The sequence below is a fragment of the Cavia porcellus genome, unplaced genomic scaffold (genome assembly GCF_034190915.1).
Source record: "Cavia porcellus strain 051 isolate PalLab524CR breed Dunkin Hartley unplaced genomic scaffold, mCavPor4.1 scaffold_28, whole genome shotgun sequence".
NCBI classification, from domain to species: Eukaryota; Metazoa; Chordata; class Mammalia; order Rodentia; family Caviidae; genus Cavia; species Cavia porcellus.
Window position 1 is genome coordinate 48,887,488 of NW_026947511.1, and position 72,089 is coordinate 48,959,576.

Consider the following 72,089-nt stretch of genomic DNA (forward strand, 5'->3'; position numbering starts at 1 on the left):
TCAGAGTGATTTTAGCCTGTTTTGTTTTGTTTAATTGTGACATAGATGAAGATATGGACAGCTATTTTGAAGGGAATGAGAGATACAATCACACCCAATGTTGACTTCTCTGTTGTCTGATCTTGAAGACCTAAAACGCCTTCCTCATCTTGTTCAGGTCAGTTCTATAGTATGTTGTTTTATGCAAATTCTTGGTATATGAAAATATGGTCAACTAGTTGGAAGTAAACAGAAAATATGATAGATTGATTGTGAAGATCTCTGATTGTCTTGCTTTCAAATTTATGACTCTTACATTGCTTTCTTATGTTCTGTTTTGTTCTGTTCAGTTGCACCCTATTTAAATTAAAATTTAAAAAATAAATAAATTGTACTTTACCTTAATAGCTATCATTGCAGCATGTTTTTTTTTTCCAGATCAGCTGGTCCCTTATAGCAGAGAAGAGATGAGATCTGGCTCTTTTTGTTTCCCAGCACACATACTGGAATGGTGTAGCATCTGTCTCCCCCTTCAGCCACCATAGTATGGCACACAATTTTCAGGGAGGGCTTGCCTCTTGGTGACTTGTTCTCTTACCTGTAGTCCACCAATGGTGCTGAAACATGGGAAAAGGCTGGGGTCTGGCCCATCCTCCAATGGCCTGCATATGGTGCTGACTTTTTGTTCTTGTTACCTGCAATCTCTCAAATTTAAAGTTATTATTTTATTAAATCAATAACTGGTGGGATCCAGTGTTACATTTCAACATATGCACAGAGAATTACCTTTTCAAATTAGGATTTTTTTTTTAATGTTTGGAGCTTTTGCATTATCTTCCAGATCTTCATCAAATACATAAGAAGCTATGAATTATATTCATCTTACCATGATAGAGAACAGTAGAACTTATTCCTTTCATCCATCTGTGTTTTCATGCCTGGCCTACTCTCTTTCCTCATTACTGGGACTGACTACTCAATACCTGAAATTCAAAGGAGAATTTTCTTTTGGCTTCCTTTTTCATTCTATGCTTGGTTGGATTTCAGGAGGAAAGTTGCTTAGAACATGACATCCAGGAAGAAGAGAGAGACTAGAGAAACCAGGGAGGAAATATACTCATCCATGATAAGCCCCATGTTATCTTCTTCTTTATATCAGGCACTATGACCTAACAGCAATCAGGTATAGCTCCTACACAATTTATTCACCTTCCAGAAACCCTGGCTATAAGCCCACAATGAGGAGCATTCTCACTTTAAATTAGAACACTTCAATTCTGGACTTCAAATACTCACTCATGATCATGTCTTTGAAAAGGGTGATTTGATTTAAACTATAAAGTATAGAGAATTATAAACTATGAGATTGAAAAAAAACTATTACTAGTGGTAGACAGCATGTTGATAGTCAGCCCTCTTAGTAATGCAGTGATTTGAGGTGATTTAGGCATGCATGTTGACTGGAATAGTGGTCCTTCAAGATTACTGTATCAAATGTTTTGAGCTGCACAGTTAAAAGGAATCCTACTCCTTGGATCTATAGATATAACTTCATGATTGTGAGCCTTAAAGAAAAATAAGATGTGTTGATTCTAAGTACTCACCCTGGTGAATCCTGGCCTAAGATAGATCATATGCTGTAATGCTTAGGAAATATAATAATGGATAAGATTGAATCAATTAAAAAAGGAAAACTATAAAGAGTTCTGATAATATCAAGGGCCAGTGAATATGTGCAGAAATTGAAACACATTTGTAGAGGGAATGTACAATGATATAGTTCCTCTGGAGGAGTATGGAAGTTTCTATTTTTGTTGAGTCAACTCTTATGATATGATCAATTGTCTTAGATCTTTCACATGCTGAGTATCCAAGAACCACAAGTTAAATAAGAAAAGATAGGGATAGAGGTACAGCTTGGCAAGCACAGGGTGCTGACTTTGATTCCCAGTACAAAGGAGAGAGAGGGAGAGAGAGAGAGAGAGAGAGAGAGAGAGAGAGAGAGAGAGAGAGAGAGAGACAAGGTTTATTTTACTTCACAGTTTGTATAGGTTTTTGTACATAGTTTGTTGGTTCAAAGGCAGCTCAGATAGCAGTTTGGGCATAGAAGAGGAGAAAAGTCTGTGATGGCAGCAGGGAGGAACAAGTGGAAGATAAGGGAGACACATCCTTTCAGTTAGGATGCATAGTGATTCACTTCTTCCCACAAGGCTTCACTTCCCAACATCACTTCAGCTGCAAACCCATCGGGGATGAATCCAGTGATAAGTATCATATACTCATGATCCAGCAACCAAAGAAAGTTTAGCCCTATGAATGTATAAATGGTTATCTTGTTATAAACCATAACAGCAAGTATTTATATACCATAGAACAGTGAAAACTGATGTTCATATAAAAATGTTCACCTGAATACTTGTAGCTGTTCTATTTAGAACCACTCCAAACTGAAACAGCAACAGTGTTCATCGTGAAGGAATAAACACATAACATTAAATCTGTTCTGTGGAACTCTACTCAGTGAACAACTAAATTCTACTATCTAGATTAACATGGATGGGGATGTAGAGTGTTACACAGAAGGAGAACAACCATTTTCAAAAGATTACACATTATGTGAAAACCAATAGGACATCCTACAAAATGCAAAAGGGCGGAATAATAAATTAGGTCAGTTGTACCCATGATAGGTGTGTGGGAGAATCTGATTATAAAAGAACAGCATGAGAAATTTTATTTGTGTAAAAAAAAAACATTATGTATCTTGTGTATGGTGCCTATAGAAATCAAAACACTCATAAAAGCTGATATTGATGTTCAATGCAACAAAATTTATCACATATATTAGGAAAATGCTCTGCAAAATAAATGATGAAAACACAGTACAGAATAACTGTGTCAGAAGATAAAGAAGGTTATGATGATGTAAGAGTATATTACAGGTGTAATTCCCATGCAGGAATCTGAGGCCTGAGATTCAGAAACTTGTTTTCTCCTGATTGTGATACTATTTTGGACAACTGAGAACACTTTGATTATTTTTCTATTTAAAACATTGTAATTTGATTTTTATGTGTGTCATTTCATAACCAGAACAGATAACCCAAAGTACACAATAGAAATTAATCCATTTTATTGATAGTTTTTTAAAATATTTGAGAACCTGACCCTGGATAGGCAGTGCACATTTCCCTGTGTAACTCTGTAATAAGGATTGAATTACAATAAGTGAATATGTTGATTGACATGCACCTACATATATTTGTATTAATCAGAACATAAGCAACAGTTTTCTTACCCTACAACACAATATTTGAAAACAATTTATGAGGGGTATTAAATGATTGGAAGAACAGTAGAAAGACTGAGAAAAACAGGGTTCTCTAGTATAGAGAGATCCACGTCATGACCGATGTTTCAGCCCTTACTTATCTCTAGGGGTTATTATGTGGGCACAACCTCAGTGAGAGGAGAGTTAGGGTTGTCATCAAGCTGTGCCACTTCTGTCTCCTTAGGGAGTGGACAAATGTCCAGATGTCCTGAATCTTTGGACCAAAGCCTGAAGAAAGGTCTCAGGGATCCAGAAAAAGCACATTGAGAAAAGGTGTGCATGTGGCTGCTGTCTGTCATGTTATAGAAGGAGACACGCCCACCCTCATAGTCTAAGAAAATGCACCCAATGCTAGGAGGCTCTTTTAGAGTTAGTTGAATCTTTGGAGAGGTGAGTGCCCAGTATTCATCATTATAAAACCTAATGGCCCAGAAACCGTCCTCAGGTTTTATGTAAGTCCTCTCCTTCCTCTTCATGTTAGTGTGACAGATTCCCAGGTCCCGGGTCTACAGCTGTCGACCTTCACCTCCCAGAAGTGCCTCTCTGAGCTGAAGGACTGTTTACCCTGCACACAGGGAAGGGATTCAAATCTCAGCTGGCTCCTAGGAAGATCTTGAGGTTTCTTCCCCATGGCTACTCGTCGTCTTTCTTCAGACAAGATGAGGGCAGGATGGGCTGTGTTTGGGTCCAGAGTCACATTTGCTGCAAAGGAGATCAACCTTTTAATCTCTGAGAAGACTAGAGTGATCTTGTACTTAGGATGGTTTTGAAACCTGAAATATCTGGGAGCAGTGAGGAGAATATATTGTCCAAGCCTTCTGTCACCTGCCCCCTAGTTAGAGCTTCCCCAAGACTGTGCAGAGCCTGAGGAGTGTAGTCACTCTTGGGTGGTCAGACTCACTAGCTTTGTAGTATTTTTTCCTCCAGTATGAAAAGAGCATAATTATATCTTATTATAACTTACATTTGCTTTTCTGACATGACAAAATTTTTTCCTTTAAAATTGTTTCTTTTGGTTGCTTTCCTGTTTGGTAATGTCTCAGATTTATTCTGCACCTCTTCTTTGAAATGTGTTTTCCACTGTCCATCATTTAATGTTCGTATAGAAATTCATAGCTCTGGTTGGTACCTCCTGTTGCGCAGACTGCAGATTTAGATTAGGATAAAGTCACTCTCTTCCAGAGAAACAATGAAATCACACAATTTTCAGTTAGCTTCCTAATACATTTAGGTGGGAGAATTATCTGAGCTGTGGCCAATGAGCTATGCAGAGCAGTCACTGCACCATTCCCACAACTCCCACTGAGAGTAAATCACTTCAGGTGAATTTCTCCATTCTCGTTCTTACTGGAGCAGTGTCTTCCCCCTGGTAGGAATGGGCTATAAGTAAATTGGAGAGTGTAGAAGACTAGGGCATTAACAACTGTACTATCAAAGGCACCATTCTGAAGACATTTTCCAGGAATATTCAGGGGTATTCAGACTATAAATTGCATGAGTTTGGAGTACTCTACACTTGCGCTTCACAACTGTGCTTATCTCTCTACTGAGAAGAATCAGTCCATGTTTTACCAAAATCATAATTAATAATGCCACATAATTTACATATGCAGGCTTAGAATGAATTCCTCTATTGATTGCTTCCAATTTGTAGTCTTGAGTTTAGGCAACAGGAGTAGGAAAACCTAGAAGGCTGTCTGAATATCCAGTCATCCATCATAGGCAGCAAAGAAGTCTTGTTAAAGCTGTATGTGTTATGTGCAAAGCAGATCATGTGGCAGTGGCACACTGCTTATCTAGAAAGATGTTTTAGTGAATCACATTATCGCCTACTTTGTGCAGTGCTGTGTGCAACAGCTGGGGTGTTCTGCATGGGATAACATCAGTACTTGTGCTTGACGGCATTCACTGAGGGTATAACGGTACATTATTGAAGATTAATTACTTATAACATACTTATTCACTTGGCAAAAAGTATGGTACAATCACTGTTAAGTAGTGGAAAATTAACACCTATTGAATTTGCAGAGAAGGTAGATTCAACAGAAAAAAACAAAACTTTGCATCCATTGCTTATCTAGTTTTATTAACCTTTACGTGTCAGGAGAAAGAGGTGAGAAAAAAACAACAAAATATTTCAAAAGTTATTGTATTCTGGGCTTCTTGATATGGAAATATTTGAAGCTATAGTATATGAAGTTTTATCCAAATATTTCAAGGAAAAAGACAGACACTATGGTAACTACTATTAAGTTGGGTTATTTGGTGGTGAAGCACTAGGTTGCTGAAACAGTCATGCTTTGACCTGTATTGTTATATTGTTATGTCCGGTTTTATCTCAATCTCTCCCTTATTCTTTAAAAAAATATTTAGTTATTTCTTATGTTTGTTTTAATTAAGGGGAAAATTTAAAAAATTAGGGTATATAATAGTAACTCTTTTTGATTTCCTATTAACTTGTTTTGAAGTCCTGTAATACTCCCACCATCTTGTTTTGACTGATTAGACTCTGTTCCATTCTGTATGATAGTATCAAGTTTGAGGGTATAGGCAACTACTTTGAAGGCAATAAGATTCACTAAGATGCCCATTCTGGTTTGACTATTGTCTCCTTTGGAAGTCCTGTAATGTTTACAATGCCTAAGTTTTATTGGTCTTGTTCTCTACTGTTTTGTCCAACTTTATAATATCTAATGAGATAGACAATTCTTTTTAAGGAAACAAGAGACAATGTTGATAACCATTGTTGATAACCTTGTACTCTGTTCTACGTCATGTGCTATGTCTATCCTTGGTTTTGACTGACAGCTTTGTTTTGCCATATTTGACTTTATTCTCCCCCCCCCAAAAGTATTATGAACTAAGGAGTAATAAAATCCAAAATGTGTAAATTTTGTTGTAAAAAAGAGAGGGGAAAATAAAGAGCTCTAATGGATATAACAGCAAGTGTGTTTAGGGGTGTTAAATAGCTGACTATATTAATGTTTTTGGATCATTGAACACAGCTGTTTGCAGTCTCTCTGTTTGAATGTCCACTTTGTATTCTTTGATACTGTGATTTGAGCAACTATTTCTAAGATGATAATATGTAATTTATTAACAGGTGATTTCTTACTGTTTTTTTTTCCTGTAGCTCTGTATTACGTGTACCCTTACACCGCTTTGTTTTGTTTTGTGTTTTTCTCTTTTTCCTCTTAAATAAAATTAAAAAAAAAGTTATTGTACTCGCTAAGGTTTTTTTGGAACAGAAGTTACGTAGTATATATTTCTCTGAGCATTTTGTAGTATGCTGTCTTATATAATAATATGTCTTGGGATCAAGGGTGATTATCAAAGGACAAAGTCACTCACCAGGGAACAAATACGAATTCAGTCAGCCTGCAAGTGTATAAAATGAGGAGACATTATTTATGTTTCTGGTTCTTGTCATATCTTTCCTCTTGTTTAAATTCTATATTGTGCAAAAAAGATAAAATGAAATAATTCTAGAGTATCAATAGGTAATATATTACAGATTGTTATCTTCAAAGTAATTACTCAGTGTACAAGTTATGGGCATCAATTATTCTCTAATTGACAGTACCACAGAACATTTCTTCCATTGAACTGAATTATTTTTAATAGTACCATGGATCCAGTTCACGACTGCATGATTGCAAGGCAGGCACTTATGCTGCTGAGCTAAATCCCCAGCCCCAGCTGAACTGAATTGAACTGAACTGAATTTTTCCCCTTTCCCATCCTTCTTTTCTCTATCCACCATCATGTTTCATTTTTCCTTATGAAGCATTTCTTCCATTTTTACATTTAATGTAAAAATGTTGTACATTTGTTGTACATGTTGTTGTACATTATAGACCTTATTAACTCTTTCCGTTTCTCACACTGGGAAGACAACAAGATGCTTACTCTTGTGAGCCTGATATGCCTCACGGATATCATATCAAGTTACATATATTTATCTGAAAAAGTCTGGAATCAATCCTTATTTATTGGTGAGTAGTACTCCATTGTATAAAAATACCACATCCTGTTTATCCATTCCTCATTTATTGGACATTTGGGTTGTTTCTAAATTTAGTTTTTACAGACTGTGCTGCAAAAATATGCTTAGATTACTGGTCCTATGTCTGCAAAGCCAATCAATTAATAGAAGCACTACATTGCTTTTGTACTTCGGGTGTTATCAACCTAGTCTATGTTCCTACAAATTAGATGATTGTCTACACTAGGGTGGGGAGTAGTTCTTTTTGTCTCCCAGGCTCATGCCTTGACTGGCTCATGGGAAGGCATAGATTGACTTCTTGCTTCTCTCCCTAGCCCGCATGGCTGCCGTTGGCTCATGGAAAGGGTGGGCTCACTTCTTGGTTCTCTTCCCAGTGTATGACTGTTGCTGGCTCATGGGAAATGTAGGCTGACTTCTTGGTTCTCTTTCTGTCCTTCATGGCTGCCACTGGCTCACAGGAAAGGCAGGATGGCTTCTTGGTTTTCTTCCCAGCTCACATCTGCTGCTGCCTTGTGGGATGAGTGGGCTGACTTTTTGTTTCACTTTATAGTGCTGGCTCATGAGAAGTGTTGGGTAACTTCTTGGTTCTTTTCCTGGCCCACAAGTGCTCCTGGCTCATGGAAAAGGTAGACTGACTTGTTGGTTCTCTTTTTGATCCATGACTGCTGCTCTCTGTAGGTTTTTTTTTTTTTTTTTGAAATCATGAGTGAGTGTTGTTCCTTTTATTTTATCCTTGTCATTCTGTAAATATTCAGCTGCATTTTTATCTGTGTCCCTATTCTTCCTCACAATAATTCATTTTGTTTTACAATAATTCCTTTTCTCATCTTAAAACTATTGTCCTTTTTGTGAACAGAGAAATACAAATATTGACAAACACATAAGAATTTATAAAAACATAAACTTGGGATGGCGATTTAGCTAGCACCTTAAGTGCCTGCCTTTGCGAGCATGCGGTCATGAGTTCAATCCCCAGTATGGAAAAAATAAATAAGTACAAAATAAAAACATAAGCTAAAAAGTAGCAAAGAAAGGAAATGACAAGGCAAGGAAAAAAACCCAAACAATGGAAGGAAATATGAAGAGTTAGAGAAATGAAGACGGAACGGAGAAAAAATAGAGAAATAAACAGAAAGAAGATGACAAGAAAAAGAAAGAAGAAAGGAAGCATCAGAAAGGGAGGAAGAGAGGGCGACATAAGAATAAAAAGACAAGAATTAGAAAAAGGGGAAAGAACAGAGGTTGAGACAAATATTTAAACAGAGAAAAATTAATGAGAATGGAAGTGAAAGGAAAATTTACAAAATATGCATAAAAGTACTTTTCTAAGCACATTAAAATATTCCTGGGAAAACTTTTATTTCATCCTTCACTCCAACACAGTCATTTCAGGCAATACTATCTTAGGCCTGATTTTTTGCACTGAGTTTAGGATACGTTAAGGCATTTTATTATTTATGGCATTGGAACTGTGTGAGAACTTCTGAGCTACTTACCATTCTTGAACTGAGCCTTCCTGTCATCTGAAAGGAGTTGTGCACATAGGTTTGACCCACTTAATGAGATAAAGACACATAAAAAAGACATTCATTCCTTTGAGGAGCTCATTACAGTCATAATTAGTGTCACACTAACCAAGACATTGTTCCTTTCTAATATTGATTCTCATGGAAGAAAATCAACCTGAATCATATAATATTCGACATTTCATCCAGTTAAGCAGGCAACTTATTTCTAGCATTTTAACTATTATAGAGTGGCAACTTGGAATTTCAGAAGGTATTCAGGTAATGCTTGGTTATTTTTCTTTCATTACTGAGACAAAACACTTGACACCCAGAGTCAAGCAAGAAAAGGTTTATTTATCTTACAGGTTTTTGGAGGTTTCAGCCCATACTCAGGTAGCTCCCCGGCACGGTGGCATCACTGAGAGGCAACCAGTCATAGTGGCAGCAAACAACAAGAGCCAAAGTGAAAAGAGGGAAAGCAGCCTCTTTCCCTCCCTTGCATTGTATGCTGCTTCCCTGCCCCTCAGCCAGTAACATACTCACACCAGCATTCCCAATATTATACACTGAACCAGTCACAATGCTAGATTCAGCTTCCTACATGATTGCTTGAGGCTTGGGGTGGGGATATGAACACAAATCATAACAGATGAGCATAAAAATGAAAGATGTGGTGAAGCAAGAGATTCCTTTAGAGAGGAGAGAAATGCATAAATATTTTAATTGGAAGAATACAATTACCAATTTCTTTTCGCAGCTTTTCTGAAAAACAAATGTGAAAACTCAATTTCAACATTAAAGAATGAAGAGAACACTTGCTTGATAGAAATATATAAAATTACATGAATCACTATATTTATTTGAACACTTTTTGAACAAAGATAAGGAAACAAAAAACAACAAGTAAACAGGGATAACTTTTCAACTGAAATTTAAGGAAGGAATGAGCAAATTCTCCCATGAAATGTTTTTTATCTTAAATTAAAACACTGGTAATTATGATGTTGCCCTGTTATCTGCCACCTGTGCAACTTTAGTTACAATTTTTCATTGTTTTCCATAAACATGGCATTTGTTAAGACATTTAGCCAACTAGTCAGTTGAGTGCTACCTAGGTCATGTGCAGTGTTGCTCCTCCGACTGTAGAAGGGAGAGGAGAGCACTGGCATGCAGGTCTATCAAACTCTAAAGTGGAGACTGAAATCCTGTGCCAGGATCCCTCACTCACAGATCAGCCTGCTGTGGTTTCAGCCCCCAGGCAGAGAGGGAAGGCGGCCTTCTCCTCCATGGAAACACGCAAGCACAGCTCTTAAATTACTTTCAGAATGAGGTTCTGGGCAAGGGAAGTGCCATGAGTTTCAATCTCTTATCAAAATTCATTCACTTAAGATCCCTAAAAGGTTAATTTTAATATCCTGTACACAGTTAAAATGTAGTACAGTATGGAAACAGAAAGGTACACATAAAAGATGAATTAACTTGTTAGAGAATACGAGTAGAAGAAGGAAGATAAAAGGAAGGAAGAAGTCATGATGGTAGAGGAGGTGAAGAAGAACAGGATAGGCTAATAGATTTTTATAAGTGAGAAACCATAAAAATTGCAGAGATACTTGTAATAAGGGTAAAGGAGGGATGCAAAAATCATGTAAATATAAAAATATAAGATTACATTTTGTGTATGAAATGTTATTTAAAGTTTATTATCATTTTTCTTAAATTGATCTGAGAAATAAAAAATATATAAGAATTACAAGGAAACAAAAGGAGAATAAAATATAGTATAAAATCATTGATAGCTTGGTGTGTGGTGTGTTGGCACAAACCTGTAATTCCACCACTTGGGAGACAGAGGTGAGAGGACTGTCATAGGTTCAAGGCCAGCCTGGACTGCTTAAATCCGTTTAGTGTTTTCCTTGACTACACAGTGAGTACCTGCCTCTATTGATGTTTAGGAAGGACCATGAAGAAACACTGCCATCACTGATATGTGCTTGGGAAGCCCGTGTGAGCAAGACTGATTCTTGAATGTTTCTGGTTGGTATGTACATAATTAGAAGAACCCTGTGAAAACTAACTACTGTGAACAATGATTTTATATAATAAGACAAGTGGCTTTGCTTTTTGTGTAGCCTCTGTTGCCCTGGGCATTACTGAAAATTAGGTTTTCTTCATCTTCTATTTTGAATAAATTTGTCAAAAGCTGGAGCTGATGATGCAGTAATATTTAGAAGTTGCTTTAAAATAAACCCAGCATCCTCCATCTCTGAGCTCAGCTCAATAAAAATTAAGATTATGATGATTACTAACAAAGCCAAACTTTGTTTGGAGCACATCTAACTAGCAGTTTAAGAATCATTTTAAGAACAACCCCACGGTCACAAGGATGCAGTATTCCTAAGCTGTCTTGTATGCTGTGCAGCTTCCTGGACTACTCAGACTACGCAGCAGTAAAGTCCTACTGAGAAAATCACTACCTTGCTTTCATGGACCCCTGTACTGAGCTCCACAGTGCACTTTAACACCCCATTCATCTTACAATGATTAGTGGAGAACCTGCCTTGGGTTTATGAGGGAGAGTTTACTCCCGCTTTCATGTCATGGTCCTCAAAAAGTTGCTCAGTATGTGCTGATACCTCATTCATTTATGGTCTCCTCTATTTTTTCACTTACACAATTTTATTTCCAATTTCCTCATTTGATTGTCAAGCACTTAAAATCCACTTACAAAAAACTACAGATTTGCTTGTTAGCTTTATCTTGGTTGTAACTCAGGGAGGCTCAGGTTAAGGGTTCTTTTAAAAAGCACCATCGTCCTCTTCTTTCTGCATTCAAATTCTATCACAGGTAGAAAACTTTTATTAATTCAGAATTCTAAAAAATATATAGGAAGCAGGCAAAAAGCACTTTGGTGACTTCTTGTTTAAAATGCTGTTAGAAATGTTTGTCTGCCCACAAGATTGTGAGGTCCTTTAGACAATGTGGATAGTTTTTTTTTTTTTTTTAACAGAACAAAAAAAGATAGAAACTGTACAGAATTTCAAAAATAGGAAATGAACAGTAGTTAATATATTGTGTATTGTTATTTTAGAAGTTATTCAGATTACAAGATTTAGGCATGAAAAAAATGATCAAACAAGCAAACAATGAAAGCACAAGTTGGTCTTTTGGATGACCTTACCCAGAGTGTGCCCAATCTCATCTGATCTTGGAAGCTCTTCTAATTTTTTAAATTGATTTTGTGCTTATGGTTTCATTCTAACTTACTTTGGTATTTTTCTTTATTTTCATGTCAAAATTCTCACATCATCAGATACACAGACTGAAAGTTAAAATTTTGGTTGCTAGCAGTTTTGAATTTTTACTCCATGATTCATAGGCATTACAATTTAATTTATCCCAATGTAATTTATTATGGTCTGGAGGAAAGAACCTATGGTATTGATTTATCTCTACTTTTTAATTTTAGGGAACTATTTTCAGTAGAACAACAACAAAACATTATGGCAATTGGCATTCTTAATATACTTTACTGTCCATCTGATTAAAATATTCTGAAAAGGCTCCCAGAATTCAAAGCCATATTCAAAGTTAACAAAACTGTGTTCAGTAATAAATCCTATAGATTAACCTCCCATTATTTTTTAGTATCTTGTTACATTTCCAACATTTTCTCAAAATGGACAAAAAGGCATTAAATATCTTAATGAAAGCTGCACACAGTAAAATCCTTTAAAGGAAACACTATGATTCCTTCATGCTCTTTGGCTGGGATTGGATTCTTAGAAAGGAGTCAGGAATAGGGAGACCCAGATCATGGCCATGATGATATACTACTCACATGCACGAGTGAAGTTTCATCAACAAACATGGGGAAGATGTGTTAGAAACAGTGTATAGAAATGTAAACTGTGTATATTCTTAGTGGGAACGTGAAGTAGTGCTATTTTCTCTGTATCTTTCCTTTCGTTTACCTATCTTTTGCAGTTTGTGAATTTCTCATTTGGAGAAACCATATGACATTTTAGCTAAATTATGTCACTTACCATTACAGTCTCAGGATGTATCTATTTTTCTATGGGAGACTCAAAAATAGTGGCATTTTCATGGGAAAGTGTTTAGTGAAATCTATGTGCTCCAACATTTCCATTCCCAAAGTCGACTCCATCAAATGACAAAGCAAGCCTGAAGCACGTACTTCAACAGAAATGTCCATGAAAACAGTATTCACAGTAGCTCAAAACTATAAGAATCCATAAGTCCAAAGGTAAATGACTAAAAAAATTGTGCATACTCATCCAGTGGAGTATTAGTCGCAAAGAAAAAGTACTGACACACATTACAAGCTGTGGAATGTGGAAAATTCTATACAGGTGAAAGTAGGCAGCCACAAAATTCATATACCTTGTAGTGTCCTAGATGTGAGGTAAGCAGAGCAGATGAATACATAGAAAAAAAGCACAACAGTGACTGTAAAGGCTGAGTGTGGGGAAGCAGAGCTGACTGCTCATGGCGCCCTGAGTGCACCAGCTTCCACTCTGGGAGCTACAAGCATGTGAGTGGCACAGCCCTGACATGTACTGGAAGTCACTGAATGTGTGCCGTAGAGCGCCTGTCTCAGCTCACCATGGCTTTTACTTCAATCAAAGCAACTAATCAATACAAGCGATCATGGAATGAAATAAGACACCGTCAACTCAGGTAGTCAAGAACTGGCCTTCCTTAAGTTACATAATTTGTAGACATGTGATGCTGAAATATCTACCTTCTGAAGTCTAAAATATCTTTTATTTTACTCAACAAGTAATTATAGAAAAACTTGGCAGTTGAGAAAGCAAATAGGTAATATTTTGAGTACAGATTATATTAAAGAAATGCAAACTGAGTAGTAGAAGGGTGCTAGAGGCAATGATTTATTTATTCTAAACCTTGAAGATGAAGATATCCTTCACCTCTTTATTATTGCTAACAATATGGCTCTATCGGTCATAACCTTGTGAGAGCAGATCAAAATTTGAAACTCACCATTTTCCATTCTAATTTCATCTTCAAAACAAATAAAGAATATTGATGAAATCATTGAAGTAATTTATAAATGCAACCACAAAAGATCAAATAATCGATATTGTGGGTGAAAAGTGAATCAACTCTTAGAGAAAAACAAAGAATACTTAAAGGATTTTTATTAGTGGAATAGATAAAATCACAAATTTATACTTCTATAAAGTATTAAAGAGAACTAGAAAGATAAGGAAGCAGTCATACATAACTTTAGAAAGACCATATTTTTCATATAAAACATTTATAAAACTCAATATTCTCTATTTTCAGTTGATCTGAGAAAATAAAAACATACAAAAATCACAATCAAAAAGAAACAAAGTGATTCTAAGGTCTTTGATATATCTTGAATGCTTCTTTTTAGCAGGCTTTATGAAAATGCTTTACAGTGCATAATGTTTACAATCTACCGTGCTCAGAAACTAAATTAGTAAGCACAGGTGGAAGAGTACCATGAGACTAGAGGGAGGACACTTGTCTTCACATTTTTCACATTTTCTTGTTCCAAAGTTAACAAATTATGCAAAGGGAGCCTGACATCAATTTCCCATTTTATTTATTTATTTTTGCTGGGACCCTGAAGGAACAGTGACGACATCCATATGTTTGTGGGAGCAGAGTGTGAACCAGACACATCCACTAATATTTCTGTTTCTTCTGTTTGTGGCAGATGAATCTTGTCACCAGCTACTATTGTCAAGTGATGATTTTATATAAGAAAGGATTATGTCACTATAGCACTTATAAATGCAATCACAAATGATCAGATATTAGGATTTCTTTGGAAAAAGTAAATTACCTGATGGGGTAGAACATAAAGAGTGAGAGAGGGATTGATAGAGACAGTGAGATAGGGAGAGAGAGCAAAAATGTTTGAAGGACTTTTAAAAATAAAATATATCAAAATCACAAAAACTCCTTTTAGAATGGAGCAAGGAAGAGTGGAGAAACTAGGAAATGGTTACACATAACTGTAGCAAGATTGTATTTCATACATAAAATATTATTAAAATTCATCCTTCTCTGTTCTGAGTTGATCTTAAATTAAAAACATACCAATCGCACACTCAAATAGAAACAAAATCATTCAGAAACCACTTATATTCCTTCAATGCTCCCCTGTACCAGGCCCCATGAGAACTGCTGGGATGGAGCACCAAGTTTACCATCTGCAGTACTCAGCAGATAATTAGTAGCTATGCTTGGAAGAGTAATGTGAGATTAGAAGCAGGACACATTTTTGTTGTTTTTCAGAGGTGCTTGCTCCATAGTTAGAAGTTTATGCAAAGTGAGTCTCACATCAATTTCCTGTTGAATGTATTTCTGTTGGTGAGGACCCTGAAGGCACAAGGACAGAATTCATAGGTCTGTGGAATTAAGAGTGTAAAACAGATCCAGTAGTATTTCTGATTCCTGTGTTTGTAGTAGAAGAGTCTTGTCATCATAAACTAACAAGTGTAACTTTTATGTAATAGAAGATTCTCTGCAGTATCGTGTAATTCTCAGTACTATTTAAAAAGAGCTTTTCACCTTCCATTATGAACATCTTCTTTAAAGCTGTAGTAATGCATTGATATTTGTATATAATTTCCCTTTGAATAAAAGGTGATGCCCCCAGGCTCTGGGTTTGGCTTGATGAAAATGAAGCTTCCTTGTAGAGATGACAAGCAGTGAGACTGTACTTTGGGCACATCTAAGTGGCAGCCCATGAAAGATTTTAAGAGCAACTAAATGGTCACAAAAATAAAGTATTGGTGAACTGCCTTTGTGTGCTGTGCAGCTTCCTAGACTATAAAGATTATGCAACAGTAAACATTCTGTGAGAAAATTCTCCTCACTTGCTGTCAGTGGCCCTTGCACTAAACCCCACCTTGCATCCTAAGGCTCTGTAGTCTATTATATCTTGCTGAGAGTACATATGGGACAATTTACTCCCTCTAAGTAACTCATGTCATGTATTGGTCATGGTCCTCTAAAGTAGCTCTGATTTTGCTGATTTCTCATTCATTTAGTTTTTGCTATATCTTTCAACCATCTTTCCTGGTCAAAACTACTCACTCTCATTCTTTTTATATTATTTGTTTTCATCTTTAGAATGCTATGCTCATGTTAGAGCAATTTAGAAAAAGTAAATAATTAATTGTGGTCAGTGCTCATTTTTATTTACAGTACTGCAATGATCCCTAGATATTTTAATTTATTTTCTTGCAATTAGTTTTATTATGTATTAGCTGAGAGCCTAGAAGGTATGTATATTTTTTATTTTAGAGAAAAACATTTTCAATAGATCAAGCATACTTTGGTTAAAGGAACACTCCACAATTACCAAGTTGCTATGTCTAAGGACATAAAATATTCTAAAAAGGCCTTTAGAACTTTGACAAAAATTCCAGAGTAGAAAACACATTTCCACTATTACTCCAAAAAATTATCCTCTTACTAATATTTTAATATTCTATATTTTGTTAGTATGCACTCAAAACAGAGGCATAGCAGATCAACTATCTTGATGAAAGAGCTTTTTAGTATAAACATCTTCAAATTATACAAATGGGATATTTCTTGTTGTCTTTTGATATTGGAATGCATTTTTAAAAATGATAATGAGGTAACAGCAGTTAGAGAAAAACTGAGAATTTGTCATAAAAATTTGCAAAGTGTATAAAGACAACAAACTGTTGTAGCCTAAGGACAGTAAAATAACAATTGCTTTTTAAAACAAAAATAATGACAAAAATGGATGTTTCTTCCAAGAAGATAAAAAAATGACAAGATGCCCATTAAAAGGTGACTAGTTTCTCTTCTGGCTAGGAAGATCTCAATAAAAACAATAATGCAATATTTCACATTCACTGAGCTGGCTGTGATACACACACACACACACACACACACACACACACACACACACAATGTTTCATATAACTGCTACAGACAAACTTAAATTTTGCACATGGCTACTGGAAAACTCAAACATTGTTATTTTCTTAATTTCTTTTCTTTGATTGTCTAACATTTATTTTACACTATTTTTATGTATTGAGTTCCTCATACAAGAGAAATCACATAAAATTTAAGCTTTTATGTCAGGTTTACTTCACTTTACATGATGGTCTTGAGGTGTCCCTCTTTTATTACAAATGACTCAATGTGTCACTTTTATGGAATACATTTCAGCCATCTTAAAAAAAAAGCATACACTGCGCAAACAATTCCATTTCCAGTTATATGCTCCTTCAAATGTGAAAGCAGGTACTCAAACATGTACTTGTGTGGGAGGGTTTTCTGCAGCAGAATCCCCATTAATCACAATCCCCAGTGTCCATCATGAGGGGAATGGTGCAACAGTCTCAGATATTCGAGTTGAGTGGTACTTAAGCTCAGACACCCTGGTTAAGGGTGCTCTGCCTTGAAAAGTTAGGACATTTTGGTATATGTTACAACCTAATGAATCTTGGCAATTATATACACATAAAAGAAGGAGGACTCAAATGTTCATGGACTGTAACTTCATTAGGAGGAAATCAGAGCATATGAATTCATGGAGACAGAATCAGAACAGTGATCATCTGAGGTTGACAACTGTTGGAACTAGAAGCACCTTCTTCACTTCCGGGAGAACATGGCGGACAGATAACAGCAACTACTGGAGGCTCTCTGAAAGGCTTGGTTCAGAAGTCAGGAATGGTGCGGACTAAGGAGACATAAGCCGGTAGAGATATGCTCTGCTGACTCAGGAACGAACTGGGCTGAGAGAAACCAACTAGGAATCAGTCCTGGCGCTAAAACAGGAACAGAAAAGCCTCGGTGTGGAGGCTGGACCCCGCGCCATTGGAAGCCGCAATTTGGGTTTCCCGCCACATGGCGGCTAGCTGCCTCTACATTGGCTCGGCAAGGAGAGAGATGCGCGGAAGCTCTGACAACGGGAGTCTGCGAACGGAGTTGAAAACAGGACGGGCAGGGAGGCGTACACTGACTTGTGGTGAGGTGAGTGAGAGAAACTGACACTCTACCACAGTTTGACTCCAGCAGAGGACTTTCTGGGCCAGGGCAGTCCTGCGGGAGCAGGGCGCGGTGGCGACTCCAGCCACACATCCCTCTCTCTAGCGGGATTGGTGAAAAGTGCCTGGCCTGCGTGATGCTGCTGGCGGACCCGGTAGGCTGGCCCAACCCAGATCCCAGAGCCTGACGGTGGCCAGGAGGGGCAGGCCCCGCATAGGCTGCCTGATCTGCAACTTCCTGGTGTGCTGTGGTGGGTGGGAACACCTAACCGGAGCAATTCAATCAGGCTGTGGCTGACAGGGAGAGAAGCTGCGTCTCCTATGTAAGCTTGCATATACAAGGAATGGAGAATATGGGAAGAGGCAGCAACAAGAAGGGCTCCTCGGCCCCCAATTCTGAGAAACAGGCAATAGCGGACACCGCACCAATAGACATAAAGCACCATATAGAGAGCCTCATAGATCAATTCAGGAATGAAGTTATCAATGACCTGAAGCTAGAAGTATGCAGAATACTTAGAGAAATGCTAAACACCACCCAGGAAAAAACAGATGGTGGAATGGAAGAACAGAAAAAGAGGGGAGAATTGTTTGATGGAGAAAACAGAGAAAGCATAGAGTAGGTGAAGCAGGTTCAAAGGGACTACCAAGAAACTAAGAAGTCTATCCAAGACTGGCATAACAACTTGAAAGAAACTAAGGACAGACTATCTGAACTGGAGGGCAGACTTGTAATATGGGAGAATGAAATGAAAAACTTCTTAAAAATAACAAAGAAACAAACAGCAATAATACAAAGACAAGAAGATGATAACTTCTTCATAACTTAAGGATTAAGAACATAAAAGAAGAAGTAGGGACACAAACAAGTGAACTACAAAAGCTATTCACAGAAATAATCCAGGAGAATTTTCCTAATTTAGCAAAAGGTAAAGATACTCAGATGTATGAGGCATACAGGACCCCAGCTACCTACAACCCAAACAGAGCAACACCCAGGCATATAATAATAAAAATTCCAGAAATTCAATACAAGAACAGAATATTAAAAGCTATCAGAGACAAGAAACAGACCACTTACAAGGGAACACCCATCAGAATTACAGCAGATTTCTCTGCAAAAACCATCAAATCACAAAGAACGTGGGGGGAAATAATTCAAGCTTTGAAAGATAATAATCTCCAGCCAAGATTGAGATATCCTGCACAACTGTCCCTGGAAATTGATGGAAAAACAAGGTGCTTCCAGGATAAAGAGGAACTGGGGGAATTTGCAACCACCAATTCAACTCTACAGAAAGTATTGTAGGATATTCTAAAAAAAAGAAAAATACAGAGAACCCAGAAATAGTGGCGGGGAGGCCACAATGAATGGAGCAGAGAACAAAATGAAGAAGACAAACTGACAGCTACTGACAGAAAAAGAGCTCAACAGAAATGAGACAGAGAAGATTGGATGATAGGAACAGCTATTTTGGAGAAAATGACATCTTAATAGGTAATACTGATTTAGTATCATCTTGTTTTGAAGTCTCATCTAGCTTTTGTTCTTCTGTCTCCAATGGTCTAAACAGGTTGTATCTTATTGGATTTTATTATGTACGATAGTATAAGCAAAAACCTTTTAAAGACAAGGAGATTATACAGAAACCATTGTTTATTTTCTGTTAGTCGATTCTAAATACTCTGTAATGCTGTCATTCTCTTAAACGGTTTTACATTGTTTTGATATACTTAATGCTACAGTATACGAAGTTGTACTCAAGGATTTCAAGGAAAGAGTCAATATGGTAACTACTTTTGGGTCGGGATTATCTGGTGGTGAAACACTATTCTGCTTAAATGGTTATGTTTTGATCTGCGCTGTTTCGCTGTTATGCCCTCTTTTATCTCAATCTCCACTCCATTATTTACTTTTTTATTTTTATCTGTTTAATTAAAGGGAAAAATAGCAGGATATATTATAGTAACCCACTTTGACTTTCTATTATCTCGATTTGAAGCCCTGTATTACTCTCACCATCTTGTTTTTGACTGATGTTCCCCTATTCTGTTTTGCTTGATAGTATCAGGTTCGAAAGTTTAGGCATCAGCTGTGAAGATAATGAGATTCATTATAATGCCCATTCTCATTGACTTTTATCTACTTTTGAAGACCTACAATGTCTCCAGTGTTTTGGTTTTGTCGGTTTTGTTCTTTACTGTTTTGTTCAATTGTATTATAACTAATGATATAGGCAATCCTATTAGAGATAGCGGGAGGCAGTATGGTAACCATTGTTGATCACCTTGTATTATGTTTTTACATTACCTATTATGTCCACCCTTTTGACTTGACTGATTCTGTTCTGTTATGTCACATTTGGTTTTACTGTCTTCCAAAAAAGCAATAAGAACCGTGGGAGCAATGAAACCCAAAATGTGTAATAGTCATTGTACAAAAGAGAGGAAAAGAAAGTGCTCTAAACTATATAACTGCATGTATATTTAAGTGTATAAGATAGAAAATGATATCACAGAGTTTTATTGGATCATTGAACATAACTGTCTGCAGTATCATTGTAGGAATGTCCACTTTACAAGCTTTAATTTTGTGACTTGAACAATTATTTCTAAGATGACAATATGTAATCCATTAACTAGTGATTTCCTACTGTTCATTTTTTTTCTGTAAATCTGTGTAACTTGTACCCTTTCACTGTTTTTTTTTTTTCTTTTCTCCTTAAATAAAATTTAAAAAAAAGAAGCACCTTCTTCTCAGGGGGCCTTGAGTTTAGAAACTCATAATGACTGAGATGCTGGAAATGATTAAATTTGCACAGCACTGTGAATGTGCTACTGTTACTCAGCTGTATACTTCAGAATGTGTACATTAGTTTTGGATGAATTTTGCCTCAATAAAAGTAGCTAATGAATAGAAGCTATCTTCAAATGAAATAAATGGCTCTTACATGAAAGCAAGGACTGACCTTGTTTAAATTTCTTAAGGTATATGTTTGTCAACATGAAAAAACAATGTAACTTTTGTTTAAAATACATTACTTTTTGGTGAGCAGTCAATTAGTAAACAACATGGCAGTTGAGAAGCAAACAGGAAATATTTTGAATTTATATGAAATTGAAGCAAAATGAAAACTGTGTAGTTTCACTACAGGTAATAGCTTATTTATTCACTAAATGAGGAAGGATAATGTAACCTTTGTGTCTTTGTCATTGCCTAAAGTTTGATTCTACTTAGTAATATCTTCAGTCAAAGTGGATCAAGAATTGAAATTCACTATTTTCCATTTTATCTGTAAAACAAGTGAGAAATATTGATGAAATAAGTGAAGTAATTATAAATGCAATCAGATTGGATCAAATGTTAGATGCCTTAGAAGCCACCTGAGCTGAATTATTGGGAAAAACAGAGAGTAACAGATGGTTAAAGAATTTTCATCTGTAAGATGTAATAAAAATCAGAGATATTTATACAGAGGAACAAATAAGGATGAAGAAGTATGACAGTATGCATAAATTATTACAGGAAGCAGAGATTGCATTCATAAAATGTGATTAAGCTTTATCTTTGTTATTGCTACATTTTCTTGAAAAATAAAATCATACAAGAATCAGAATAAAAGAAAAGCAAAGCAAAAATAATGTAAACGCACTGATATTCTTCAGGTGCTCCTCTACTCCAAGATCTACGAAGATACTTTTCAAGAAGGGTCATATTTATTATTTATGATGCTTAGAAAATTAATTATTAAGTATAGTTGGAAGAGCAACATGAGATTAGAGGAAAGACACACTCCTTGTTGTTTTGAAAATTGGTTTTCCACAGTTAAAATTTTATGTAAAGTAAGTCTGACATCAATTTGCCATTTTAGTTAGTTGTTTATGGGTAGGTGCCATGGAGAATCTCTGACATTATTGTTTTGTATGTGGGAACAGAGTGTGAGTGAGACAGAGATGCTAATATTTCTGTTTCCTATGGACGTATCAGAAGAAGCATTTCACAATTAAATATTACTACAAATGATCATGTTATGTAATAAAATATTTTGGCTTTTTTTCTCCATTTCCTTTGTGACTCAGAATGATTTAAAATTAGCATTTCTTCTATTTTGAACACCTTTCTGAATACATGAAGCTTAGTAGTGAATTCATATTTAGATTTAATTTCCACAAAAATACAGCCAAGATGCTCAATGTGTGGGTTGGGTGTGATAAAAATTAAGATTCCCTTTCTAATGATAAGATTCTAAAGCTATCCATTAATAAGAGGCACATATGAGTAGAAGCCTATGTAAAAATGTAAGAGCCACATTATAAAGATGAAGTACTGTGAGCTGTGATTTGTGTGTTGTGTGGCTTCCTAGAGTAGGAAGAGTGTGCTGCTGTGGAGGTCCTGTGAGGAAGCTTTATATAACTTGCGGTCTTTGACCTCTTGCATTCAACAGCACCACGTGCTGTCTTGCTTGCCTTGCACAATGACTAATGCAGATCTTGCCACAGGTTTATAAGGGAGAATTAACTCCATCTTGCTGTCCTGGTTCTTGGAACTTTGCTCAATATGTGTTGATTTCTCATTCATTTACAACCTCCTCTAATTTTTTAAACTATCGTTTATGCTTATGGTTTCTTTCTTATTCACTTCATTTCTTATTTTCACTTCTTAACATAAACTTTCACATCAAGGAGAGATTACGGCGAGGCTTTTCAAGCCCTATAACAAAACAGCATTCAACACTGATTGATGTACCCTGCAAAACTATCAAAGTCAGCGGAGAAGTACGATACCTCTGGGACAAAGGACAGTTAAAGAAAGTTATGACCATCACAACCAGCTCTATAGAATGCTCTGAATGACATACTAAAAGAGTTAACAAATACGACTAATGCATGGACACCAACAGAAAGAGATACAGTCAGGACAAGCGGTTAAACAGCGGAGAAAGATAAGGAACAAATCACAAGAACAAACATGAAAAAGAAAAGCCAATAAATGTCAATTATAACCATCAACAAATTCTCAAGTGATCTCAACTCATCAATCAAAAGAAATGGGCTGGCAGAGTGGATCAAGAAGTAAGATCCAATGATATGATGCAATCAAGAAACACATATAACCCAAAAAGAAATTCATAGACTAAAAGTCAAAGAATGGAAAACAATTCTCCATGCCATAAGACCCCAGAGAAAAGAAAGTGTAGCTTTTTATTTTCAGACAATGCAAACTTTGAGCCAAAACTGATCAAAAGAGACAAAGAAGGTCATTACACAAATGTTAAGGAAATACCCACAAAAGAAGAGATAACAATTGTAAGTATGCACCAAACACATGTTCATAAAGCTGCATAAAATAAATATTAACAGACATGAGAAACCAAATAAGGATTGACACAGTTGTGGTGGGAGATCTTAATACCCCACTCTCACAAAAAATAGATCAACTAGAAAAAATCAATAATGAGATACTAGAATTAAACCAAACTTGTGAATAGACTTGGTAGAAGTCTATAAAGAGTTACACCCCAAATTATCAGAAGACACATTCTCCTCAGCTCCACATATGTTGTTCTCCAAATTAGCCTTCATAATAGATTGCAAAACATATTTTAATAAATGTAGAGAAATTGATATCATCCCATGTATATCTGAACACATGCACAATGAAAATGGAAATCAATGACAAAGCAAATCACAAAAATTACATTAACAAATGCAAAGTAAAAAAATAACCTTCTGAACAACTATTGGGTCACAGAGGAAATTAAAGATGAAATTAAGCAGCATATATAATGAAATGATAGTGTTGATACAACCCACCCTAACCCAATGGCGCGTGAGAGGAGCAATGCTGGGAAGTAAATGAATAGCGATGAGCTCAGAAAAGGAAATGGAATAAACTCAAATAAACCAAATATTGAACCTGAACCTGCCAGGGAAAGAACAAATCAAACCCAAATGTCATTTGAGGCAGGAAATTATAAAGATAAGAGCAGAAGCTAATGCAATAGAGACTAAGGAAACAACATAGTAATTTAATTGTTCTCCTCCTTGTCCAATCTGTGTATTTGTGCATAAGTCATTACTTGCAGTTAATGTATAATTTGGTCTCCTTTCTTAATCCAATCTGTCAGTTTGAGCCACTCTGCCAGTTTGAACCAATCTGGCAGTTTGATCCAATCTGTAAGTTTCCTATCATATCTATTTTGAGTTTCTAAATGCCTTTCTTTTCATCTCATTTCCTAGATTAGAAATTTTCTGAAGTGATTTCAGTGAATAAATTTTAACACTGTTAGCCTCTAGCTCAACCCCTGCAAAAAGAAGTAACTGTATGAACTGATGAATATGTTCATTTTCTTCAAGATAGTAACAGTTTTAGTATCCATATTAATCAATAATATATCTGCAGTTAAAAATACATTAAACTTTGCACCTTGCTTCATGTGGTAGGCAATATATTCTATAAATCTTGTTTAAAAATGCACAATAAATACTGAAAAAATATTTAGGAATTGCACTCAGAAAGAAAAACTGCATACTTTCCCTTACTTTTATTACTTGGTTTTAATTGACTTAAAAGATGAATAAGTTTGCTGATCATATAACTGAGAAATGCATTGCTACCTCCAATGCATCTGGCTTTGTTGTAGTCAACCCTCTGACACTGCTCATAAGTGTCAGAATTATGTTGGCTCATAAGTCCAACAAAAATTGCTTAGGTACATTTCAGCGAAGTAAACAGCATTTTTTATTGAAGCCATGGCCTTTTTACCTGGGCCTCTTTATCAGGGCTTGCAGAGGTGTCCAATGGATGACTTTTGACATTGTAAAGTAACACAGTCACCTTCTTTTGTTTCGAGAGCCAAGGCTGTCTACATTTAGTGCTTTTAAAGGTGTGTATTAATTCTTGTCAGTTTATTAATTTTCCAGCATGTCAGTCCTTTCAACTTTTCATTTAACTATTCTCCCCATGAGATTTATAATTGCCCTTGGTCTCATGAATTCCATTGTCTTTCTTGTCTTTGCTTGAGAGTCGCTTAAGTATATTTCACAGCTCTGACCTGGTGTTGATGAGGTCCTTTAGTGTATCCTTATGGTTGAAGGGCTTTATTTCTACCTTAGTTTTGAAGTACAGCTTTGAAGAACATAATAAACTGGCATCACAATTATTATGTTTTTTTTTCCATGCTGGTATAATTTCACCTCAAACTCTCCTGGACTTTAAGGATTGTTCGGAAATCTACTGTTATTCTGAAGTGTTTGTCTGTATAGACTATTTAGCTTTTCTCTCCAGCAGCCTTTGTGGTCTCAGTTTGTTCTGAGTTTCTGACAAACTGAGTATATTGTATTATAGGGAAATTCTTTTGCTGTTATGTTTAGTTTGAGTTTCTAAATGCCTCTGTTTTTCTGAGCAAAAAATGTCAGTACTGGAAATTTTCTGAAGTGTTTTCTAAATAAATTTTTTATGTTACTAGCCTCTAATTCATCCCCAACAAAAAGAAGTAACTGTCAGGTAATGGATATGTCCATTTGCTTTAACATAGTAATCATTTTGGTATCTATATATAATCTATATTTTCATGTTGTAAAACTCAAATATAAATAAAATTTATCCTTAACAATTTTTATGGGTTGTGTCTGGATATCTCTCCAATGTCTCATGTGGTTATAGATGGGCCTTTGCAAAGGTGGCTGCGCCTAGAGTGTAGAGCATGATTGCTAAATCAGTCCAGGTTTATCGTAGTTCTGGTTAGGATTAAGAATTTGAGCGGTCCACCTGACCTAGGCCAGGTAACCTGTATGGACTACAAAGGACACAAAGAGGATGATGTGCACTTGCCTGCCTGCTTGCTGTGGATTGTTTTTCTACTGTGATGCTTTTCTACTATGCCATCCTCCTTACGATGGATTGAAAGGTCCACAAACTGTGGGTCAAATAAATCTTGCCTCTTTTAACTTTGGGTGGTAGGTATTTCTGTCTTAGCAGTGAGAAAAGTTACTGAGACAACAATAACAATTGTAGAATCTCATATGAGTAAAACTATTTTTCTATATGCCCATTAAGACTTTTATAGAATCATTAAGTTGGAGTAAACTCAGCCTTTTCTTTTTATTGGCAAGGGAACACCTGTTCTCCTCGGCACTCCATGGTTTTGGCTCCCCACGTGTGAACGTAGATCTGCAGCTTTACACATGCACCATTAGACAGCAATTTCATGTCCATAATGTGTCTTCAGATACCCTGAGCTTTGAAGCAGTCCAGACCAATGCAGTGTGTCATGGCAGAAGTGTGTGGCAGAAGAAAAGGTCATTTTATTATAACCAGAAAGCAAAAAGAGAAAGGAAGGTGCCAGGGTCCTAATGTCACCTTGCAGAGCACTTCTCCAATAAAGTAATCTGTCTCTAGGCCTCCTTAAAGGTTCTACCACTTCCCAGTAGCACCATGAGCTGCAGAATAAGTCTTTAACACGTAGCACTTTGGAAAACATTCCAGATACAAGTACAGCAGACATGAATCAAACTGGCAATTAATTATCTACACTGTTCTACGGAATTGACTTGAGATTGACTTTTTTGTATTCTGCACGTGAAGGAGATCATGTAGTATTTGTCTTTCTCTGTATGACTTATTTCACAACTCAAATGTCTTTCAAGTCACCATATTGTAAGAAATGGCAAGATTTCATGTGTTAAATGACTGAATACTGCAATATAACAACCATTGCTAAATTCCTATCATCTTGTTTTGAAATTCTTTATAACTACTATTTGGTATTTGTTGTTGATGTTGTTGAGTTAGGCTTTTTTGGTTATTGTTTGTTTGCTTGATTGCTTTTTGATTTTTCTGTGCTTTTTTCTCTTTAAAATAAAAAAAATCAATGACTATTGGGCTTATGTACCTCATTGCATAAATTAGTTCATCCATCTATGCTCTTCTCATGCATCTAGTGTCTTTTAGGTTGTACACCCTAGCTGTTATTAATAGTGCTGCAAAAACCAAGAGAATGCAAATATCTGCATGTCACGGTACTTCCCGCTCCTTTGGTACATAGTCAGTAGTACACAGTTCCACTGTAATTTTTTGAAGATCACCCACATTATTGTCTATGATGACTGCACTAACTCAGATTCATAGTGGGTTATATTTCCTCTTTCTCTGCATATTTGAAGTTTTCATTATCTATAGTCTTTTTGAAAGGATCCATTTTACTTGAGTAAAGAGATATCCCAGTGTGGTTTTAATTTTAATTTTTCTGATGTTTAATAATATAGAATAACTTTTTCACATATCTTTTGACCATTTCTGGCTAAGTCTTCTTTTGAAAAAATATCTACTCATGTCTTTAGCCTAATTTTAAGTAGGCTTTCTTTTATGCTGTTTTCTCATAAATTCTATATGGTAACCATCGGGCACATGCAAAATTTGTAAATATTTTTGCACATAGTATAGGTTGTCTATTGATTATTTTCTTTGCAGTGCAGAAGACTTAGTTTCATGTAATCCCATTTCCTAAATTTTGAGTTTTTGTTGGGTTATATTCAAAAGTATTTCCCCAAGTCCATGTCCTGAAGCATTTGGCCAATTTTTTCTCCTAGTACTTTCCTAGTTTGAAGCCTCATGCTTAAGTCTTCACTCCACATTAATTTGTAACTAATGAGGTCCAATTTGATTCTTCTGCAGATGGAAATTGAATTTCCCAGTTACTGTTGAAGAGAACATCTGTTGTAGTTGAGGATTGTACACAGAGAATAATTAGAATCAGGACATGGAGTTTACAATATTATTTTTATAATGGTCACCAGGATTTAACACAAGAAAGTGAAGGAAATCTCCCGCAACACCAAAGACATAGAATACTTAGTCAAGGGCCTAAATCCTACAGCAATGTTCCACATGAGTCCAGATAAAAACTCAGAGCTCATGACAATGCCTCCCAGAAGTCCAATTGGTGGTCCGGAGCCCACAAGAAAGACTCACACCCATCTCTTTTACAGATCCATGCTGGGAAGGCACAAAGGTTATTAGTGGAGGCCAGAAAGTCCATGCCAGTGGGGTTCAGGGGTTGTGCTGGTGGGATGAAGGTTCTATGCTGGGGCTGAGAAGTAACACTCACAACAAAGACCAGAAGTGTCCTGAAAGGCACCACAGCCATCCTCAATGACATGGAGGCACCAAGCTCCTAAGATGACAAGCACAGTTGGGTACATGCCAGGAAGCCAGTGTAACGACCAAGTGGCACATCTGCCCCTCCAGAGTCAGGAAGCAATGCTCGATGTGAGGACCAGAGCTTCTACAGGAGGACCAATGGCTCAAACAGCAATTCGTAGAAGAACCCACAAGGCTTCAACACAACAACGCATTAACGGCTCAACACCTTAACCTTCTCCACCTATTTATGCTGGCAACTTTCCTCAGGTGGAGCATCTCTTCAGTGCCATGTTGATGTAATCCAGCTGGAGTTAAGTTGATCACCAGTTCTTAATCCATAACAGCATCTTTTCTGAGTTGTGAGTTCTTTCAGTGGCTTATTTCCTCTTGATCAGTCTGTGATGAGGCCTGGCCATAGCAATGTTTGCAGAGCCCTCCAGATTATTCTAGAAAGGAGTGGAAATGGAGAACAGGTGATCAAAAAAGTACAGTGGATACTTCAAATTATCTGAAGAACCAAATGGGCTTTTTATGTCACATATAATTCCAGTTTATCATTCAAAACATGCACTTCTCAAAGAAGACAAGAGGTTTGACTGCAAAAATGCCAAGGTTTCTGTAGGGTATGCAGGGATGAGATTAAGACTATGTTTTTTGTAAAGTTTGAACAGGCAAGAAGTCTGAAGTTCTTCTCCAGAGTAAACTTCCTTTTCCTTCTTTTTCACTCTATGAATTTCACTAAAGAATAGTCCAGATTCATAGGGACTTCCTCTGTCAGAATTAATGCTTTTAATTCTAGATTGTAGGGGAAGTAACCACACACAAAGCTTCACTACCTAAAGTGTGAAAGGTGAGAAACTTGAAAAAGAGAAGCTTTCTATTGTCACTGCCTAAAAAAACTGATTAAAGCAAGAGACATAAAAATTTCTGCCATAGAATTTTATTGAGCAGTCTTCCAGAACAGCATGTGTAAAGACATTCCTTCAGGGAGCTAATTTCTTCCTTCTCATTAAATGGGTTACATAAAATAGAACAAATTTTTCTCTCATTAGCATAACCCCTACAGGAAAATGAAGAAAATTTTCCTTTTCAGTTATGCAGAAAAAAGACTTAAGAACACATTCTGCCCTTTTGGTTCCCAATCTACAGTTCAAATTCATAAGATAAAACATATGACGTCCAAAATTACACTAAGTCTAACATGAAAGTATTTGTAACCAAGAGAAAGCTAAAATGATATATAAGAAAAAAATAAGTAACAGTCCCATAAGAACTCAAGTAGCTACATGTCTACTTTTCAATTTCTTTCTACTTTTGATTTTTGTTCTTGAGTATACAGGTAGGATAAGGGACTTGTCCTTAGTGGATCCAAAAGTTCACATGTAAGAAGTGTCTCTCTATAACTTGATAAATATCTGTGATTCAGTAATGAAACTTTGAGCTCAGTCAATGCCTTAGCCATCAGTGCTGTTGAAATAGCAGCAGATTCTGGTGTCAGAAGGGTAAAGGTTAATTTTGGTGTCCAAAGCAGGCAATTCTGTATTTTCTACTATTTGATATAGGTACATGTGTCAAATTCTATGGAAGAATGTGAATATAGTCAGCTCTCAATATCTATGGATCCCACACTCTGGGTTCCACCTACCTGTGAAACACTATTATTTTTAAAGAACTTTTATCTGTGCTGAACAAGTACATATTGTGTCATTCCCTAAATAAGATTTTAAATCAGTAAGTCGAACAACTGTTTACAGAGCATTTGCATTGCATTAGATTTTAGAAGTAATTTTTATATGACTTTATATGTATAGAAGGCTGTATGTAAGTTGTACAAATATTGTGTTTTCTACAAGCAATGTGAGAATCATATATTTTTGTACTTGTGTGGCATCTGGACATAATCCTCCATGCATACTGTGTGACAGGTGGCATTGTAATCCAGAAAAGAGCCAATTTTCTGTGACACAGTCCTAGTGAATTAGTTGACCTTTATGGAATGATTAAGTACTCCAAAACTGAGTGGCTTAAAAAAGCAAAAATGTATTGATAGGTTTTTCCCACGTGGGCTCTATTTTGCTCTTGATAGCACCTCCCTGCCTTCTTCTAGGGAACCCGCAAGTCAAAAGGCTCCCTTTCGCACATGCTCAAAGACTCCTCCTATCAGCCTCAATATGTCATTCAACCCACCCATTTAACTCAGCCCCTGTCAAATTCCAAATAAAACCTCCAGCTTTTTTGCCCTAAAAATTCCAGAGGGTGCCTGCATCTCTTCAGCAGCCTTCTTGTCCCCTCAATAAAGGCCTTTTTAATGCTGTTTCTCTCTCTCCTTCTCTCTGTCTTTCTCTCTCTCTCTCGTCTCTCTGTCTCTCTCCTTTTCTCTTTTGCATCACGGAAGACCAAACATATATTATCTCACAGGTCACAGATTGGGGAGCAGCTCAGCTGGGAGGCCTGGATCATGGTTCCCATAGGTTGCAGTACAGCCACTGTTTTGGGCTACAGCCATCTGAAGGTTTGGCTCTCACATAGTGAGAATTACATACAATATTTACTGAGTCTGGCTTATTTCACTCAACATTATGATCCCCAGTCACATTCATCTTCTAACAAATAACTTTGTTTCATTGTTCTTTATGCCTGTATGATACTCCATTAAATATAGAATTGCATATGATTCTACAATTCCACTCAAGTCATGTCTATATCCAAGAGATTTCAGAGCTTATGACCTTGGTGATATAGTTCAGTAGAGGAATGATTGCTTAGTATTTGGAAGACCCTGGTTCAGTATCTAATATTTTAGAAAACAGCATAGGTTCACACAAAAATGTGTAAATGTTCAGAGCACTTTTTTTTATGAAGGCAAAAATGTATAAACAAACCAAAGGTCCATATCAGATAAATAGGCAAACAATATCTGGCACATTCATGCAATGCCAAATTATTTCACTACAGAAAGGACTGCTGGAAACTGATAATGGAAAAATATGTAACTATGTTAAAAGCATGCGAAGTAAAAGAAATTAGATACAAACATCATGTTTATAGTAATTTCATGATATAAAATGTCAAGAAGAGACAAATGAATAAATACAGAAAATAGAGTAATGTTTACCAGAGGATGAAGAGAGTAAGAGAAACTGTTAACTTGTATGCGGTTTCTACTGGGGTGGGGAAAACTCGTGGAAAAGGTGGTGATTGTGATGTTGTATAATATTATGAATATTTTAGAAATTTTAGTATATTTTATGCATGCAAATTTTATCTCAACAAATTGAAAGGTATAGATGTGAACAGACTGAAATTATTCTCATTTTATTAGTGCTTATTAATTATTGAAATTAATGGGTTCCATTGTGGCATTTCATATAAGAATATAGCATTCATGTGATCAAATGATAAATGATTGGGACATCCTCATGGGGAATGTAAAGTATAGAAAGGCACCAAAGTATATTTTTCTGGGGTGTGGTGGCCCCCACTTGTCATTCCAGCACTCGGAGGGCGGCGGCAAGAGGATCACTGCAAGATCAAGACCGGCCTGGGCTACAAAGGAGCTCAAGGCCAGCCTGAACTGCATAGCAAGATGCCGTCCCAAAAAGACAAAACAAAACAAAACAAAACAACAACAACAACAAAAAAAAAACCCAACAACTGTACTTTTGCAGAATGTAGCTTCAGTATTATAAATTAAGTAAGATGAGGTATTTGACAATAGAATGTTAATAAATCTGCAGAAGAAGCATCTTGGAACAGGGAGCTTGAACCAGTGGGTAATTTGGGAAGAAAGGAAGGAACCCAGAGTCAGCTGCTTACTCTGCGGCCACCTTAGCACAGCTTAAATTACAAGTAAACACAAAGCTTCTCCCTCCTTCAACACACACAGTCCCCTGGGCTTCATTTGGATAAAGAACAGAATCCCACAGAAACTGTTCTGTCATTTATCATGTTGAGATCTGTGCACACAAGTGTTTATTTGCACATGTGTTCAAATAAGCACATGAACCCTTGCAATGACATACTGTTTTATGATCCTGTGAGGTCCGTGGTCCATTCTCCTCTCCATAGCCCATTTGGCTACAAGCTCACAATCAAAACCTGGCTTGTGGAACAAACTTCCGTCTGCATCAAGGCATTGCCTCAGGTGGTACAGCGTCCTCTCTGTGCCTATACAGGGGCCCCAAAGGCATCAGAAGCCCCTGGAATTCCCTTGGAATAGCTGGAATTCCCAGGGCAGGTGAATTGGACCTTAACCTGACTCGCCTAGAAATGGTGACTCCAAAGATCAAAAAATGTGAGTTTTATTTTAGTTACTGCTGTTACTTGTGCCTCTGTAAATATATGTATGAGCCTACGTTAATGTCTTTCAGAAAAGTATTGTGTCACAAAGAAAGACCAGGCCCCAGAGCATGAAGTTGGAATTAGATGGACAATACTCAGGCCTGGCCATGTGACTCCTTCTTTCTTCTCACCTTCTGGTTAGGTTCCCCCAAGGAGCTCTCAGTTCACTAATCGCTCCCCCATTAGACATTGTTAGCTCTTCACCTCATCCTGCTTCCACGAGAGTGCTCTAACTTTTGGAGCCTGTTTTTTTCTATGTGTTTCTCTGCTTCCTGCCTTTGCTGGTCTTTGCCAAATGTTTCCCACATATTTTGAATTTTTTTCTCTACTCCACCATTCTGACTATCACGCTGATCATACTTCCAACGTTTCCATGTCATTAGAAAGTTCCTGCTTTTCATCTCTCTCTCTCTCTCTCTCTCTCTCTCTCTCTCTCTCTCTCTCTCTCTCTCTCTTTCTTTCTTTCTTTTTATTGGTACCAGGGATCGAACTCATGACTGCCTGCTTGCAAGGCAGGCACTTATGCCACTGAGCTAAATCCCCAGCCCCTCTTTCCTTCTTTCTTTCTTTCTTTTGTTGTTTGCTTATTTATCTGCACTACTGGAGGTTATACCCAGTGCCTGGAGCATGCTAGATAAGCAGTCTAATACTGAGTTTTTGCTTCAACCCTTTTGAAAACTTGAGACAGTGATCTCACTACATTGTGCTGGCTGGCCATGAACCTGTGATCCTTCTGTCTTAGCCTCCTAATCAGGTGAGATTAGGCTGTGCCACTGTGCCAGCTGAAACTCACTTGTTTAAAAATACAACCAATAACAGGCGCTTAAGAAATGTGATACCTATACTCTAAATGTAGTGCAAAGTAATTTGGTAAGATTGAAAATCTACACTCAATGCCTACTACACACAAACATAATAATGAAACAAAAGTTTCTTTATAAAGCATATTGCTGTGCATTTGTATGGGGCTACTAATATTCATAGAAAAAGCATTTCAGTGTGCACTAACTGAAGGTTTAGAAACAGCAGACTCCAGCCTATAGTGATTATGCTTCTGAATCGTAGGAAATATTGAAATCATTAATGTGGCAAACTGAGAAATTTGCTAAGTTTTTATGTTTGGAGAATATCAATTTAACTAAGTTGCCAAGATCACTAAAGTCTAACTGAGAGTGTTATAGAAAGGAGAGATTTAATTCTGGCCATCATAAGCATAGTATTAAACTTACACTCATGTGAAACATATACACTTTTTCTCTTCCTAGAGATGTGATTCTAACTCTGGACTCCTTGTAGTCTGATGACTTCCTCTAGAGAGTAAATGTGCTGTCTCTATTTGCCCTGATCTGAGTGAGATGACACCAACGGATAATTGGAAATCTGAGATCCTCCATGTGGTTACACATTTTAGAATTGCCTTTGTGTTGAAACCAAACTGTTGCATATGCCACATAGTATGTATCACTTTTTCTGTCATGGACATTTAGGGTTGTTTCCCCAAACTTAGCCATAATGAAGAGTGCTGCAGTCCACTTGGGAGTTGATTTCACATCATCTATTCTGTTCCATGATCCTCAGTCTGTTTTGGGGCCAGTACTATGCATTTTTTACCACTGTGACTTGTAGTGTAATTTCACATTAGGGATTATGATGCCCTCTGCCTTGGTTTTGCTATTCTCGATAGCTTCTGGTTCTATACGAAGTTTGGGGTTGTTTTCATCATTTCTGTGAGTTGTGCTTCACACAGTGAATGAATTCTGTATATCAGGTTTGAAAGTATGTCTATTTTCACTATAAATATTTCTATAACAGGGAATTCCTTCACATCTTCTAACATTCTGTTAACCTCCATTTTCAGAGTACTGCAGTTTCAATGGAAAGCTCCTCCACTTTCTTCACTATATTGATTACTAAATACTTCATTTTTCCTTGACACTCCTATGAAAGGTATTGTTTTCCTCAGTGAATTTGTTATTTGTATACAGGAATGCTACTGATTTTTAATATTGACCCTGCATGTTATTTTAGCTATTCTGTAACTAATTTCTCTTGTCTAATTGCTTTTGGATAATATTACCAGAACTATGGTTACAGTGCTGTTACCTATTACAGAGTGGATGCCTTTAGTTTCTGTCCATTTAGTAAGAGTTTGATGCTGGCTTATCATAGATGGATCTCATCATATTAAGATAAAGACTTTCCATAGTATCTTTTATCATGAATGAGTATTAGACTTTGTCAAGTGCTTTTATTGCCTCTATTGAAATGATCACATAGCTTTTATGCTTCGTTCTGTTGATGTGGTGAATTATACTTATTGAGTTGTGTGTGTTGAATCATGCCTGCACCCTTCAGAGGAATCCTAGTTGGTCATGGTGTGTAATATTTTGATGACTTGTATGCTGCTTGCCAGAGTCCTACTGAGGACTTTTTCATCTAGCTTTACTAAGGAGATTGACAAAAAATTCTTTAGATTTAAGAAGAGGTTATTGCTATTGAACTTTACCATATCATTTATAGCGTGATATTGGGAGAATATTTTATGGATATATAAAGTTCCTCCTTTTGGAGGAAGGAGATTGGGTGTGAAACCACAGGTACAAAGCTTTAACTGTAATTCAAATGGAGCTACAGGACTAGCAGGTCCTCTAAAATGTTAAACACTGTAAGAGAATTGTTATTGCATAGAAAAATAGTGAAATACAAGTAAAGATGCATCACAATTACTCTACTTGTTGGAAGTTTTCTTAATTATTTACAACAGTGTTCCTTCAAACTAAATCATCTGAGTATACTGCTTTATTACTTTCAGATGTGAGATCTATTATTTTAAATGTGTAGCAATTACATTAAATATATGTGCTTTGTACAGTAGACTAATTACAAAAGAACAGAGTCAAGGTTAGAAAGACAATGAATGTATTTTCTTAACTGAGTAAAGACATTAATCCAAGTATCTCAAGGAAAGAGAAACTGGGATGGGAAAAGGAGAAAAGAAAGAATGCAAAATGAAAAATAAATAAATACACACACACACACACACACACACACACATATATATATATATATATATATATATATGTTTAAGATAATTATACAACTAATTTCTATTAGTTCATTGAAAAGTAAGTTTGTGCTTTTTAAAAATTTTATTGTAAAGAAGGTAAAATTAAACAGAACATAAAAAAGCAATTTAAGAGACATAAATTTCAAACCTAGACAACTAAAGATTTTCACTATCATACTGTCTCTTGTTTTCTTTCAAATACATGTCCATATCTTCAGATACTGTGAATTCATACAAAGAAACAGTATAAAACTGATCTGAGCAGGATGATGAAGGCATTTTAGGTCTTCAAGACCAGACAACAAAGAAGTCAACAATGGCTTCCCTAGTGTCTCTCATTCTGTGTCCATATTTTCACGTATGCTCATATTATTTATTATGTATTTTTATTTTAAAGAGAACAAAAGAAAACAGAATGAAACAAAGCAAATCAGAACAGGAAAATCCAAGCAACAAAGCAGTTAATAACAAAACAACTAGACACCAACAGTAGCTAACATAATGTTTCTTTTCTTTGAAATAGTTGAACATACCTTCATTTACAATAATATCAAACATAACAATACAGTAAAAAACATTCAAAAGAATGAAAGCATTATAGGACTTCAAAACCAAATAACAGGAAATTGAACAATGGCTGCTACAATAACTCATTTTCCTCAAAAAATTTGTCTATAACATCACACATAATAAATTCAAATAAAACACAACAGGATAGAGTCAATCAAGATAGAAGAACAAAAGCATGGTAATAAACAAGATGATAATAAATCAGCAATAGCATTTAGAAACTCAAAATAGATATGACAGGAAACTGACAGATTGGATCAAACTGGTAAAGTTGCTCAAACTGACAGATTGGATCAAGAAAGGAGACCAATTTTTACATTAACTGCAAGTAATAACATATGCACAAAAACACAGATTGGACAAGTAGGAGAACAAAATTAATCATTGTGTTGTTTTCTTAGTATCTACTGCATTAATTTCTGTTCTTGTCTATAACATCCTGCCTGAAATGATATTTGAGTTTGACATGTTCTTTCTGTAGCAGTTTCAGGTTCAACATTCAGTTTACTTGAGCACGTTCTGTTTCCTTGTGTGAGCTGTTTCCTTCCCAGCACTGCTTCTCTGGTGCCCCATGAGTTAGGGTGTCTTGTATCAGCACAATTATCTAATTATATATATGCTGCTTAATTTCATGTTTAATTTCCTCTGTGGCCCAATGGTTGTCCAGAGGGTTATCATTTAATTTGCATTTGTTTATGTAATTTTTGTGATTTCCCTTGTCACTGATTTCCATTTTCATTGTGCATGTGTTCAGATATACATGGGACGATTTCAATTTCTCTACATTTATTAAAATGTGTTTTGACACCTAAAATGAAGGCTATTTTGGAGAACAAACTATGTGGAGCTGAGGAGAGTGTGTATTCTGATGATTTGGGGTGTAACTCTTTATGGACATTACCATAACTATTTATTCACAAGCTAAGTTTAAATTCTAGTATCTCTTTGTTGATATTTTTCTAGTTGATCTATTTTTTGTGAGAGTCGGGTATTAAGATCTCCCAACACAACTGTGTTAATGTTCATTTGGTTTTTCATTTCAGTTAATATTTACCTTCTGTAGCTGTATGAACCTGTGTTTGGTGTATACTTACCATTGTTATGTCTTCTTTTGTGGGTATTTCCTGAACATTTATGTAATGACCTTCTTTGTCTCTTTTGATCAGTTTTGGCTCAAAGTTTGTGTTTTCTCAAAATAAAATAGCTGCTCTTTATTTTATCTGGGGTCTTTTGGCATGGAGAATAGTTTTCCATCCTTTGACTTTTAGTGTATGAATTTTTTGGGGGTTATATGTGTTTCTTGATTGCATCATATTGTTACTTCTTGATCCATTCATCCAGCCCATTTCTTTGCATTGGGAAGTTGAGACCATTTATGTTGAAGGTTATAATTGGCATTTGTTGGCTTTTGTTTTTCTTGTTTGTTCTTGTTGTTTGTTCCCTATCTTTCTCCTCTGTTTAACCACTTGTCTTGACTGCTGTCTCTTTCTGTTGGTGCCCATGTGTTAGTGGTCTTTGTTAACTCTCTCTGGTATGTCATTCAGAGCATTCTATAGAGCTGACCTGATGGTCATAACTTTCTTTAGCTGTCCTTTGTCATGGAGATATTGTACTTCTCCCCTGACTTTAATAGTTTTGTAGGGTACATCATACAGTGTTGAATGCTGTTTTGTTTTAGGGATTGAAAAGCCTCACTGCAATCTCTCCTTGATGTGAAAATTTATGTTAAGAAGTAAAAACAAGTAATGAAGTGAATAAGAGAGAATCCATGAGCATAAATGATAGTTAACAATTAGAGGAAGTTGAAAATAAATTAAAAATCAACACATATTGAGCAAAGTTCCAAGAACCAGGACAGCAAGATGGAGTAAATTCTCCCGAATAAATCTTTGGCAAGATCTGCATTAGTCAGTGTGCAAGGCAAGCAAGACAGCACATTGTCCTATTGAATGCAAGAGGTCAAAGACCGCAAGTTATATACAGCTTTGTCACAGGACGTCCACAGTGGCACACTCTTCCTACTCTAGGAAGCTTCACGGCACGCAAAATGCAGCTAGCAATGCTTCATCTTTATAATGTTAGAGTGGCTCTTACATTTTTATGGAATCTTCTACTCATATATGCCTCTTACTAGTGGATAGCTTTAGAATCTTGTCATTATAAAATGAACCTTAATTTTTATCACACCCAAACCACACACTGAGCATCTTGGCTGTATTTTTGTGGAAATTAAATCTAAATATGAATTCACTACTAAGCTTCATGTATTGAACCAGGTGTTCAAAATAGAAGAACTTCTAATTTTAAATGATGCTCAGTCACAAAGGAAATGGATAAAACAAAACAAAATATTTTATTACATAACATGATCATTTGTAGTAGTATTTAATCATGAAACGATTCTTCTGATACACCCATAGGAACCAGAAATATTAGCATCTCTGTCTCACTCACACTCTGTCCCACAGACAGAACAATAATGTCAGAGATTCTCCATAGCACGTACCCATAAACAAATAACTAAAATGGCAAATTGATGTCAGACTCACTTTACACAAAATTCTAACTGTGGAAAAAGAAATTTTGAAAACAATGAGTGTGTCCTTCCTATAATCTGATGTTGTTCTTCCAATTATGCTTAATAATTAATTTTCTAAGCACCATAAATTATAAATATGACCCTTCTTGAAAAGTGTTTTCATAGATCTTGGCGTAGAGAAGCAGCTAAATAATATCAGTGTATTCAGATTATTTTTGCTTTGCTCTTCTTTCAGTTGGATTCTTGTATGATTTCATTTTTCAGGCAAATGTAGTGATAATAAGATAAACCTGAATCACATTTTATGAACACAATCTGAGCTTCCTATTATAATTTATGCATACTTTCATACTTCTTCATCCTTCTTTGTTCCTTTGTATCAATATCTCTCATTTTTATTACTTCTTGCATTGAAAATTCTTTAACCATTTGTTACTCTCTTTGTCCCAATCATGTAGCTCAGTTAGCTTCTAAGGCAACTAATCTTTGATTGGTCTGATTGCATTTATAATTTTTTCACTTATTTCATCCACATTTATCACTTGCTTTGCAGATAAAATGGAACATGCTGAGTTTCAACTCTTGATCCACTTTGACTGAAGATATTACTAAGTAGAACCAAATTTTAGGCAATTAAAGACACAAAGGGTATCTTACTCTTCCTTTTTTAGTGAATAAATAAGACATTACCTCTAGTGAAAGTACACAGCTTGCATCTTGCTTCAATTTCGTATAAATTCAAAATATTTTCTGTTTTCTTTTCAACTGCTAAGTTTGTTTTAAATTGATTGCTCAAAAAACTAATGTACTTTCAAGAAAAGTTACATTGCTGTTTTATCTTGACAAACATATAAATTAAGAAATTTAAACAAGGTCTGTCCTTGCTTTCATGTAAGAGCCATTTATTTCATTTGAAGATAGCTTTCTATTTATTAGTTACCTTTATTGAGGTAAAATTTATCCAAAACTAACATACACATTCTGAATTGTGCAACCCAGTAACAGTAGCACATTCATAGCGCTGTGCAACCTTCATCTTTGCCTACTTCTCAGAGAGTCATTATGAGTCTCTAAAGTCGAGGCCCCTGAGACGGCACTTCTGGTTCCCACAGCAGTCAGCCTTAGATGGTCACTGCTCTGACTCTGCCTCCATGAGTTTATCTGCTCTGGTTTCCTCCTAACAATGTTACTCCATGAACATTGGAGTCCTCTTTCTTTCATGTGTACATAATTGCCAAGATTCACTAGGTTGTAACATATACCAAAACTTCCTATCTTTTCAAGGCAGAGCACCCTTCACTGGGGTGTCTGAGCTTGAGTATCATTCAGCTGGAATATGTGAGACTCTTGAACCATTTGCGTCATGATGGGGACTCAGGTTTTGCCAGCTTGTGATTGTTGGGGATACTGCTGCAGTGGACCCTCCAACACAAGTGAATGTTTGAGCATCTGCTTTAACATTTGAAGTATGGCTGGGAATGGAATTGCTGGGTCACTGTGCTTCTTGTTGAGTATGTGCTAAAATGCATCCTGTTGAAATGGCTCTATTTTTGAGTCATTTGAAGAAAAACAGATGCACCTTGAGACCAAACTGTCAAGTGAAGTACATCTGACTCAGAAAATTAAATATCATGTGATTTCTATCAGCTAAAAATCTTACTATGTATAAACAGTTCAAAATGAAAGATAGACAATCAGAAAAAAAGAGATAGGAAAAAAGCACTATTTTACTTTCACAGTAAGGAAGTACAAAATATGAACTTGTTTACATTCTTACAAGACTTTAACATGTGTGTATTTGTCCATCAGAGCCTCCTTAGTGCCTGTGAGTTGCTGTATTAGTGCTGCAATTTGCATCTGAAAGGTCACATTAGACACCAGGCACCTTTCCATGGGGCTGTCTCCATTTTTCCCTCTTCTTGGCAGAAGCATCCATCTTCTGTCTCTCTTTTTGGTTTCAAAATGAATTGTTATTATATTGTCATTAAGCTGAAAGTATACGTTGTCCTTTGCAAACTTTGAAAATTTTATTACATTCAATTTTTCAATTTCTTTTTTTATTGCTTTTGCCTCATTTTCATTTCTATTCATCCACTCCAAAATCAGAAGGGCATCAACAAATATCACACTGCATCATTTGCAGATGCTTATACTCCGAAGCTTGTTCAGTACAATATTTCATCTACTTTTTCTTCAGTTTGACTAAATATTTTCAATGTACAAAAATACTAGAAATATGAATGAAAGGCTCATTTATACGATGGAGATTTTTTTTCCATCCAGGAATTTTTCTCAGAAATGTTGTCATTTTCAGAGGACATTAACTACTTGTGCATCATACCATGGTAATGAAAGTGTTCCCTTACACAGAGTACTTTTGATGTAGTAAAAATATTTCTTTGTAAAATTAAAAAATATACACAACCTATCTTCTCTGCACTAGCATATATTTAAATAAACTATGAGAAATTGAAATATTTAGAACTCATTGTAATACATTAGTGGAAATAACTAGCAAACAGAATTGTAATTTTTACTCCTTCTAAATTTATCTGATAATATGAGAATTTCATTTTGAAGATGACAACAAACAAAGAGAATAAGAGTGAGTGGACATAAGCAGAAAAGCATCTAAAAAATTAGAGGAGTCAGTAAATGAATGAGGTATCAATCCATAGCAGAGAAACTTCCGAGTACCATAACAGGAAAAAGGAAATAAACTCTCCCATAGAAACCCACAGCAGGTTCTGCACTCATCTGTGTAAAAAGCGATGGGTTGTTAGTCTGTATCATGGAGTTTAGCCATGGGAACAATCACAGCCAATGACATGATTTTCTCACAGGACTTCACAGGTGCGTAACCTTATGACTCAGGAAGCTGCAAAGCACACAAAATGCAGCTCACTAATACTTCTTTGTAATGATTGACTGGCTCTTAAAATATTTCACAGGCTGCTAGTTAGATGTGCTTCAAAATAATGTCTGTCTTATACCTTATCATCCTACAGTGAAGTTTAATGTTTATCAAGCGACAACCAGAGATGGAGGGTGTCAAATGCTATTGACGTGAACTTAACGTCTAAATATTAATGCATCACCAACTCAGGTTTTGAGAGAAATGTTCATAATGGAAGATGAAAGACTATTTTAAATAAAGCTGAGAGTTACACAGGGGCTACAGAGATATAATATTTTGTTATATAAAATCATCACTTGACAATAGTAGCTGATGACAAGATTTATCTACCACAAACAGAAGAAACAGAAATATTAGAGGATGTATCTGGTTCACACTCTGCTCCCACAGATATATCGATGTCGTCACTGTTACTTCACGGTCTCAACCAAAATAAATAAATAAAATGGCAAATTGATGTCAGACTCCCTTTGCATATGTTTTTAACCATGGAACAAGAAAATATGAAAAATAACAAGACATGTGTTCTTCCTCTAATCTCATGGTACTCTTCCACATGTGCTTACTAATTCAATTTTTGAGCATGATGGATTGTAAACATGATGCCCTTTAAAGTATTTTCATAACCCTGGCACAAAGGAGCATTCTAGAAATATCAATGACCTTAGAATCACTTTGTCTATGTTTGGTTTTAATTTGTGTATGTTTTTATTTTCTTAGATGAACTCAGATTAGGGAATGGTGAGTTTGAATAACATTTTATGTATGAAATACAGTGTTCTTACTGTTACGTGTCACTACTTCCTTATTTTTCTGCTTTTCATTACTACTTTAAATAAGTATCAATTTTTGATTTTTATCTATTCTAGTTATAAAAATCCTTTAAATATTCTATCTATACTTCTGTTTTTCTCTAAAAGTTAAATCACTTTTCCCCACATCTATTATTTGATCATTTTTTGTTGCATTTGTAAATTACTTCAGTGACTTCAGCAATATTCTTCATTTGTTTTGCAGGTGAACTTAGAATGGAAAACGTGAGTTTTTAATCTTGATATGCTCCCACAAGTATATTACTGATACAGCGAGGTTTTTAGCAGTAAGAAAGAGGTAAAGAATATCTTAATCTTCAAGGTTTAAACTAAATAAAACATTGCCTCTAGCACAATTCTACTACTCAGACTGCATATTTCTTTCATTTAATCTGTTTTTAAATTTTTTTCCTGTTTGCTTTTTCAACTGCCAAGTTTTTCTGTAACTGCTTCTTCAGGAAAATAAAAGCTATTTTAAACTTAAGTAGGTAGATATTTCTCCATCACATTTCTACAAATTACTTAACTTAATCAAGGCCAGTTCTTGACTGTTTGAGTTGATGCTGTCTTATTTCATTTTATGATCGCTTGTACTGATTAGTTGCTTTAATTGAAGTAAAAGCCAGGGTGAGCTGAGACAGGCCCTCTACAGCACACATTCAGTGACTTCCAGTACACTTCCGGGATGTGTCACTCTCACCTGCTTCTAGCTCCCAGAGCAGCAGCCGGTGCACTCAGGGTGCCATGAGCAGTCAGCTCTGCATCCCCACACTCAGCCTTTGAGAGTCCCTGTTTGCTTTTTCTCTATTGATTTATCTGCTCTGATTGCCTCATATCTACAAGGCTACAGGGTTTGTGACATTTTGTGGCTGCCTACTTTCAACTGTATGGACTTTTCCACATTCAACAAGTTTTATTGTCTGTCAGTACTTTATTTTTCTTTGTGACTAATACTCCACTGGATGACCATGCACAGTCTTTATTAATCTTTTAACTATGGACTTAGGGATTCTTCCACATTTGGGCTACTTTGAATACTGTTTTCATGGACATTCCTGTACAAGTGAACCTAAAGCAGTCCTTCCACCTCTGTCTTCCAAGTGGTGAAATTACTGGCTTGTGCCAACACACCAACCTATCAATGATTTTATACTATATTTTATTGTCCTTTTGTTTCCTTGTAATTCTTCTACATTTTTTATTTCTTTTTTTTTTTTTTTTTATTTAAGAGGAAAAAGAGTAAAACACAAAACAAACCAAAGCGGCGTAAGGGTACACGCAATACAGAACTACAAAAAAAACCAAACCAAACCAAACAAAACAAAAAAAATAACAGTAAGAAATCACCTGCTAGTAGATTACACACTATCTTCTTGAAAATAGTTCCTCAAATCACAGTATCAAAGAACACAAGGTGGACATTCAAACAGGGAGTCCGCAAACAGCTGTGTTCAATGTTCCAAAAACATTGATATAGTCAGCTATTTAACACCCCCAAACACACTTGCTGTTATATCCGTTAGAGCTCTTTTTCTTTTTTTTTTCCCTCTCTTTTTTACAACAAAATTTACACATCTTGGATTTTATCACACCTTAGTGCTTATTACTTTCTTTGGGGGGGGGGAAGAATACAGTCAAATATGGCAAAACAAAGCTGTCAGTCAATACCAAGGATAGACATAGCACATGGTGCAGAACAGAGTACAAGTTTATCAACAATGGTTATCAACGTTGTCCCCTGTTTCCTTAAAAAGAATTGTCTATCTCACCAGATATCATAAAGTTGGACAAAACAGTAGAGAACAAGACCAATACAACTTAGGCATTGTAAACATTACAGGACTTCCAAAGAAGACAATAGTCAAACCAGAATGGGTATCTTAGTGAATCTTATTGTCTTCAAAGTAGTTGCCTATGTCTTCAAACTTGATACTATCATATAGAATGGAACAGAGTCTAATCAGTCAAAACAAGATCGTGGGAGTACTACAGGACTTCAAAACAAGTTAATAGGAAATCAAAAAGAGTTACTATTTATATATCCTAATTTTTTTGAATTTTTTCTTTAATTAAGACAAACATAACAAATGACTAAATAATTTTTTTGAAACAATAAGGGGGAGATTGAGATAAAACAGGACATAACAATATAACAATAGAGGTCACAGCATGACTGTTTCAACAACCTAGTACTTCACCACCTTATAACCTGACTTAATAGTAGTTACCATAGTGTCTTTTTCCTTGAAATATTTGGATAAAACTTCATATACTCTAGCTTCAAATATTTTCATATCAAGAAGCCCAGAATAAAGCCTTTCTAATTAATGAGTGAAAACTTTATAAGGCTTCAAGGCCACCTAATGGGGAATCATGATTACCACATATTTTTATATATTTGAATCATTATTTACATTAGGGAAACTATTCAGTATTCACACATGCGAGATTGATTTATTTCACTAATGAGTATGGTCTCAAGCTGCGCCCATTTATTGATAAATATCTCAATGCGATCCTTCTTTATAGCTGAATAATACTCCATTGTATAGAAATACCACAACTTTTTTATCCATTCTTCAGTTGATGGACACTTGGGTTGTTTCCAAGATCTGGCGATTACAAATTGTGCTGCTATAAACATAGGTGCACATATATCACTGTGGTATGATGCTTTCAGTTCTTCTGGGAATATGCCTAGAAGTGGAATAGCTGGAATAAATGGGATTTCCAATCCCAACTTTTTGAGAAAACTCCAGACAGACCTCCACAAAGGCTGTACCAGTCTACACTCCCACCAACAGTGCAGGAGAGTTCCTTTTTCCCCACAGCCTCTCCAGCATTTGTTGTCGGTTTTCTTGATCCTGACCATTCCTTCAGGAGTGAGATGGTATCTCAGTGTGGTTTTAATTTGCATTTCTCTAATGACCAATGATGACGAGCATTTTTTCATGTATTTATTTGCCATTTGCATTTCTTCATCTGAGAATTGTGTATTCATCTCAGATGCCCATTTTTGGATTGGATCTTTGAATTTTGGAGGTCTGAGTTTCTTTAATTCTTTATATGTTTTAGACAAGAGGCCCTTGTCTGAGAGAGAGTTCACTAAAATCTTTTCCCAGTTTGTGGGTTTTCTTTTCACTATGCTGGAGATTTCTTTTGACATGCAGAAACTTTTTAATAAGAAGTGGTCCCAGTTATTGATTCTGGGAAGTATTTCCCGTGCGGTTTGAGTCCTGTTCATGAATTCTTTACCTACTCCTATGTCTCCAAGGTTTCTACCTAATTTGTCTTCCAATAGATTTAGTGTTTCTGTTTTAATATTCAGATCTTTGACCCATTTAGATTTTAATTTAGTACATGGTGATAGACATGGGTCAAGCTTTAGTTTTCGGCAAATGGAGAGCCAGTTTTTCCAGCACCATTTATTAAAGAGACTGTCGTTCTTCCAGTGAACCTGCTTGGCTCCTTTATCAAAAATAAGGTGGTTGAGTGTGTTTGTAGTTGTGGTTGTATCTTCTAATCTATTCCACTGATCTTCGGCTCTGTTTTGATTCCAATACCATGTTGATTTTACTACTGTTGCTTTGTAGTATAACTTCAAGTCAGGGATTGTGATGCCTCCTGCTTTGTCTTTGCTGCTTAGAATTGCCTTTGGGATTCTAGGTCTCTTCTGGTTCCAGATGAAATTTAGGAGTGATTTCTCTAGATCTATAAGGTATGTTGATGGTATTTCTATTGGGATTGCATTGAATCTGTATAACAGCTTTGGGAGAATGGCCATTTTCACAATGTTTGTTCTTTCTATCCATGAGCATGGGATGTCTTTCCATTTTCTGAGATCATCTTCAATTTCCTTTTTCAGTGTATTATAATTTTCACTGTATAAGTCTTTCACTAATTTCGTAAGAGTAATTCCTAAATATTTCATTTTTTTTGCTTGCTAATGTGAATAGTCCAGTTTCTCTTATTTCCCTCTCTGTAATTTTGTTGTTCGTGTATAGGAATGCTATTGATTTCTGAGTATTGATTTTGTATCCAGCCACATTACTGAATTTATTTATTGTATCTAAGAGTATTTCAATGGAGTTTGGGGGTCTTCTATGTAGAGTATCATGTCATCTGCAAACAATGATAATCTAACTTCTTCTTTTCCTATCTTTACCCCCTTTTATTTCTCTTTCTTGCCTAATTGCTCTGGCTAGTACTTCCAGTACTATATTAAATAGGAGTGGTGATAAAGGACATCCTTGTCTTGTACCCGATTTTAAAGTAAAGGCTTTCAATTTTTGGCCATTTAGTATGATGTTGGCTGTTGTTTTGTCATAAATGGCCTTTATTATATTGAGGTGAAGACCATTTATTCCAATTTTCTGTAAAGTTCTTATCATGAATAAGTGTTGGACCTTATCGAAGGCTTTTTCTGCATCTATAGAAATGATCATGTGATTCTTATTTCTGGCTTTATTGATATGGTGGATTACATTTATTGATTTGCGTATGTTGAACCATCCTTGCATTCCTGGGATGAATCCCACTTGGTCATGGTGTATAATCTTCTTGATGATTTGCTGGATCCTATTTGCCAATATTTTATTGAGGATTTTTGCATCTGTGTTCATTAGGGAGATCGGTCTATAGTTCTCTTTTATAGTTGGTTCTTTCTCAGGTTTTGGTACTAGAGTAATATTTGCTTCCAGGAATGACTTAGGAAGGATTGCTTCCCTTTCAATTTCATTGAATAGTTTGAGGAGTGTCGGCATTAGATCTTCTTTATATTTCTTGTAGAATTCTGCAGTGAATCCATCTGGGCCTGGGCTCTTCTTGGTGGGCAAGGACCCTATTACATTTTCAATTTCATTAGCAGAGATTGGGTTATTCAACAGTTTTATATCCTCTTGATCTAGCTTTGGTACTTCATATGTTTCTAAGAATCTGTCTATTTCCTCTGTGTTATCAAACTTTTGAGAGTAGAGGTTTTCGAAATAGGTGTTGATGATCCTCTGTATTTCTATTGGGTCTGTAGTGATTTCTCCTTTTTCATTTCTTATTGCATGAATTTGAGCTTTTTCTTTCCTTTTTTAAATAAGGGTGGCTAGGGGCTTATCGATTTTATTTATTCTTTCAAAGAACCAACTCTTTGATTCGTTGATTCTTTGGATTGTTTTCTTAGTCTCTATTGCATTGATTTCTGCTCTGATTTTTATAATTTCCTCTCTTCTTTTGGCTTTGGGCTTGACTTGCTCTTCTTTTTCTAGCTGATTGAGGTGTAGCATCAAGTTATTTATTTGTATTCATTCTGTTTTCCTGATGTGGGAACTCAGTGCAATAAATTTTCCTCTCAGAACAGCTTTCATTGCATCCCACAGATTCCGGTAAGTTGTATCTGCATTTTCATTTTCATTTAGGTATTGTTTAATTTCTTCTTTAATTTCTTCTGTGACCCACTGATTACTCAAGAGTGTGTTATTTAGTTTCCATGTGTTTGCGGAATTTTTGCAGTATCCTTTGTCATTAATTTCTAATTTCAGAGCGCTATGATCCGATAATATGCAAGGGATGATTTCAACTCGTTTGCATTTGCTTAAATATGTTCTGTGAGCTAATATATGGTCTATTTTAGAAAATGATCCATGTACTGCTGAGAAGAACATGTATTCCGATGTTGTTGGGTGGAACATTCTGTATATGTCTATCAAACCCATTTGTTCACAGGTGTGATTCAGTTCTGTTATTTCTTTGCTCATTTTCTGTCTGGTTGATCTGTCCCTTGGTGTCAGTGGTGTATTAAGGTCTCCTGTTACAATTGTGTTACTGATAATTTGAGTTTTCATTTCTGTTAATAATTGTTTTATATGACTGGGTGCTCTATAGTTTGGTGCGTATATATTTAAGATAGTTATCTCTTCCTCTTGGAGTTTTCCCCTTACGAGTATGTAGTGACCTTCTTTGTCCTTTATGGTCATTGTTGGTTTAAAGTTCACGTTGTCTGCAAACAGAATGGCTACTCCTGCCTTTTTTTGGATTCCTGCTGCATGAGGAATTGTTTTCCATCCTTTGACTTTCAGTCTGTGAGTATCTTTCTGGGTTAGATGGGTTTCCTGTAAACAGCATATGGTTGGATTTTGTTTCTTGATCCATTCTGCTAGTCTGTTTCTTTTGATTGGTGCATTGAGACCATTTACATTAATGGTTATTACTGTTAAATGCTGGTTAATTGTAGGAATGTTATCTCTCTGCTGTTGCATCTTTATCTTTCTGTTCTGTTTAATTATTTGCTTTGCTTAGTGGTTTTTTCCTTTGTGTATCTAAACTGTCTTTCAATATTTTTTGTAGGGTTGGTTTGGTGTTCATGAAGTTCTTCAGCTGTTCTTTGTCATGGAAGTATCGTATTGCACCATCTATTTTGAATGATAGTTTTGCAGGATGTATCAGTCTTGGTTGGAAATCATTTTGCTTTAGGATCTGGAATACTTCACTCCATGCTCTTCTTGACTTTATCGTTTGTGCTGAGAAGTCTGCTGTGATTCTGATAGGTTTTCCTTTATAAGTGATCTGTCTTTTCTCTCTGACAGCTTTTAATAATCTATTCTTGTGTTGGATTTCTGGGATGGTGATTATTATATGTCTGGGTGTAGTTTTATTTTGGTTATGACTGTTTGTAGTTCTATATGCTTCACTGATCCTGATGTCAGTTTCTGATCTCATGCTTGGGAAATTTTCAGCTATTACTTCTCTAAATATCCTCCTGACATCCTTCATGTTGTCTCCCTCTCTTTCATTAATCCCTATCATTCTTATGTTATTCTTCTTTGCATCGTCTTGCAGTTGTTGAATTGTTGTTTCCTGATTCCTTGTTATTTTCAAAAGATCTTTCCTTTCCTGTTCACTAGCTGCAATCCTGTCTTCAAGGTCTGAAATTCTATCTTCACTTTCATTAAGGCGGTTTTTACAACTTTCAGTGGAGTTTTTTTATTTCCTGTATATCTCTGTGCATCTGCATTATGTATTCTGTTTGTTTCTTATATTGCTCGTCTAGGGATTCCATCTTTTTGTTTAGTTCCTCCAATTTTTATCTGTATTTTCTTTAGATATATTTAGAATCTCTTTCATTTCTTTTATCATTTCTTCTTTTATCTGGGAGATTATTTCGAGTTTGAATTTCTTTAAAGCTTCCTGGAGTTGCTTGTCAATTTCAGTGGCTATTGTGTCCGATATATGAGGTGGATGGGATATATTTTCTTCTATATACATCGCTCCTAGGGTTTCTTGAGATGGGCTGGAGGTTTGAGGTTGTAATTTGGTCTTTCGTTTTGTCATTTTCCTATATTTCTGTGTTTCAAGTGTTATTTGAAAGCTTCCTCAGGATCTGTTGAAAATCCCCTTCTATGTTTGGAGCTACTGAGACTCTGGCGCCGCGCTACCCCAAGCCATTGGGCCTACAGAACCAGTGGCCCTCCTCTGCCTGCTCAGAACTCCGCAGTTCCAGACAAGCTGGGCCTCAGGGACACTGTGCGCCCACCTGCCCCTTGGAAGCTCCACAGTTCTTCAATCACAGCCGGGTTAGGGTACTCACCACAGGCCGCAGTGCTTCAGGAACCTGTGGACCCTCCCTGGTTGCAGAGATATCCGCAGTCCTCCAGACACATGGAGAGATCGATGCAGGCACCCCAAATCTGCCCAGCTCCTCCTCTGCAGTCCAATGGCCAGGTGCGGCAGCTAAACAGGCTGGGCTAGGCTGATAGTGTGGGCCCGCCCACCCGTCGGTAGCTCAGCAATTCTCCAAGTGTAACACGAATGGGGAGGCTGATGTGGAAGCCTCAAACCCACCTCTCTCCTTCACTGCACCTGGAAGCCTGGGGGAACTCCAGCAGTCTGGGCGCAGATATCCAGAGTCCTCCAGACACGCAGAGAGGCCGGTGAGGGCACCCCAGATCTGCCCAGCTCCTCCTCTGCAGACCTATGTCCAGGCGCGGCAGCTAAACAGGCTGGGCTAGGCTGGTAGTGTGGGCCAGCCCACCTATCGGGAGCTGAGCAGGTCTCCAAGTGAAGCCGGAATGGGGAGGCTGATGTGGAAGCCTCAAACCCACCTCTCCCCTTCACTGCACCTGGAAGCCTGGGGGAACTCCAGCAGTCTGGGCGCAGATATCCAGAGTCCTCCAGACACGCAGAGAGGCCGGTGAGGGCACCCCAGATCTGCCCAGCTCCTCCTCTGCAGACCTATGGCCAGGTGCGGCCTACATTTTTTATTTCTCAGATCAATTAAAGAAAAAGGATAGTAAACTTTAATATCATTTTATGTACAAAATGTCATCTTCTTATCTTTATTTATACCTGCTTGATTTTTGTATTCCTCCTTTCTCCTTATGACAAATATCTCTGCAATTTTTATGCAGAGATATTTTATGCAATTTTCTCACTAATTAAGATCCATCAGTCAATCCTGTTCTCCTCCTCCTCTGACATCTCCATTTCTTTCTTCCTTTTTTCTTCCTTCTTCTCCTCATATTCTCCCACCAATTAACTGGAGGTACATTTTACATGTACCTTTCTGTTTCTTTTGCACTACATTTTAGCTGTGTCCAGGACATTATAAAAACTCATTCTTGGGGCTCTTAAATGAATGAGCAATTGGTAAGAGATTGAAACTCATGGCATTTCACAGAACCTCATACTGAGAGTAATTTAAGAGCTGCACTTGGGTGGTTCTGTGGAGGAGAAGCCACCCTCTCTGCCTGGGGGCTGAAACTGTAACCAGCTGCTCCCTGAGTGAAGGACCATGGCACAGGGTTTCAGTCTCCACTTTAGAGTTTAACAGACCTGCACGCCAGTGCTCTCCTCTCCCTTCTATAGTCGGAAGAGCAACACAGCACATGGCCTAGGTAGCACTCAACTCAGTAGTTGGCTAAAAGTCTTAGCAAATACCTAATGTATGGAAAACAACGAAAAACTATAACTAGAGTTGCACAGGTAGTATATGACAGGGCAACACCATAAACATCAGTGTTGTAATCTAAAGTGAAAAAATACTTCCTGGGAGAATTTGATCATTCCTTCCTTAGATTTCAGCTGAAAAATTATCCCTGTATACTTGTTGTTTTTTTCTTTCCTTTTCTTTGTTCAAGAAGTGCTCAAAGTAAATACATTGTTTAAAAAGTCTTAATAAACTAACCCATGTAATTTTACATAATCCTACCAAGCAATTGTTTTCTTAATTCTTTAGTGTTAAAACTAAGTTTTCACATTTGTTTTTCAGAAAAGCTGCAAAAGAAAACTGGTAATTTTATTTTTCCAATTAAAATATTTATGAATTTCTCTCATCTCTCAAGGAATCTCTTGCTTCACTTCATCTTTCATTTTTATGTGTATCTGTTACAGTTTGTGTTCAGATCACCACCCCAACAAGCCTCAAGCAATCATGGAGGAAGCTGAATCTAGCATTTGTGACTGGTTCAGTGTCTAATATTGGGATTAGTGATGTGAGCACCTTACCTGCTCAGGGGCAGGAAAAAAACATGCAATGCAATGGAGGGAAGGAGGCTGCTTTCCTTCTTTTGCACTTTGGCCTTCGTTATTTGCTGCGACTATGAAAGGCTGCCTCTCAGGCAGGCCACCCTGCCTTAGAACCTGCTGAGTATGGGCTGAAACCTACAAAAACCTGTAAGATAAATAAACTTATCCTTGCTTGACTTTGAGTGTCGGGTATTTTGTCCAGCAATGAAATAAAAATAACAAAGACATTACCTGAATACCTTCTGAAATTCCAAGTTGCCACTCTATAATAGTTTAAATGCTAGAAATAAGTTGCCTGCTAATATTGATGAAATGTTTAATATTATATGATTCAGCTTGATTTTCTTCCATGAGAATCAATATTGGAAAGTAGCAATGATTTGGCTAGTGTGACACTAATAATGACTATAATGAGTCTCAGAGGAATGCATGTATTTTATGTTTCTTTATCTCATTAAGAGACTCAAACTTTTGTGCTAATCGCCTTCCAGATGACAGGAAAGCTCAGCTCAAGAATGGTAAGTAATTTAGAAATTATCACACAGTTCCAGTGCCATAAATAATAAAGTGCCTTAACCTCTCCTAACCTCAGTGCAGAAAATCAGGCCTAAGTTAATATTGCCTAAAATCACTGTGTCAGAGTGAAGGATGAAATAAAAGGAATTAAATTTTTCCTGATTTGGAACACTTTAATTGGCATGGAAAAGTATTTTTATGCACATTTTGCATTTTTTTCCCTTCTATTCCCACTGATTTTTCTTTGTTTAAATATTTCTCTCAACCTCTGTCTTTCACCTTATCCTAATTCTTGTCTTTTTATTCTTATGTCTCCCTCTCTTCCTCCATTTCTAATCCTTTCTTCTTTCTTTCTTTCTCCTGTCATCTTCTTTACATTTATTCTCTATTTTTAACTCCTTTCCATTTTCATTTCTCAATCTCTCCATATTTCTTTCCATTGTTTGGGTTATTTTCATGCCTTTTCATTTTCTTTCTTTGCTAGGTTTTATCTTATGTTTTTATAAATTCTTATGTGTTTGTCAATATTTGTATTTCTCTGTTTACAAAAAGGAAAATAGTTTTAAGATGAGAAAAGGAATTATTGTAAAACAAAAGGAATTATTGTGAGGAAGAATAGGGACACAGATAAAAATGCAGCTGAATATTTGCAGAATGACAAGGATAAAATAAAAGGACCAACCCTCATTCATGATTAAAAAAAAAAACTACTGAGAGCAGCAATCATGGATCAAAAAGAGAACCAACAAGTCAGTCTACCTTTTCCATGAGCCAGAAGCACTTGTGGGCCAGGAAAAGAACCAAGAAGTCACCCAACACTTCTCATGAGCCAGCACTATAAAGTGAACCAAAAAGTCAGCCCACTCATCCCACAAGGCAGCAGCACATATGAGCTGGGAAGAAAACCAAGAAGCCAGCCTGCCTTTCCTGTGAGCCAGTGGCAGCCATGAAGGACAGAAAGAGAACCAAGAAATCAGCCTACCCTGCCCATAAGCCAGCAGCAGTCATAATCTGGGAAGAGAACCAAGAAGCCAGCCCACACTTTCCATGAGCCAAAGGTAGCCATGCGGGCTGGGGAGAGAATCAAGAAGTCAATCCTGCCTTCCCATGATCCAGTCAGTGCAGGAGCCTGGGAGACAAAAAGAACTACTCCCAAGGTGTAGACAATCATCCAATCTGACGAAACATAGGCTGGGATAATAACACCTGCAGTACAAAAGCAACGTAGTGCTTCTATTGATTGCTTGGATTTGCAGGCCGAGGACCAGTAATCTAAGCAACTGTTTAAAGGTTTAAAGATGCAATAGGACAACAATGGGAGATTCCTTCTGTCTTGTTTTTGAAATCCAACACTGTTCTCACTGTTTAATATTTTTCCATAGCATACTTTTGTTTTATACCCTTCAAACTAAAAATAAATAAATAAATAAAAGTTATAATACCCTACAGACTATCAGAATGGATGGTTTTTTATCTCAATCTAATAAAATCCATCTATAACAAACCAACAGCAAACAACATACTAAACGGTCAAAAGCAGAAAGCTTTTACTCTAATCTCAGGACCAAAACAAAGATATCCACTATCATCCCTTCTATTCAATACAGATCTGGAAACATTAGCAAAAGCAATTATACAGGAGAGAAAAATAAAGAATAAGGATAGGAAAGGAGGAAGCTATATTATTGTAGTTCACACATCACATGATGCTCTACAAAGAAGACCCAAAAAGTCCAGCAAATAAACAAATTCAGTTGTGTAGCTGGATACAAAGTGAACTCAAAAAACTCAATAATGCTGTACACAAACAACAAATTCATTGATACATAAATAATGGAAAACAAACATTTCACAATAGCATCCAAAAAAATGGAATACTTAGGAATCAATCTAAAGAAATAAAATTTGTACATATTGAAAATTACAATACTCTGGAAAAGAAAATCAAAGAGAATTTTGTTCATAGATAGGGAGAAACAACCTAGTGAAAATGGTCCTACTCCCTAAATAGTTGTACAGATTTATGCAGTCCTGATCAAAACACCACTGGTATACCTCACAGCACTATAGAAAATATCCCTAAAATTTGCTTGAAACAAGAAGAGATGTAGAATAGGAAATTCAAATCTGTGCAACAAAGGTAAAGCAGGAGGCACCACAACTCCTGACTTAAAATTATACCACAAAACTACTGTGATGAAATTATACTTCAAAACTACTGGGAAAAACAGGCCTAAGGATCAGTGGAACAGATTAGAAGATGCACACACAAGCTCAAGAAACTCATCCATCTTATATTTCACAAAAGGCTGAACATATTGACTGGAAAAAAGATAGTCTCTTTGAGAAACGGTGGTTGAAAAACTGGCTCTATACATACCAAGACTAAAACTATTCCTGTGTCTATCACGATGCACTAAACTCAAGTCAAAATGGATCAAAGGTCTAATTGGCAGTTATGGACCAAGAAGAGAACCAAGAAGTCAACCCACACTTTCCATGAGCCAGGAGCACTTGTGGGCCAGGAAAAGAACCAAGAAGTCACCCGACACTTCTCATGAGCCACATCTACTACAAGAGAAATCAGGTAGCAATCTTGAAGACATCGGTATAGGCAGAGACTTCAGAAAAATAAAAGGCACTGGAAATGCTTCAAAGAATAAGCAACAGAGGTCTCAGCTTATTAATAAGCTTTTTACTTGAAAAGTAATCATCAACAAAGTAAAATCAAAAAACAGAGAATGGTAAAAATTTTAGCCAAATTACAAGTGCTCAGACAAAGCACTTCTATTTAGAACACATAAAGGATTTAAAAAATCAAAAAATAAAAAAATGGGCATATGAGAATACTGCACCTTCTCAGGTGAAGAAATAGAAATGGAAAATTACATGAACAAATGTTCAGCATCAGTAGTCATTTGAGCGTTGCAAATTAAAACATTGAGATTCCATCTTGCTACAGAAATAATGGCTGCTATCAAGGAATCAAAAATACAAAAGCTGGACAGCCAATGGGGACAAATAAACATTTTTCCACGGTTGTTAGGTATGCAGACTGATGCACCCACTGTGAATTTCAGTGTGGCAATTCCTCAAAAATGTAGGATTAGATGTTTCATTCTCTCTAGCTATTTCATGGAACCTTCCTGGAAGAACTAAAAACATCATCACACATCAGTATATGTGCAGTCATGTTTATAGCAGCACAGTCTGTAATATCTAAATTTAGAAGCATCCCAAATGCCCAATAAGTGAGGAATGGATAAAAACAATGTGCTATTTTTATATGCTGGAGTACTACTTGACCATAATGGAGGATTCATTCCAGAGTTTTATAGGTAAATGGATGTAACTTGAGATGATATTCGTAAGTGAGGTAAATCAGACTCACAAGTGTAAGCATTGTATTGTCTTCCCAGTGGAAGAAATGGAAAAAGTTAATAAGGCCTATAACGTACAAAAGTTAATTTGAAAAGGGAAGAAATGCTTCACAAGGAAAAAGGAAACATGATGTTGGAAAGAGAAAGGAAGGATGGTTAGGGGAAAAATTCACTTCAGCTATATAATAGTGTCTTTCAGTTCAATGAAAAGGAAGGTTCTGTGGTACTGTCATTTAGAGAATATTTGATGCCTGTATTTTGTACACTGAGTAATTACTTTGAAGAAAACATTATGTATAATTCATTACATATTGTTATCTTCAAAGTAATTACTCAGTGAAAAAGTTACTCTAGTATTATTTCATTTTACCCTTTTTGCATAATATACAATTTAAACAAGAGGAAATGATATGACAAGAACCAGAAACATAAACGATGTCTCCTTATTTTGTACACTTGCAGGATGGCAGAATTCATATTTTTTCCCTGGTGAGTGACTTTGTCCTGTGATAATTACACTTTATCCAAAGACATAGAATTATGTAAGATAGCATACTAAGAAATGCAGTGAGAAATAGATACTACCTAACTTCTGTTCCATAAAATCTTAGCAAGTACAATAACTTTAAAAATATTTTGGTTTTTTTCACCTCTTTCTCAAAGCAATTAAAAGTTAATAAAACTAGATACTAAGAAATGAATACAAAATTTTGTTTACTCCATTTAATCTACCTTCTCTACAAATTCAATAGGTGTTAATTTTCTGCTACTTAACAGTGATTATACCATACTTTTCTTTATTTCAGTGTTCTTTAGTGTTATTTATTATTTCTGCTTTGAGGTTTTTGTTTGTTAATCCCAAATTTGAGTCCCAATTCAAACAGTTACTACTGATGCCTCTTTTCCTGGGTATTTTTCATGCTTTTCTGTTCTGTGCATGCCTTATACTAATTTGGTTACAAATTAACTAATACAGAATACTGATTCCAATTTTGTTCCTGCCCTTTGAGACTGCTACTTCTATTGACACTTTTGGCCTGTTAACAACTTGCAGAGAATAAATTCATAATCTGTCTCTCAAGAAATCTGTGACTACCTCTCTGCTTGCATTATTTGCTACATTCTTTAACTGGCCTTCTTGGATTCATCCATGTTTCAGCAATGGAAGGAACAAAAGGGTGTGATTAAGCACTTTCCAAAAATACATTTTATCAGTGGTTCATGATATTGTATTTGCTTTAGAAATTCCTTCAAATTTCAAGCAGTTATGTAGATTTCCTCACATTTCACTATGTGCATACTTGGTGTCAAATATTAACCAAGGATGTTTCAATAGACATGAACTATTTTCATACTGAGCATATGTGTAAAATTGAGTATTTGGAGCCTCCAAGGGAACAGCAATCTATCAAATCTCACCAAGGTGTACAGCGGTTAATTTGCAGAACTCAGGAATTTTTACCAATGATTTGCCCAATCCCACATGTAACATGATAGTAGCGGCAAAGAGAGCCCAAGGCAATTGTTTGAAACTGTTTTTGGAGAGCACCATTCCTGCACTTTAGCTCTTAAAGCATTCCTAGGGCATCTAATTTTTAGGACTCTATCTCTAACAGTTCAAACCCCTTAACATCTACACTACTGGAATTCATGGTTTGCAGAGACCTGGTAGAGTCAGCACCAGGCACTTAGGGACTGTAGCAGGACCTACCATCCAGAGTAGTGGCATTTTTTGTGAAGCATCAAACTTTTCCTACATTAGTGTTTCTGAGTTTGGTATGTAATTTTCCAAATTTCCCAAACTCTAAAATGCTCATCTTTGAAAAATTAATAGTTTTAGTATTTCGGAGAAATGATTTCACAGGCTGTTACCTTTCTCCAAGCTTTATAAGCATCTGTATCAACAGTGACATCCAAAGTTCCATTACAGACACATTTGCCTAGCTGATTTACGTTCTTTCACATCACACTTTACAGGTGCTCTCATTATGGCTGTGAAATCTATCATCGCAGTTTGTGTATTCCTTAAGTAACTATATTCATTAAGCAAATTACAGCATTAATTTCTGTATTTTAAAGTTTGTCTCTTCTTATGGTTGGTCTACAAAGAGTTGGCACAAATTCTCTATGAAGGAGCAGATAATGAGTATTTTAAGGCTTATGTGCTTAATTCTCCCTTGTCACAACTAGTCAGTTCTATCCTTGATGCATGAAAAGAGCCATAAGCAATAAATAAATGACTTGTTGTGACTGGTTCTAGCACAATTCTACTTACAAAAAGAGATTTGGAACTGATTTTGGCTCCTTGTTCATAAGGTAACTCCTAAAGATTCAAATATTTTACAGCCTGACAATCACTCAACTATAGATATGTCTAATTTAGTTCATACATTTTACCAAGTGAATAATGATGTTATATGTAATTTATCTTAAGTAGTGCACGATGACATCCTCAGTGAATGCCTTTACACCTAAGTACTGATGCTTCCCATGCAGACCTTCCAAGCTGCTTACACACAGCACTGCATGTAGTGAGCAATAATGTGATTCCCTAAAACCTCTTTTTAGATAAACAATGTGACACTGCCGCATGAACTGCTTTCCACATAATGCATACAGTCTTATCCAGATTTCCTTGCTGCCTGTCATGGACTATTGTATACACAGACAGCCTTCTCTGCTTTCCTACTCCTGTTGCCTAAACTCAATCATGACTACAAATTGGAATCAATCAGTACAGGACTTCATTCTAAGCCTGCATATCTAAATTATGTGGCATTATAAATTATTATTTTTGTAAAACATGGACTGATTTTACTCAGTAGGGAGTTTAGCACAGTTGTCGGACACAAGTTTAGGGTATTCCGTACTCATGAAAATTATAAGCTGAATCTGGATATTCCTGGAAACTGTGTTCAGAATGGTGCCTTTAATACTAGGAGTTGTTAATACCCTAGTCTTCTACACTCTCCAATTTACTTACAGCCTATTCTGACAAGGGGTAAAATGCTGCTGTAGTAAGAGCAAGAATGGAGAAATTCACCTGAAGTGATTTACTCCCATGTATGGGAATGGTATGTTGAGTGCTGTGGAAAATTCATTGGCCACAGCCCAGATAATTCTCCCACCTAAATGTAGGAGGAAGTTGACAGCAGAATGTGTGATTTCTTTGTTTCTCAGAATGAGTGTAACTATACCCTAATCTATGTCCGCAGACTACACCACAGGAGGTACAAACCAGAGCTATTAATTTCTATACAAACATTTAATGATGGACAGTGGAAAACACACCTAAAACCAGAGGTGCAGAACAAGCTTGAGATGTTACCAAACAGGAAAACGACCAAAAGAAAATATTTTAAAGGAAAAAAAAATTCAAGTCAGAAATTCAAATATAAGTTCTAATAATAAATATTTATGCTCTCTTCAGACTGGAGGAAAAAATACTAACAAGCTGGTGAGTCTGAGCATCCAAGAGTGACTACACTCCTCAGGCTCTGCACAGTCTCAGGGGAGCTCTCCGTGGGGGGACAGATGACAGAAGACTTTGGACAGTATATTCTCCTCACTGGTCCCAGACATCTCAGGCTTCAAAGCAATCCTAAGTACAAAATCACTAAAGTCTTCTCAGAGATTAAAAGGTCATCTCCTTTGCAGTGAATGTGACTCTGGACCCAGACACAGCCCATCCTGCCCTCATCTTATCTGAAGAAAGACGACGAGTTGCCATGGGGGAGAAATGTCCAGCTCTTCCTAAGAGCCAGCTGAGATTTGAATCCCTTCCCTGTGTGCTGGGTCAACAGTCCTTCAGCTCAGAGAGGCACCTCTGGGAGGTGAAGTTCGACAGCAGTACAGCCTGGGACCTGGGAATCTGTCGGAGTAATGATATGAGGAATGAGAAGACTTACATAAAACCTGAGGATGGTTTCTGGGCCATTAGGTTTTATAACGATGAGTACTGGGCACTGACTCTCCAAAGACTTAACTCACTCTAAAATAACCCCCTCATATGGTCTGCATTTTCTTAGATGATGAGGATGGATGTGTCTTCCTCTGTAACATGACAGACAGCAGCCACATCCACACCTTTTCTCAAGGTGCTTTTTCTGGATCCCTGAGACCTTTCTTCAGGCTTTGGTCCAAAGATACAGGACATCTGGATATTTGTCCACTCCCTAAGAAGTCTTAAGTGGCATAGCTTGATGTTGACCATAAATCTCCTCTCACTTAGCTTGTGCACACATAAACCCCCGAGAGATTATTATGGGCTGAAACATTGGTCATGGCATGGATCTTCATAGATCATGCTAGATCACACTAGATCACACTAGAGCACACTGTTTTTATCAGTCTTTTTCGCTGTTCTTTTAATCATTTAATTTCCATCAAGAACTGTTATCAAATATTATGTTGTAGTGTAAGGAAATTGTTGCTTATGCTCTGATTAATACAAATATATGTGTGTGCATGTAAATCAACACATTCACTTATTGTCATCCATTCCTTATTACAGAATTACACACAAAAATGTGCACTGCTTATCCAGGTCAGAGTCTCAAATATTTTACAAAACCAGCAATAAAATGGATTAATTCATATTGTGTACTTTGGGGTATCTGTTCTGGTTATGAAATGACACGCATAAAATAAAATTACAATGTTTTAAATAAAAAATAAAATGCTCTCAGTTGCCCAAAATAGTATCACATTCAGGAGAAAACAAGTGTGTGAATCTCATGCCTCATAATCCTGCATGGGAATTACACCTGATATATACTCTTAGGTATATTCCCTTCTTATCCTCTGACAAGGATTTTTATTCTGTCCTGTGTTTTCATCACCATTTATTTTGGAGGGCTTTTTAAAATATATATGATAAAATTTCCTGCATTTGAAATCAGTATGGAGCTTTAATGAGTGTTTTGATTTCCATAGCCCCTGTATACAAGATATGTAAGAGTTCCATTACACAAATAGAATTTCTCATGCTGTTCCTTTGTGATCAGATTCTCCCACACACCTATCATGGATACAACTGGCCAACTTTATTATTCTGCATTTTGCATTTTGCAGAATATCCTATTAGTTTTCATATAACATGTAATCTTTTGAAAATGGTTGCTCTCCTTCTGTGTAAGGCTCTACAGCCTCATCCATGTTAATGTAGATAGTGGAATTTAGTTGTTCACTAAGCAGAGTTCCACAAACAGATTTACTATTATTTTTTTATACCTTCATGATGAGCACTGTTTTTGTTTCAGTGGGGTATTTCTAAATTGAACAGCTACAAGTATTCAGGTAAACATTTTTATATGAACATCAGTTTTCACTTTTCTATGGTTTGCAAATACTTGGTGTTATGGTTTATAACTAGATAAACCTCCAAGCTTCATACACTCATAGGGCTGGATCTTGGGCAGTTGCTGGATCATGTGTATATGACACTTATCACTGGATTCGTCCCTGAATGTTTTGCAGCTGGGAGTGACTTTGGGAAGTGAAGCCTGGTGGGAAGAGGTGAATCACTATGCATCCTACCTGAAAGGATGTGTCGCCCTTATTTCCTCCTTGTTCCCCCCTGCTTCCATGTCATGCTTTTCACTTTCCCATGCCCCATTTGCTATCTGGACTTCCTTGGAGCCAACAAATCTGTGCAAACTGTGAACTAAAATAACTTTTTCTTCTCTCTCTCTCTCTCTCTCTCTCTCTCTCTCTCTCTCTTTCTCTCCTTTGTACTGGGAATTGAAGTCAGGATCTTGTGCTTGCCAGGCAGGTGCCTGTGCCACAAAGCATACCCATATGTGATTCTTGGGTACTGAATCTCAGCATATGAAAGCAAGTAAGACACTTGATCATACTGTAAGAGTAGACTCAACATAAATAGAAACTTCCATATTCTTCCAGAAAGCTATACCATTGTACATTCCCTCTACAAATGTGTTTCAACTTCTTAACATGTTCACTGGCCCTTGACATTATCAGAACTATTTGTAGTTCTCCTTTTTTATTGCTTCAATCATATCCATTAGTATTTTTCCTAAGCATTACAGAATATAATCTATCTGAGGCCAGGATTCACCAGGGTGGATATTGGAATCAACACATCTTATTCTTCTTTAAGGCTCACATTCATGAAGGTATAGCTATAGGTCCAAGGAATGGGATTTCTTTTAACTGTACAGCTCAAAATGTTTGGTACAGTAATCTTGAAGGAACACTATTCCAGTCAAGATGCATGCCTACATCATTTCAAAATGTTTGCTCATGTCACCTTGGGTCAATCTCAACATTACTAAAAAAGGCTGACTGTACACCTGCTATTACTAGTAATAGATTTTTCAATCTCATAGTTTATAATTCTCTATACTTTATAGTCTACAACAAATCAGTCTTTTCAAGGACATGATTATGAGTTTTTGAAGGCCAGAATAGAAGTGTTCTGATTTAAAATGAGAATCCTCCCTATCATGGTCTTATAGCTAGGTTTTCTGGAAGGTGACTGAATTATGCAGAAGCTCTAACTCAATTATGGAGCAGTTATCCTGTTAGGTCATAAGGCCTAATATAAAGAATTAGATCACATTGGGCTTAACATGGATGAATATATTTCCTCCCAGGCTTCTCCAGTCTCTCTCTTCTTCCTGATGTCATGATTAAGCAACTTTCTTCCTGAAATCCACCCAAGCCTAGACTGAAAAAGGAAACCAAACGAAACCTCTCCTTCAAATTTCGGGTATTGTGTAGTCAATCCCAGTAATGAAGAAAGAGAGTAGACAAGGCATGAAAACACAGCTAGATGAAAGGAATAAGCTCTGCTGTTCTCTATCATGGTAGGATGAAGATAAATCATAACTTCTTATGTATCTGATGAAGATCTGGAAGAGAATGCCAAAGTTCCAAACATAGAAAGAATGTCCTTATTTGAAAAGTGCATTCTGTGTACATATGCTGAAATATAACACTGGACCCCATCAATTATTGACTTAATAAAATAACAACTTAAATTTTGAGGGAATGCAGGGACAAGAACAAGAACTTACAATTTAGCAAGTCCTCCCTGCAAATCGGCACTGTGTGCAGATCACTGGGTGATGTGCCAGATCCCAGGCTTTTCCCATGAGTCAGCACCATTGGTGGACTGCAGGTAAGAGAACAAGTCACCAAGAAGCAAGCCCTCCCTGCAAATTGGTGCCATGCTCTGGCAGCTGGAGAGAGACCCAGATGCTAGAACATTCCAGCATGTGCACTGGGAAACAGAAAGCTAAATCTCCTATCTCCTCTGCTACAAGCAACCAACTGCTCTGGAGAAACACAGGCTGCAATGATAGCTACTGAGGTAAAGTACAACTTATTCATTTTTATTTTTAATTTTATTTTAAAGAGGATAAAATTGAACACAACAGAACAGAACCAAACAGAACATAAGAAAGCAATGTAAGAGACAAAAATTTCAGAGCAAGACAATCAGAGATCTTCACTATCTCTAATATTGTCTCTTTTCTTCCAAATAGTTGACCATATCTTTACATACAGAGAATTCACATGAAACAACATAGTATAGAACTGATCTGAACAAGATGAGAAAGGTGGACCCTACCTCCTGATCTACTCTGCCTGTGTCTATCTTTTTTTTAGTGTATCAAAGCCATCTATATTAGAGACTATAGCCAACCTCCTCTACCTCATTTCGTCTATGCTATTTTTCTGCCATTAGTTGTCTGCTTTTCTCTTTCATTCCACTGTCTGCCCCATTCATTGAGGACTCTCAGCCACTGTTCCTGAAATCTTGGTATTTTTTTTCTCTCTCTAGAATGTCCTTTGGTATTCATTTTAGGGTTCTATTTTTGGGTGCAAATTACCCCAGTTCCTCTTTGTCTTGGAAGCCTCTTGTTTCTCTATTAAATTTTAGTGACAGTTTTACCAGGTATATCAATCTGGGCTGGTGATTACTTTCTTTCAGGGCTTGGAATACTTTGTTCTAACCTCTTCTTAATTTGATTGTTTGTATCGAGAAGTCTGTCACGATTCTGATGAGTTTTCCTTTATAGATGATCTATTTCTTTTCTCCTACAGCTTTTAATAATCTGTTCTTGTGTTGAATTTCTGAGATCTTGATTATTATATGTCTAGTGGTAGCGCTGTTTGGGTTATAGGTGGATGGAATTCTATATGCCCCATACATCTGAATATCATTTCTTTTTCCTATGCTTGGGAAGTTTTCCTTAATTATTTCTGTGAATATCCTTTGTATTTCCTTTGCTTTTACTGTTGCTTCTTCATTCACATTCTTTTTTCTTAAGTTATAGAGCCTCTTGTCATCTTCTAGCCTTTGTATTATTACATTCTTTCCCTTGTTATTTTAAAGACATCTTTCCTTTCATGATCACACATTGCAAATCTGTCTTCAAGTTTTGATAGTCTATCCTTAGTTTCTTTCAAGCAGTGTTGCCAGCTTTTGATTGAGTTTTTAATTTCCTGGTGATCTCTTTGAATCACCTTCATATATTCTAGGTATTGTTTATATACTTCATCAAATATTTCTCTCCTATTTTTGGTTTCCTCCATTCTCCTTTCTGTATCTTCTTGAGAGGTTCTTAGCATTTCTTTTATTAATGTACTTATATCTTGCTTTACTTGATTAGTTCACTTTTGAATTCATCCATGAGATCTCAAAGATATCTCTTTATGTTCACTGACGCAGTGTCTCATATTGCATGTTTGCTGCCCTCAATCTCTTTTGGATCAATCTTTGCAGGCCTGGGAGCTGGGGACTTTTTATTATTTCTTTCTCTTGTCATGTTTTTTGTTTCTTCCATACAGTTGTATAGAGGAGGTCCCAGGTCCTTTCCTTGAGGTTATGGCTCTTCTGAAGCACACTGGTTAAGGATTTCTGTCCTCTCCAGTTCACTGTTGGTCATTGAGGTGCAAACAGGGGCGGCATATGCTGCCCCTTTCCCTCTGGGTCACTCAATCTTTGGGGGTCTTCACTGCATTAGTGTGTGCCACACATTCAGAATTGGTTTCGGGTGACTTCTTGGGTCCTTGCCAAGGGCATGACCCAGGCCAAGCTGATACCACCAATCTGGTCTGGGAAGGGAACAACCGACTGAAGTCACTGATGTTCCTTGTTCCTGCACGCCCTGCCCAATTTTAACAAGTCATCCAGTTGGTTGCCCCTATCCCATGGGAGGATCTTATTTCCAGCAGGAACCATGGCTCCAGCGTGTCACAGCAGCAGAAGTTCAGGTGGCACCAGAAACTAACAGCAGCTCCACTAGTAACCCCAGGAGAGTGCGTTTGACCACCTCTTTTCCATTTAGGTTCTTCCTGGGTAGAGATGATCCATCTCTCTCTGTCTGTACCTCTCCATGATGTTTATTCCAGCATCTGAGTTGTCTGTCTCAGGGAGCCTCTGTATTCTGCTGCCTTCCTAACTGCCATCTTTAAATCTTCCTCTAAAGTAAAATTTAATGGTTGTAGTGTTTAGTGTTTCACTGACTTTGCAGGTCTAAATCTTGTACTCAGATCATGTATTTAGAGAGGACACTATGAAATGAAGCATCTATAGGGCATGTCCTTCTGAAGGGGGCACTCTTTGTTAATCCCCTATTATCTTGTTTTGAGGTCCAGTATCCTTTTCATTGTCGACTTTGTATTGTTTTGAAGTCCTGTGTTACTTACACTGGTTTGTTTTGATTGGCTTTGTTCTGTTTTATTTTGCTCTATTTATTTTTTAAAAAGCTTTTTTTACATTATAAAAGAATTTCAGAGACTTTGTGATGATTGATTGACTCTGTCAACTTGAAAAGTTTAGTTAAGATAAGCTTTCCTAAATTAGCTCAGTGTTTCCACATCGTGGGGTGTGGAAGAAGTACCCTAACCTGTACGGTATAAGTTAAGTGAGGGAGGATGGATATGCTTCAATTTCTTCAGAGGAGCTCATTTTTGCCTGCCCTTAGATATTATCTCCTGGCCCCCAGATCAGCCCCTTCAGCTTCAGGCATTGAGTTTTTAGGCATTGAGTTTCACTCCAGACCTGTTAGGTTCCTGACAGACTTGCATGGGACACTGCAATGAGCTCCAGATCTTGGACTAAATCTTTTGGTCTCCGATGTATACAAAGAACCTCTGCGCTCTTCCTCAGCAAACTCTGGGTTACCACTGTAAGCCAATCTTGTAAATCTGTATATATTTGTATACCCTGTTTTACAGCTGTTTCTCTAGTAAAACACTGAAAGATAGAGCCTCCCACAAAATCAAACTTAGGATCCAATAGCTTCACTTCTGAACCCTCCCAAACATTTAAAAGAAAAATTTCAATACTTTTGAAACCCTTCCAAAAAGATTCAAGAAAATGAAACATTTGTAATTCCTTTCATGAAGACAGCAATATGCTGACATTTAAAAATAAGATGTGGATTCTACATGAAAATTAAGTTGTCAACCAGTATTATAATGTACATGGAAAATCCTCCAAGAAACTATTAGCAAGCCAAATTCAACAGTGTATTACAAAGATCATTCACCATGACGTAGTATGAATTGCCCTAGCAATTCAAGTCACTTTACTCCACTTTGTTTCACTACAACAGAATGCCACAGATCAGACACCTTATATATATAAATAGTTGTAGAGTCTTAGACACTTAGAAGTTCAAGCTCAGCTGCCCTTCAGACAAAGGACTTCTATCTAAAACATATAAATAATTCACAATATCGAGTCCCCAAATTCAAAGATCCAATCCAAAATGGACATACGGAGGGGTATATACTTCTCAGATTAAGAAATAGAAGTGGAAAATGAATATATGGAAAAATATTCATCACTGGTCATTCAAGAAATACAAATTAAAATAACACTGAGATTCCATCACACACCAGAAAGAATAGCTGCCATCAAGAAATCAACTGATAGCAAATGGTGGTGGGGCTATGGGGAAAAAGGAACACTTTTCTACTATTGGTTGGAGGGTGCTGGTTGCAGCCACTGTGGAAATCAGTATGGAGATTCCTCAAAAAACTAGGGTTGGAGGGCCATGTATTTAGCTTAGTGGCATAAGCGCCTACCTGGCAAGCACAAGGTCATGGGTATGATCCCCAGGTCCCCCTACCAAAAAAAAAAAAAACAAAACAAAACAAAAAAAAAAACTAGGATTGGAAGTCCCATTTAATCCAACTATTCCCCTTCTGGGTATTTTACCAGAAAAGTTGGAAATGTCATGGCACAATGACATATATTCACCCATGTTAAAAGTGCACAATTTGTAATAGTTAAGGCCTGGACAAACCCAAAAGCTCATTAACTACAAAATGGAAAAACAGATGTACTACCACACCAAAATCAAGCCCAGACTGGGAACTAGCACTGTGCATGGGCTGCCACTGGACTGGAACAGACAGATGTCACCACTTTCCAGCACAAGAGCTGGCAACAAGATGTACAAACCACCTCACAGCCACACCCACCATAAGCCACAGGCTTATCTGGAGAAATACAGGCTGTAAGAATAGCTATGGAAGTGAAATGCAACTGGATACTTGTGGTTCTTTGGTGTTTCACTAACATTGCCGATCTAGCGGCATTAGTCTATCATGGGTTCAGAGGATAGCGGTACATACCCAGTGTGACATCTGGGGGGATCCTCTTCCGAGGGTTGCAGCTATTGTTGATACCCTATGGTCTTGTTTTGGAAGTCCTATATTGTTTCCACTGTTTTCTTGAGTTGGTTTTTATTCTCTTTTGTTTTGTTTGATTATGTCAAATGTGATAGCAGGGACACCTATTCCAAAATGGCACGATAGAATATGGTAGCAGTTTTGGATTTACTATATGCTTGTTTTGAAATCCTTATTTCATCCATTGTTTCTTTTTCTTGTTTTATTCTGTTCTGTTCTGTTTGATTTTTACTATATCTGAAGTTATCTGCAAATAATATGAAGACACCACGAGGCATTATGGTAACTATTGTCAATTTCATAATATTTTGAATACTGGTTTCATAATGCTGATTTCATAATGTTTTGAATACTGGTTTGTTTTGATTGGCTTTAGTCTGTTTTATCCTCTTTAAAATAAAAAAGAAATTACAAACAGTGAAGAGAAATAAAAAATAAAAATAAAAGCTTAAACCTAAAATTATAAATCATTTAAATTCAAAATGTGATGCTTTTATACAGTGGAATATTACTTGGACATAAAAAGGACAATCTTGAGGCTTTTATAGGTAATTGGAGGCAACTTGAAACCATATTTATAAGTGAAATGGATCAAGCTCACATTTATAATTATGGTGTTGTCTTGGTATTGTTAAAAATAAAAATCTGAAATAGTAATAAGATCCAAAATATACAGTAGATATTGCAATAATGAAAGGGAAAGAAAGTGCTCAAAAAGACAGAACTACTGGGATGGGGAAAGCAAAACAGGAAGAATGGAAAAGATTATATATATGTTGGTAAACATATATAAATGTATACATGTATATGTACGCTAGATAGATAACTATACTACTAATCTCTGTTAGTTCACCAAAAAGAACAATTTGTGCTGTTATTATTTGGTTAGTCACTTTTGTGCCTAGATTTTATAACCTCAACAACTAATTCTTAAATAACAGTATGCAATGTATTAACTAGTGGTGATTCCCTACTTTTTTCTTTTTTGAAATTCGGTATCATTTCTATGTTTTTTTCTGTGGTGTTTTTTAAGATTAAAAATAATCAATATAAAATATCATATTGTCTGACTAGTGTGAGCAACTCAAATTGTAAATAAAGAACAAGCTGTATAAGGGATATGGTGAAATCAGAAGACATTTTCATGAAGAAAATGAATTTAGGGAGAAAGGAGGGGGTAAACAATGAAAAGAAAAGAAAAGAAAAGAAGGAAAAATGGAAACAAATCTTTGTGAATGAGGAGGAGAAGTTGAATTGAAGGGAGGGAAAGGCAATGGGAGAAAGAAAAAGACAAATCAAGGTGTATCATGTACACTTACAAATTCCCTATGATGAATGCGATCATCATATATACCTAACTGCACCAAAAATTTAATTAAATTTTTAAGTACAATTAAATAAGGAAAGTGGGCCTTTCAAAAAAAAAAAACTTATCACATTGTAAGTTGAGAAAAGATCACTAAGACCTGCAGGCGTAAGTCAATCAGGAACTATTTCCAGAGTGGTATGAATTGAAGGTATCTGAGGACTGGAAGTTTCATCAGCCATGAGGACCTTTTGAAATTTTCCTTTTAGTGATTTAGATTGTTGTAAGGTTTAGAACTCTGTCCAGATGTATTTATCCAAGTACAACATAAGATCATCAAAAGAGCGCAGATACCAGACTGTATGACAAGGAGGTAACTCAATGTTGTTATCCAGGCTACTCAGGTAAACGAACCAGCAGGTCCTTGTTGGGCCCTCATGGACTGAGCAACAGAACAGCTCCACTGATGGCACTGGGAAGTTTTCTGAGCATACTGTACACAAGCTAAGCAGCACCAACTGACAACTTGTATGTACTGTATCAAGCCAAAGACCTGGGCCAAATCAGCTTGGTAAATCACACCCTCACTACTTATATACAAGTCTGTTACTCTAACTTAAAACTCAGCTGTCACACTTATAATGTGAGGGCTTGACTTTAAAGTGATTGTGTAATAGAATAAATCCTTTTTTTCTCTGAAGTGAAGAAAGGTTTTCTTATAATGAACTTAAATATTATAAATGGGGTTTATAAATGGGGGTGAATCATACTCAATGGCAAGATCCTCTAGTTCTCCATTTATGAAGCAGTTGTATGACAGCCCCTTGTTCAGAAATAAAAGTATATTTGGCTGGAGATTTAGCTCAGCAGCATAAGCACCTGCTTCACAAGGTCGGAAATTTTATCCCCAATACCAAAAAACAAACACAAACAAACAAACAAACAAATAAATAAATAAATAAATAAAAGTATATCATTTGGGAGCACATAATACTTCAAAGAAGTTTTAAAATTAAGTAGGGAATTGTGGGAAGGCAGAATAAAACGGAACTATACCATGAGCTAGTAACTTTATAGTGACATATATTTAATGATCATTTCAACTTCATAGTCTACAACAAGTTCCAAAAAAGATTAGCCAATTATCAAAGGCATTGTAACAGGTGTTTGTAAAAGGTAAGTGGGAGAAGTGGTCGGGCAGAGTATCTGTGAGTTTCCTTTGTTCCAAACAAGAAGAGTTTTTTCCTGTTGTTTCCTACTACGTGCTTGTGCTTGTGCTTATGTTTGTGTGTGCCTGTGTGCACACACATATGTGTGTGTCACTGCAAAAAGGTACTAAAAGGGAAAGGGACCAAGAGATGAATAGAGAAGGAAAGGAGAAAAGGAAAGGGGGATGCAATAAAAAATTCAGGAGTGTTATACACATGGACTCCCCACAAGGAATGCAAATACTATGCACTGCAAATATTGCTAATACATAAAAATGCAAAAGTAAAACAAACTGAGGGGGAATGAATTTAAATGAGGATAATATATTTGTACACAGATAGGGAAAGACATTTTGTAGTTGGGAATGTCATCTGACAAGTTGTAAATGAACATGATGACTAAGTTGGTAACCCTGAGATGCAATGGTGAGTGAGGACCTGGAATAATATTGCTTTTCCCGTTGGAATATATTGTCTGTATCCCAGTGAGTCAGGCCACGGATCCAATATAAAAGTCCTTCTTGTAGGCCAGTTGGGAAATTGGGGCACCATAGGGGTCCATCCAAAGACTTTTCTTTTAAGCAAACAAACAAATGTGTTTTTCCCATTTCCCCCCTTTCAGCCACAGAGGAAGTGGCTTGGGTTGAGGAGATGATAGAGGTTGATGAACTTGTAGAGACCAAGGTCTCCTCAAAAGATGCGTGGGAACTGCCAGAGTGTGCAAGAAACAGTAATTTTCCAAAGGAAAACCTACCAGGAAAGAAATGGATAGAGATTTTGGAGTTTCCCTTATTTGGTTATCACCATGAATATCTTGATAAACAAGAAATCTGGAGAGGAAGAAATTGAAGTTATGTCAGGGTGATGGACATACAGCATAGCTTCAGAATTAATCAGGGCTCTGAGTAATTTGTTCCCAGTCTTATACCTCATTCCCTCAATAGGTTTTAAGTAAGACAATTGCCCCCAGACCAATTCAGGTCAACCTGGATGGAGATGGGGAATAACATGTCAAGATTTGATAATAGCTTGCATTTGAACAGAAGACAGTCCATGTTGAAGTATCCTGTGTGCACAGAAAAGGTACCCTTCTGTTCTGAGATGGCGGGTGCTTGGTGACCCTCTTTACCTGCCTTTGCATGGCCATTAGCTGGGAAATGTAAGGCTCTGGCAACTCTTATTTCTTTCCCTTTTTCAATGGTGCCTGACAGCTGGTTAGCTAGGGGGCGCGATTTCACAGGCTATTTTGTCTACTAGTGGACACCAATCTGTTCAAAGGGTGCTGAGACTGAGAAAGTCCAGCCAGCCACAAAGACCACGTTGAAGTAGTTTTCTTGGCAGCCTTGTTCATATCTATGAACGTAATTGAGGACTGACGCATCCTTTGGCGGGGTGCAAGGTTCGACAGCTTTCCAGTTTATCTCTGATGGGAGAAAAATCCAAGGACTAACCCTTCTGGCCTAGCTGCTCTTCTCTGATTTACCAAATCCTAACCTGGAAGCTGGTTTTAAATCCCTAAAGCTCTTTCCAGTTCAGTAGTTAACATCATACCTGGGCTACCATGTTCCTCACAAGCATGTGGTTTAATTGGAAAGATCTTAAGACCTAGTTTGGTAGGCACTGGTGATCAGGCTAAATTGATGCTTGAAGTGAATGCATTGGTGTTAGGATCTGGGAAATCTTTTCTAAGGGACAAAAGTTCTGATTATTCTTAAGAGTGTAAGTGACATGTCTGTTTCCATGTTAAAGGGAGGTGTTAGGGAAGGAAACCAGTGGCAGCTTCAGGGAAGCTTGGGCAGAGGAATGGGGACTGGAGAGCAGTAAGGTGAAATATGGAAGTGGAAGGAAGGGAGATGGAAGCAAGGAGGCAAGTGAAAGGCGAGGAGAAACAGTGCTAGTGGCATTGGGAAGATGATCCAAGGTCTTTTGCTATTGCTATTGCTAGATTTACTAGTGAACACTAGTCAAGCCAATTCTTTAGTTTATAATTACTCACTTTGAGAGATGTGATAATAGATTTTTAAGGCCATTTAGATATTTCAAAATACTAAACAACGAATGTTTCCACTGCTGCTGAGAGACTCACTAGTTTGCAATCATTCTGACAGTCTGTGCAGATAGTAACAGTGCTAACATGGCACAGTATGGAACATGACTTGAGACAGAAACTTGTTGTACTCATTAACTTTCTCATGTGACACAAGGGAGAGAAATCACAAA